The sequence below is a fragment of the Rosa rugosa genome, chromosome 5 (genome assembly GCF_958449725.1).
Source record: "Rosa rugosa chromosome 5, drRosRugo1.1, whole genome shotgun sequence".
NCBI classification, from domain to species: Eukaryota; Viridiplantae; Streptophyta; class Magnoliopsida; order Rosales; family Rosaceae; genus Rosa; species Rosa rugosa.
Window position 1 is genome coordinate 10,936,356 of NC_084824.1, and position 62,381 is coordinate 10,998,736.

Below are 62,381 nucleotides of genomic sequence, written 5' to 3' on the forward strand. Positions count from 1 at the left end.
TTAGACCTAGATGTAACGAGAGAATTGCTAAAGCACATGCTGTTCAAGAAAGGTGTAGTGTAGAATCACTGCAAATTGAACTTAGAGATCAAAAGGATCTTATCAATAAGCTGACTGAATTATTTTTTAAAAGCAACTTAAAAATTGCCAAAGGCAAACCTGTCTGGACTAGGAAAAGCAGTTCTCCTACTCACACTAATGCTACTTGTCTTATCACATGTGTGAAACCAGGTGAAAAAGTGACACATATTGAGGCCACCTGTCTAGTTGCTCTAACTGCTTTGGAGGACAAACGCAACGATTTCTGGTATGTTGATAGTGGCTGTTCTCGACACATGACTGGAGACAAAGCATGGTTCTCTTCCTTTGAGGATGAATACACAACAGGATCTGTCACCTTTGGTGATGGGAGAAAATCAAACATACTAGCTTGAGGCACTGTTAATACACCTGGCATTCCAAATCTCAAGAATGTACTCTATGTTGAAGGGCTGACAACAAATTTAATTAGTGTCAGTCACTTGGCAGATGACTATGAAGATGTGTGGTTCAATAAACAACGATGTCTAGTGTTAAATCACAAAGGGGAAGACATCATGGGAGGTAAGAGATCCTTTGATAACTGTTACCATATTAAAGCTAATGAATCTTCTTCTGCGCAGTCTTGTCTTTCAGTGCGATCCGCAGAGGAGACATTTGAATTATGGCACAGGAGACTTGGACATGTGAACTATCAAGATCTGTTAAAGTTATCTTCCAAGCAATGTGTCTGAGGCTTGCCATCCCTAAAAGGAAAGACAGATAAGATGTGTGGAGACTGCAGAATAGGGAAGCAAGTCAAGACTCCTCACAAAGTGGTGAACTCAGCTACAACCACCAAGGTTATGGAACTGCTACACATGGATCTTATGGGACCAGCTCAAACCGAAAGTATTGGAGGTAAGATCTATTTGTAGGTAGTGGTAGATGATTTCTCAAGATTTACATGGGTAAATTTTCTGAAAGATAAAGCTGAAACATTTGAATCTTTTAAAAGCCTAAGTCAGAAAATGTTAATAGAGAAACAATCATCTAATCTATGTATGGTGAGAGTCAGATATGATAATGGAACTGAGTTTAAAAATGCTGCTTTTACTAACTATTTCAATGAGCTTGGTGTTTCCCATGAGTTTTCAGCCCCAATCACTCCTCAGCAAAATGGAATTGTTGAGAGGAAGAACAGAGTCCTGTTGGATATGGCCTGGGTCATGCTACATGATGCAAGTCTTAGCACCAACTTTTGGGCTGAAGCTATAAGCACTACTTGTTACACCATAAATCGAGTCTTTCTCAGACCGGGCACTGACAAAACAGCATATGAACTTTGGAAAGGTAAAAAGCCAAATGTAGGACACTTTCATGTTTTTGGAAGTATCTGTTACATTTTAAGGGATCGAGAACATCTTGGCAAATTTGATGCAAGGAGTGATGAAGGTGTGTTCCTGGGCTACTCACTGAATAGTAAGGCATATCGAGTCTACAACAAGAGAACTCGTGTGGTGATGGAATCCATCAATGTCTCGATTGATGATCAGCCTGTCAAGCAGGAAAAGTCATATGCAGATACCTCTTCAACCTCAAACTCACTGCCAGAATCTAAGTCAAACAATGACGAGGAAGATGAAATGACTGACAACATTTTTGAACCCGCTCCGACAATGAGACAAGGTTTCAAACAAGTTCGAAAAGATCATTCTAGTCAAGACATCATTGGGAAAGTTTCAGATGGCTTAAGGACTAGAAGTCAAGCTATCGCACAGGTAAGTCAAGATCAGGTAAGCAATGACAATGTATTGCTTTGTTTTATCTCTGAAAATCTGTTGAACATAAATGTAATATCCCAGTTTGGTTTTGTGTCATTGATTGAACCAAAAAATGCTAAGGAAGCTTTGTTGGATGATCAATGGATTAGTGCTATGCAGGAAGAATTAAATCAGTTTACTAGGAATGATGTGTGGTACTTAGTGCCAAGACCTAGTAATTGCAATGTCATAGGAACTAAATGGATTTTCAGAAATAAAAGTGATGAAAAAGGGAATGTCATTAGAAACAAAGCTAGGCTGGTTGCACAGGGATACTCACAGGTTGAAGGTCTTGATTTTGATGAAACATTTGCCCCTGTGGCTAGACTGGAATCTGTAAGATTACTTCTGTCTGTAGCATGTCATCTCAGGTTCAAACTATTTCAAATGGATGTCAAAACTGCCTTTCTGAATGGGATATTGCAAGAAGAAGTTTATGTGGAACAACCTCCAGGCTTCAAAGATCCACATAACTTGGACCACGTCTACAGACTAAAGAAAGCATTGTATGGACTAAAGCAGGCTCCACGAGCCTAGTATGAAAGACTTTCCACTTATCTTGTGGGAAAAGGGTACACTCGAGGCTCCATTGATAAGACCTTATTTGTGAAACATGAAAAATCTGATGTTATTATTGCTCAAGTATATGTTGATGACATTGTCTTTGACTCTACATCTAAGCATCTAGTTCAGGAATTTCAGGCAATCATGGAAAGTGAATTTGAAATGAGTATGTGTGGTGAACTAACATTTTTTCTTGGTTTACAAGTAAAACAGCTTACCACAGGCTTATTTCTGTCCCAAACCAACTATGCTGAAAATCTGATCAAGAAATTTGGTCTTCAATCCAAGAAGGTGGTCAACAATCCAATGAGCACCTCTACAAAGCTTAGCGAAGATCAGGATGGAAAATCAGTGGATTCCACGCTCTACAGAAGCATGATTGGCAGTCTATTATATCTCACTGCCAGTAGGCCCGATATCTCCTACAGTGTAGGAGTGTGTGCTAGATTTCAAGCTAATCCTAAAGAGTCTCACTTAGAAGCTGTCAAAAGAATCATGCGATATGTTGCTGGTACTGTTAACTGTGGCATTTACTATACCTTTGACACTAATGTGAAAATTGCAGGATATTTTGATGCTGATTGGGGAGGGAACTTGAAGGACAGAAAGAGCACCTCTGGGGGATGCTTCTTCATTGGCAACAATCTGGTGGCTTGGCATAGCAAGAAACAAAACTGCATTTCCCTATCTACTGCTGAGGCTGAGTATGTTGCAGCTGGGAGTTGCTGCACGCAAATGCTTTGGATGAAGCAAATGCTTCATGATTATGGCATCTCTCAAGGTAAGTTGTCTATTTTCTGTGACAACACATGTGCCATTAACATCACAAAAAATCTTGTTCAACACTCTAGAACAAAGCACATTGATCTTCGGTATCACTTTATTAGGGATTTGGTTGAGTAGAATATACTTGAGTTAAGCTTTATGCCCACTGATAGTCAACTTGTTGATCTGTTCACAAAACCTCTTGACACTGTTAGGTTTGAGATGTTGAGAAATGCACTTGGGAACTGTGTTAAGTGTTGAGGCATTCTTGTGTTTGGTCATTGTTAAATGAGAAAGTTGTGATCTTAGTGTACTTTGACCATTATCCTCAGTGAATTGCACATTTTATCTGTTAAGTGTCCATTATTATCATGTCTTATTCTGGACAAATAATTGTGTACTCATGTTTAGCCACTGAATCAAGTAACTTTGTTATGCACTTCACTTATAGCTTTACGTAGGGGCATGTTTCGTGTTCCTTGTCAAGAGAAAATGGGTGAAGTAGGAGAAATGCCTAAAATGCTCAGATGGTTCATTCCCTCTTCTCAAAGTAATCAAGTCCTAGTTGTGGTGAACTTTCTAGGATTTGTAAGAAACGAGAATGGATATATGTATCCCTCCTCTCAAAGTAATCAGGCCTTGGTTGTGGTGAACTTTCCAAGATTTGCAAGAAACGAGTTGGTGGGTGACCTAAATTATGCGTAAATTGTGAAAATTCAAACAACAACTCGAGACTCTCTTCTTGGAGCATCCTTGTTATGCTTAGTACCCTAAGATCGTCTGGTCTGGGAGTTGCTGAGACGGGTCTTGTTACATGATTTCTTGTTTAGAAAATAAAGAAGTCTATGACTCAACTAAAATAAGTACCTGGGAACAATGTTTCCTACTTCTCCTAGGAGATCTCCTGAGCTCGGTTTATATGTGCAGTTCTTCTTCTTCACTTCTCCTCTCTTTTTCACTGAACATATTTCTAAGCCCATGTTCTGCTTATACTCACTTTCTTCACTAGTTTACTCTTTCATGTCTCATTATGAGTACCAATCCTATTTGTTGATAGAATACATCATGATTGATGCTATGAACTATGTGTCCATCACTAAGTGATCTATGCTCTCTGTGCTTCAACTATGCTATACTTTCTCTTCTCGATATGGCCAATGCATTAATTGCTTTGATATATACTCAGCAGAGAAATATATTGTGTGATATAATTGTAGATTGTGGGACTCTATGGTTCTCTCAGTATCTCTCCTTGATTGCCATCTGTTTGAATTCTATTTCCTTACTGATTAAGCATGACTTGAGGGGGAGATCTTAATTGCATGCGTGTATCTTGGAATTCTGACTTGTAATAAATTCTCTCCCCCTTGGAGACGCTATCTCCAACCGATGTGTCTCTTGATTTTCTCTAACCCTACTGGTCCGATATATAAAGCCTGTCATATCTCATTCGGATTTGACTCTGGTTTGTCTAAGTGTGTAGGTTCTTTCGAAAACTGTTTCTCTCACCATGGTTCGCACAAAGATCACTACTCGCCTTGGTGGACACGGGCGTCTTCCTCCTCCAGAGGAGGGCCGTCAGGCCGCTGCCAGAGCCGGCGTTCTCCATCCCGGCATGCAACGTGAACGAAGCCGGAGTCCTCCTCTTCATCCATCTCCTTCTGGTGCACCTTATGATGTTTCTATGGACAGTCTTCGCGACCTCATCCTGGTGGCTGATTGGCGGATTGCATGCCTCACTACCGACATGGACGACATGCACTCTCTTCTTGTCCGCACTCATCATGCTCTGACCAACCTCACCAGGGAAATCTGGAACATGCAGGGCCACCCTCCCGGGTTTGACGCTCCCGGTCCATCCACCCAAGTCAAGGAGGCAGCCGCAATGGAGGAGAGCACGGATTCAATGGACAGCGAGGAGTATCAGGACACTATGACTAAGCTGCTGGAGGAGTTTGACGTGCCTTCCAATTCAAAGGGGGAGAAGTAAACAGAAATTCTTTCATCTTTTATCTTTTTCTATTTCTGCATTTTAATTTCTTTTGGACAATATTTTTTTTGGTTTTTGGGGTTGTAAGTGCATAAGCACAAACTATTTGGGATGCTTATTATTATTACTATTTTATTTGATATCTATTTTGGCAACTTGGATCTGGAAAAGAATGGAAACTGATTCCTTAATCCATGTAGCACCTTTTTGTTTATATTTAGTGGTTTTCTGTGAAATCTGATATGCAGGGGTACAAAGATGAAAAGGTCATGTGTTGAATGGTAATGCCCAAAGGGGGAGATTAATTGTAAGTATATTGGGCTATTTCCATTCAACACATACTCTCCCAAAGCTGCTAGGAGATCAGAAGATGCAAAGGATTAGGAGAATATCTCTCTTGCCTTTCCGGTGGTTCTAGGCTATAAAGGAAGATTGCAGAATCGGATCATCAAGAGGAAATCAAGGAAATCATGCTCACTGATTTTGATATAAAGATGTCTTTTAATTCATATTGTTTTTGCATGATTCTAAATTGATTTGCATTGCTTTTAATTGGTCTGAAAATCTCATTTGTTCTACAATGCATATCCGATAGAGATTTGACCACATGTTTTGATTGCATATTTAAAACAGTTTAAAAACTTTCTATATTTTTTTTATTCGGTGATTAAGAAGAGATTTGATTGAGGGGGAGTCCTGGTCCTCTATAAAAGGTTTTGAAACTGCATCTTAGCATGTAGAGTTTTTGTGTATCAGTAGTTTTTCTATTGTATTGCAAACGTTTTCAAAAATATCTTCTGAAAAAACTCTCATTGCTTGTTTCATGTATTTTCATGCATACTCTGTCACTTGCAATATCAATGAGATGCTGAGATCAAGGAAGATTAGAAGATAGACACATATTGATAGAGTGGTGATTTAGTAAGAAGTTAGATAAGTTATAAATCAAGTTAGCATTTGTTGCTAAGTGAAAGTGTTTGTCATGAACAACATTACTTGTATACTGTAAACTCCTTTGTTTCTTACTGGATTTGATTTCTCGTGTTGACTACGTTAAAAGACACGCAGCGAAGTTTCCTCAGTGGAGAGGTTTACACTGCATAAGCAATTCGTGTGTTTTTCTTACTTGAGTTGTTAATATACAAGCCTTGTCTGTCATTCAAAATATAAAGGAATAGTTCCATCTGGTGTTTTCAAGTTACATAATCACCACCTAGCTAACTACAATTATAGATTTGGTGTGAACCAGACAGGTCGAGAGTGAAATTGGACTCGAGGAGAAGTATTCTTGAGAAAAGGCCAGGGGAAAGGCCTGAGGCTCCTATTTGTCAAGGAAAACATCCCAAAGTCGTGACCGCTTGAGGGTGAAGCTAGCTAAACAAAAATTGTCGAAAGCAAAGTAGATACAGTTTCTTTCAAGACGTAGCGCCTGATCTCCATTTGGATTATAATTAAGGGCATCACTTGTGGCGGAGATGAGTTTGCAACCGGACCTACTGACAAACAGTATCCGATCACCAAGGTCGAAAACCTCCACCCATTGAGGATGATGAGGATCACGTTCAAGCTTGAACACTCGAAATCCTTTTGTCGTGTAGGGAATGGCCGCATTACCGCCGGTGATCGTCTCCCAAGGAATTGTTGGATTAAGCTCGTGACCAGAATGAATCCGATGGATAATCATGAACAACTCCTTCGTCGCACAATCTTTTGCTAGGTTACCTAGGTAAACGACTTCGATCACCATCAAAAGTCATATACAGGATCCTTGTCCTTGTGAAGGAACTGGACACAAAACAAATTGGCTCGGGACCAAGGGCAACCAATCTTTCAGCTCTATAAGTAAGAGGGGCACCGCTGCCATCCATGATGTCAAACACCTCGACAAAATTGGATGTCGTTGCAGCATATAATTTCCCATCCATTATCTCTACATCTTCATAAATTGTTCCATCATGTATGGTTGGCTTGATGCAAGTCCACGATCGATCAGTTGGCCTACATATACCCAAATGTCCTCTGCAGCAAAGGCTGGCCACAAAAAAACAGTAGTGCCGCTTCTGGCTTGATCTTGTTGGTGTTGAAGAGGCAGTTAGTTTAATTAAGAGGAAGCCAGTGCCGTTTTTGCAGCCACATTTCACTCTTACCCAGTAAGGAATCTTCCTTCTAATGAAGATGATGATTTTAATATGGGGAAATTACTGGTCACTCCCTCAACTTTTGGGGCGTCGACAGTTCAGTCCCTACTATCCTTTTTTTTTTTTTGTTTGATCAAAAGATGAACTTCATTAATAAACGAAGATTACAATGAGATTGGGAGCAAAAGCTTTCAGAAGAAAACTATGCCCACATTAGACTTCACACTCGAAGTCCATACTGACACACTGGTGGAGCCAACTAGGCCCCGACTCCTAATTTTAACAAGTTACTCCTCAGACATTCAAATCTTACACAATATGATCCAAAATGACTATTTTACCCCTCACTCCCTCTTTTTTTTTTTTTTTTTTTTTCTTTCTCTCCTTTCTCTCCCCCTTCTCTCTCACGATCTGGCCAATCCTCAATCTCTCCCCCTCTCTCTCTTCCCCCCCTCTCTCCAAAATCAGACAAAATCAACTGATCTTGATTCTTTTCTGAATAAACCTATATCATACCCATAACCCATAACCAAGTTTTTTGCTCAAGATCAAGCACAAACTCATACCCAGAAAACCAAGAACAATTTCTATTCTTCAATACACCCAGTACCCATACTATACAATCAAAGTACCTTTGTTCCTTTGCACACCATTACGAACCAGACCGGAAAGACGACTTCCGACTGCTCCAGACCCGACCTGCACCCGAGCTATTGAACTCCGATCCTCTCTGCCGCTCGGATCCTCCTTCGACCCAGACCGAACTGCAGCTCGGAGCTAAAACGATACCATCTTTGCTCGTTTCGGGTCTCTCTCTTCTTTCGGATCTCTGATTCAGACACCAGACGCCGGCAAGTACGTCCCACGCTCCATCTTCGTCTACCTCGAGCCCACCGTCATCGACGAGGTCCGCACTTACCGCCAACTCTTCCACCCAAGCAGCCCATCTCCGACAAGTACGTCCCACGCTCCATCTTCGCTCGCGGCCACCACACCATTAGCAAAGAGATCATCGATCTCTGCTTGGATCATATCCGGAAGAAATTTCATGGGCGGGGAGTTTTAGCGCTTGCCTACCACCGACTCGCATCTGCAGCACCAACCCTTCCGACGACTAGGACTAGTGATCCGAGAGCTTGAGAAGTTGGTATCATCGACACCGACGAGCCAGACGCAGGTGACCAAGAAGGCCAGACCCGCCGCTCCTGTTTCGACGACCCGGGGTGCACACGATCTTCGTCTTCGGCTTCTGATCCATCGATCACCTCTCTCTCACGATTTGTTTATGTCTTGGTTTGAAATGTGCAGAATATGAGAGAGAGAGAGAGAGGGGGGAGAGGAGAGAGGAGAGAGGAGAGAGGAGAGAGGAGAGAGGAGAGAGGAGAGGAAAAAAAAAAAAAAGAGGGAGTGAGGGGTAAAATAGTCATTTTGGATCATATTGTGTAAGATTTGAATGTCTGAGGAGTAACTTGTTAAAATTAGGATAGTAGGGACTGAACTGTCGACGCTCCAAAAGTTGAGGGAGTGACCAGTAATTTCTCCTTTTAATATCTAAACTTGCCAAATATCCTCCCCAATATCCTGTGCAGCGGTATAAAGCATAAACACCCGATGCAAGTACTAATTTACCCAATAACGGATAGTCCATCCTAGATAGCTTGCCTCCACCCTGCATCAATATATATACCATATAAATCTTATAGATATAATTGTGTCTAATAAGGTAATAGTTTCTAATCAAGTCGACCAAATTCGATGAGAAAGCCTACCAAGCATCTTCAAACTTATCAATTATGAATTGTAGTTAAATAGACCAAAGAAAAAAATATAGAGAGAGATAATTGGATGAAAGAAGCTAACCTGTCGCTGCCAAACCCTAAACGCCATTATAGTGACTGAAGAAACTCATATCCAAATTCTTGAGCCCTTAATTTGTTCTCGGCTCTAAGGGCATCTCCAAGTCTCCAACAGACTACTTATTTGAAAATAAATTTGAAATTTAGCTAAGGCTAAAATTCTACTCCAGTAGAATACCTAAACAAAAATTAAATTTGCTAAATCCTTCAGCTATATTTAACTAAAGATGAGAGAGAATTTAACTAAAACTTAAATTTAACTTGAGATTTAGGTATTCTGGTGGAGCATAACTCAATAGCTACTTTTAGAAGTTAAGTGTAAGGAACTAGAGAACGTAGATATTGATGAATGATTTTAATTCGATAAAATTCTAAATATATGAAAGCTGAGTTAACTATTCCCAACTGTTCATGTAACAGTAGAGTGACGGTTCTGCCCTCGATACTCTACGATATACAATATAAGACGTGTTCTTTTTTTTGTGCTTTTGTCGACATTTTAGAATCATCCAGAGACAGAGAGAGAGAGAGCTTCAGACTGAGAGTGCTAGAACGATCGCGAGAGAGAGAGAGAGAGAGAGAGAGAGAGAGAGAGAGATTTGATCCATCATCGTTGCAGTCAGAAAGAAAGAGCTGAAAATAATTGAGGTTTGGTTTTGTTTTGGAAGAGGTTCCGTTTCAGTTGAGAGAGGGAGAGACAGAAACACTTTGATCTGCTGCGTTGGTTGCTTTGAGATACAGAGGTTGGGTTGAAAACGAGTACGAAATCTCACCATCTACGGGGACCAGAGAATCTCACTGTTTTTGCTTCTTTCATTGGTTAATCTGAGCAGGTAATGGTCTTCATTCTTAATTTGGGTTAAAGATATGGTGTTTGGGTTCAAAATATTGGTGTTTGGTGATTGGGTTTAGGGATTTGTTTTGTGTCTTGCAAGTATACCTATTATGTTCTTCCTTAGTTGCTTTGCTTTCTGTTTGTGAATTGCATATCAACTTGATCTGACCGTGTAATTGAAAAAACTGACTGCTCTTTCATTTTATCTCTTCACATTTCTGTTTTTTTTTTTTTTTTGGGTAAATTGTATGAATCTCATTGTGAGATGTCTGGGTCAATTGCATCCAATTGTTGACTGTGAAAGTGATATGGGCTTAGTTCTTCTTCATGAGTGCTTGCGAAGAGTTATGCATGAGCAACAGAGAGAGAGAGAGAGAGAGACGGAGAAAGAAGATGCACAGTTTTTCCCCCCTCTTTATTTCAATAGAAAAGGGTAGAGTGAAGATTAAATATTTACAGTGATTGGGGGATTAGCAAGCTTCTCGATGAATACTTGAACCGAAGAGTAGATCTTGAGAGACTTTTGGTGCGATTTCCTGATTCTAAACTCCATGGTTAGTTTGGAAGACTACCAACAGTTGAGATGTATTGATATGTATCGATTTGTGTATATTTTGAGCTTGAAGTCCTAAAGTCTTGCACCAGTTCTGAGCTGGTACTCTGCAGATACTAATCTATTACAATAGAGATAAATGCATGTTGTAACTGTGTCTTTGAATTGTCTGCTGTTTCTGGACTCTTTTTGTTTGAACTTTGTTGACTACATTGAAATCATACATAGAGGTTGGTGCTGGTGTAGATTCAGAATAACACTATAACTCAGAACATAATTATGATAGTTCACCTTTGTTTGCCAAGTGATATCTCACATAATATCTTAGTAAAACCTGTAGTTGGGTACCTAACAAAATTTATCAAAAGGAGTGATAATATTTTAGAGGATTGTTGTGGATATAGCTTCAAATTAAACTATCAGAACATTTTTTTTTCTTCTCTCTTTCTGCTTTTGGAATTGCGTTCTTGACATTTCATATTTAGACATGGATGCCACTGCTAACGACTTCTCTTCTTCAGCTCTTTTTTTTTTTTTTTGGTTGGCGACTGCAAATGCTTAAATAGCAGCACATTTAATTGGATTTCCCCTTTTAATCTGCAATGACACCACTCATTCATTCTTTTTTGTTTAGTTCACAAAATATTTTTGATTTCTTTGTGAACATAAAGACACTGCAGCCCAATTGTATTACAGAATACTAAAGGTTGTAGCTAACTGACCTCTTTTGTGCAGGTTTAAAACAGAATGTTAGCTAAAGTGTCAAAGCTCCAGAGTTTAAAGTCAAGGGTGATGCATTTTGTTTAATATTTCTTTCTTGCACCTGTTGTTTTGTTTGTCTTAATGCTTTAGAAAGGGAAACTATAGATTAGGACAAGTTTTAGCTATATGGTTTTGGGGTCACCAGTATATGATTTTGGTTTTGTTTGGTAGTCTGGGTTTTAACTTTTCAATAGTTTCAAATCCAACGTTTTTTCGAAGATTCTGAGGGAAAAGGATTGGGTTGAAAAGAAATGGAATAGGTTTTGTTTTTAATCTTACTCATCTTTGTTATTGTTTAGTGAATTGTCACTGGCTTGCATGAGTAAAATATTTTCTTCTGCTGATAACTGATAAGGTTGTGAGTTACAAGTTGTATATACTTTATAGTTAGCAACTAATGAATGAATATGACTGAAGAATGGATCAAAATATTGTGAAATTGTCTGATAGATAGTCTAGCACACCTATTTCGATCAGCTTCTTGCTTCTCAGTTTGAGAGAGAAGAACTGTGGGCTGGAAAGTATGGTTGTTCAAAAATAGAATGTAGGAAGTTGTTCTTATTGGTTTTCAGTATAAAATTTTAAGTCTTGCTGTTTCATTTTACAGATTTTGGGAACAGTGTGTTACCAGATAGTTTAACTGTCTTCTGTTCAGGTGTATTCTGTGTAGTTCTTTAAAGACAAATTCAGTGTATTTCTATTATTGTTTATGCCCAGATTTTATTAGCTTTAAATAAGCTGAATGGTTATATAAATGTTTCTGTTTGATTTGTAATTGTAATTCTGTTATACTTTTGAATGTAGTTATGGCACCGAGAATCCAATGGACAAGAACAAAAAGGTTGTTAGAAGAAAATCATGATGAAGGTCAAGGTACTGAAAAAAGAATGGAAGAGGTCTACGATGGTAATAGTTTTTCTGCCTCAGTAACTGAAGCTGAAAGGACTTTTTCTACTAGAGGAACAAATTCCAAAATTCGATCAAGAAGCTGGAAACAAAGTAAGCACACGTTATTGAATTTGGACTGTTAATTTGAGTTAACAATTTCAATTGAATTTATGTTTTCATTTACAAAATAAAACCAACTGATGTTCTTTTATTTCTCTTTTTATAGCGTCTGAACCAGCAATCACAAAAAATAGTCAGCGTACTCAAAAGTGATGAAGTAGCAAACAATCTGGATGAGCATCGTGACAAACGAGTGAGAAATAATTAGAAAGGTCTTACTGTCATGCAAGGCCAGAGTTTGTTTGCAGATGGAAATGTTAATACATGCAATACAAATGCAGCAGGTAACTTTTGCAGTTGATTTAATATTAAAGTTATTTTAAGCTTTTGAAATGATTGTTCTTATCAACTATCTAATTAATGTTTGCCAAATTTTACATTCAGGTCGATCTTCGTATTCATTTGGTCAGGCATCGTATCAAAGAAACAGAGAACGTTAGTCTCAAATTTAGTCATTGTTTTCAGAGAAGAAAAGTTCTACAGGTTAGGTAACAAAGGTGAACCTTCTATAATATTAACATAGTATGCTTAATACTGTTCAGCCTGGATTGAGCAATGTTGTGATTTGTTGTTGGTAAAATCTGTGAAAGGCTTTGACGTCAATGAAAGAAAGATAATAGTAAGGATTCATCTATACTAGAAATTTAACACTTTAAGCTGTAAACACACAAATTTATTTCCCCTAATTCTTATGAAGTGTGAATAAAACAGTAAACTTCAATCTCCAAAATAAAACTGCACACTTATAGTTTAATCCATGACTTCGTGTAGATTTTCCATTTACATACCTGGTTCACACTTAATTTCACTATTTCCTTCTATTTTTGTTTGCAGGTAATGGGGTGAGTGTGTGACAGAGTAAAAGCATGATCCTATTTTTTGAGCTTGACTGTATGGTCCTGAGCTTTGTTTTTGTGTATATTTATGTAATTTAGGCTGTTGGTTGCTATTAATTTTTTTTTTGTTTTTGTTTTTTTACTCCATATGTATATCTGATTAGTTTGATGTGTGGTATATAGTGTTTTATCACTTTGGTCAAATATCACCTCCTTTTGGGTTATGTTGATGACCATTGTGATTCCTTTTTACATCTAAAACGTTCACAAATATGAAATCCTTGGCAGCATTTGAACATTTATAACTAGATTTTTATTTTTGTTGCTCATCGTTTGCTTAACCTGGAATTTATAATTGTTCGTTCCCAAATTTATATTGTAATCTATTACATTTTATCAATAAACCTTGCATACAATATGGTTAACAATAAGAAATCCCGCAGCAAAGCACGGGCATTATATCTAGTTAGTATTCGATTCTACTTGGTACTCCGAAAGTAATTAAACAGTAATAGTCTATCACGTCTACCTTACACATAAGGAGAGTGAAAAATTATGTCTAGTCGATTCCTAATTTCCTATATACAGCTCAAAGGAAACAAATTAAGGCCCAGCACAGCCTAGGATGTCAAGCGCTTAGCGCTCCATGTCCAATCTTGTAGTTGCACCACTGCGTCAAATCCTCAATCAACACTTAACATCCAAAAATCCCCCCACACGCGGTTAAGACCACCGACGCCGAATCACCTTCTCTAGGTAGTAATCGAGTCATCAGATAGCAGTCGGCATGTTGCACGTACAACTTATAGGACATGTAGCATTATAAATAAAATTTCAGTTGAAAATTTTTCGGAAGGTACTTATTAATACCTGAAAACCTCTTAAATAATAGAGAAAAAGATACAAATATTGAAGACTCGCGCCTAATGTGCGTGGCCTTTCAAAAGTTCAGTCTTCAAAGTCATTAGCTCAATAAAGGGTTGCAAACATTAGACACCAATTATTCTTAACTAGATAAATCATCTACAAATTGAACTATTTTCTAATCAATATTCTTAATTTCAAACACCTACGTTTGTAATAATTCTTGGAAGTGGATTAATAGCCTCTGGACCACCAATAATTCTTCTTAAACCTATGTTAATTAACAGTGCTTTCAGAATAGTTCAGATCATTAAGAATATACTGGCACTGTGGCACATGACATCCCCATGAAAATGGAGGCCTAGTCTAGTTGGTAACTTGGTTCTACGTGGAAAATTGATAGGCACTCCCATAATTATTATTTCATAATTCCCACCTTCACATAATTTTTTTCTGGGTTCAAACCCAGTCTTAGACCGACTTCATTACCAGTCCCTATCAATATCTAAAAGATTCCCAACTCCCTCAAGTTTTTCGTCTGCATTACCAGCAACCACCCAAATGGACGACACTGTACCAATGTAATATAATGTCCTCTAATGGAAGCTTCAAGAAAGTCACCATCTCCTTAGTATATAAATCTCCATTGATGACTTAAGACTTTGGCATCTGTATTAAACTAATATGCAATAAGTTGTTGCCATTTCATAGTCTCCAACCTTTTAGTTTATCTTTATATGCAACTCGGATTGATGGACAGTCACGTAGCCTTAAGGGTCAGTTTTTAACTGTGACAGAAGTTCATTATCGATCTGCCAAACTCTACCATCAATTAGATGGCTTGGTAATTTTGGCTTGACTCTGAAATAAAGATTAATTGTTAACCATGCGGGAGTAATCTCAATCTAAAGGATGGGAGTGGTGGCAAATTCAAGAACTCCTAATCTTCTTCGGGTATACATGAAAAAATTGTAAGTAGATCTGATTGCGTTTTTTGCACAATTGTCATTGTTTTGACGTCTTCGAACCAATTCTTGAAACCTTAATTTTTCTCTTTAAGATAATTCATCCAACTTTGTTTAGTCTCTTTGCATACCCCATTGTACCCTCTTACCGCTTAAGCTTGTGAAGTTCACTGGTTATTTAACATAATACTATAACTAGCGGTCAAGCATAATGTTTGAAAACCAGGATTTGGATTCTCAGTTGAGTTAATCTAGAATGCATATGTGAACAAGCTTAATTAGTAAGTTAATTAACCATAATGATTCATGTTTTGCTGAGGTAGTCATAAAGATCTATAATTCAATCAACAACTATTTCATATCCTAATGCAGTGGGGTACTGTTGCTTTCATCACTTGCTGGCGTCTCTCTCTTTGTCTACAAGGTTTTATAGTTTAGTTTATTATTCAATGTTAATCAAACCCTGCATAACATCAAAGTCCCTATAAGAAAAGGCTAGCGACTCCTCACTTCTACCTTTGTGCTTTCCCATTTCCCCTCCTCTTCTCTTGCTCCGGTGCTATTTGTCATTCACAGCATGGGGAGAAACATAGAAGAAAAGGACATCATGAATGGAAAACTCAAGGTACATATTATTTCCTGTTCCGGTCTCGAAGAGTTCCATCTGTGAATTTCTCAAATTTTGATTCATAAGCTTCCATTTTTGTACATAGGATATACTAAAAGGTGAACTAGAAGAGCTGCCTTCAGGTTCTTCACCAAAATCACCAAATCAAGATGGTAGACCAACCAGCATGGTCATTAAGGTCAGTGCTATTCCAGGACGTACTAATTAGTATTATTACCAATATCCTTGATAACAAATCTTCATATCAATTTAACTTGTTATAATAAACTTGGTTGATTTACAGAAGGCAAATACTATGTTTCCAGCTCATTTGATAGCAGAAGCCATATCCACCCTCCGCGGCCTTGACCTAAGATGGTCAGGTCCAATAACACCTAGTGAGATGCTCTATGTCCAGCAATATGTGTTTGCAAAGTACCCCCAGTACTGCAATGGTCTAGTGGAATTAGAAGGAGATAGTCAAAAGCTAGAAACTGACAACAATACTAATGAAGAGTCTTCAGGAACTCCCAACAAGTCCCCAAGGAGCAAAGAGCTCTCACCTTTCTCTTTCAGCAGCAACCACACCGATCTAGACAGAACCCAAATGGAGCCCTCAAAGCTCCTAGACATCCTCACCAAGAAATCTTCATTTCAAGGGACATTTGTGTCAATCCCAGAAGTCCAAGCCAGGAATAGGGCCTTGAAGCATTGTGGTTTGCCAGAGGAGGACTATTTAGTCCTCTTCATGGCAAATTATAAAGATGCTATGGTAATGATTGGGGAGAGTTATCCTTTTTTCAAGGGAAATTACTACATGACCATAGTCAATGAAGAGTTGGATTCTATAAAGGAGTATGCCTCTAACAAAGAATCAAGGGTCATATCAGCTCCAGAAACTTGGCTGGATCTGAGGATAAAAGGGTCACAACTTAGCCAGTATTTTAGGAGAAAATGCAAGCATAGTCCAAAGGGATTATTCTCCTATCCAGCCACAGTCAATGAGACTAAATACTCCATGCATTGGATTTCTGAGGCTCATAGGAATTCATGGCATGTTCTTCTTGATGCAACTGGACTAAATTTAGGGGAGGACCGGCTAGCGCTTGCTATGTACCGCCCGGATTTTGTTCTGTGCACCCTCAACAATACACATTCCCAGCCATCTAGTATTACCTGCCTGTTGGTTAGGAGAAAGACATTTGATACTATGGCACCTCCATCCTAGATTTATATATATATATATATATATATATATATATATATATATATATATATATATATTCTTTTTCTTTTTTTGAATAATATATATATTTCTTTATTAGTACTAATAATGATCAAATATAAAAACTGCTTGTAATTTTGTTTTTCTCGTTCCTGTAAACTCTATTTGGCTCCTGGTAATGGGATTGTATTTGTTCCTGTTCTAAATGGAGGTTATGGAGCACAGTAGATTTCTTTTCCTACAACTAATTTAATTGATAACCTCTTTCATCATGTACTTTGCTTTGATCGTGAATATATGTCATTTTATACCTACTAGACTGTTGCTTAGTACTTGCTTCTATATATGACCCTCTTTTGTTTGCACCCAATAGCAAGAATCATGATTAAAAATTTAAAATAAACAACTTGGTGGGTGACTGGGTTCTTTGTTCAAATTATCAATAAGGACCCTAAATAACCTTAATTTGATCATTTTCAATATAATCAAAAATGAGTGTCAACTATCATATCTAGTCTAATGATCATATATTTTTTTTCCAACAAAGTATATATAGATATAAGTTTCAAGTTTGACTGTTCTTATTTGTTCATGACCAAGAAAAAACTGTAAAAATGGTGGGTAAAGAAATGCACATTGGGGCATTGGGCTATTCAGTCATTGTCCGTACTGGACTCAGTGGAAAAGTACAGTATAAGCACAAGGGATATTTTCACAAACAGTGTATGAAATATCGATGATTCTACACTTTGGTGTATGAACTTTGAAAACTATCAGATTGGTGTATGAACTTTGCATTTCAACATCATTTTGGTATATCAGGTTAACACCGTTAAGTTTTTGCTGTTAAGTTGGCCAATAAAATAAAAGATATCATGCAAAAGTTAACGGAAAAGTAAAAAAAAAAAAAAATTAACTGTTCTAGGGGATATTTAACGGAAAACTTAACGGTGTACACTAAAGTTGAAGATTTGAGCAAACTTGGTATACCATTGTGATATATATGAAAGTTGGTATACCAAAATGTAGAAATGTCAATAGTTGGTGCATGGTTGTGATGTTTTCCCTAAGCACAAATGGTAGTTCGACAGCAGAGCTGGGTTTTCTTACTCTTGTGTTAGTGCCAAGTCAAGAATGTACAACGAGCTAGCTTCAAAATAATGAAACATCAATAATTCACTTGCAACTGGGAGGACATCGAGTCATTAACAATTCCAAATGAGAAGTAGTTCCACCAACACCATTATCATGGTTGTCATCATCACATCGATGATAATTGAACACCTCCACTGTATCATCTCTATTATTATAGACATTTCAATGTTAGTTTGCTACCTTAAATTTTAATTTAGCTAATTTGTTATCTCGAACTTTTTGAATAATCAATTTACTTTTCTAAATTTGTAAAGGTAGCCATTTGATACCTAAATCTTTAAAAGGGCTAATTACTGTTTAATACCCTGTGGTTTGGGTCCAACATCAATTCAGTCCCTCGACTTTCAATTTCATCAAAAACACCCCCACACTATCATTTCTCGACCAGTAAGTCCATCCGTTATGATTCCGTCAATTTCAGCCGTTTAGCTGCTGACGTGGCGATCCAATTCAGCACAGGTGGGGCCCACATGGAAGTAAAATGCCCAAAGTGACCCTGACTCTATTCTAACCCACGGCCAGCCCCAAATCCATGGCTTCTCACTTCTCTCTCTCCAACAAAGATAAGAACTCCATGCAAAAACAACCCTGTCTCTATTCTAACTCAGATTACCGCCCCAATGGGGCTTCCCACCTCAGATCAACAAAGATAAGAACTCCATGCAAAAATGAAACCAATAATTCTCATCATTCACAAAAGTCGCAATCAAACCCAAATTCAGCAAATTAAACCAAAAAATGGCCAAAATTCCACGATCAGATCCAACCTCAATCACAATCCCAATTGCTCAAAATTGCAAACAAATATCAAAAACAAATTGAAACCCTTTCGATCAATAGACCCATCTATCATTGATCGAAACAACGCGGAATTCCCAACAATTCAAACCCAAATTGCATCACAACATACAAATAGAAAACCAAAATTCATCAGAGTCTAGAATCACTCACCTCCAGCACAAAGATCTTCTTCTGGGCTAGAACTAAAACCAATCAATCAATCAATCTATCTACAATTTTCACCATTTCTCGGCAATTTGATTAAAGCTTTGGTTAGTGAGCCCAAACCCAAAGAGTGCTGATTAGCTGACGACGGCGATGGTGCTTGAGCGCAATTCCTAGCGTCTCCGGAAGATGTGGTGGCTAGCCTTGACTTGTCGCAGGCCAAGTTCAATGAACGAACGAACCCAATCGGATTCGTTATAATCAGATTCCCCAAATCCATAGCTTCCTACTTCTCTCTCTCCGCCGTCTTTCTTCTCACCCTTCTCACCGCAACTACCTCGCCGGACACCGCCGCAACCACCTCGACTTCTCCGACCCTAATTTACCGCAGTCTAGCTCCAGTGCCATCCTGGCAAGCCATCACAGTCAGATTCCGCGTCAGAGTCACCGGCTTCGGGAAGATTCTAATTTCGGCGTCATCAGAGAAGTTCCACCAATCTCCGCGGGGCAAAATTGATCGGAGAAAACCGAATAGTCGCATAGAGCTGCACAAATAGCTCGACCTCGATTTCGTCAGCTTTATGGTTTTCCTTTTCGTACTCCTTCGCCGCGTAGCCATTAACGGAGGCCGATTTGAGCGGAGAAAATCGGGAGTTTGGCATTAGAGAAATGGAAGGAGATAGAGAATCGGTGGTTGGTTCTGGCAGTGGGTTAGAATAGAGTCAGGGTCACTTTGGGAATTTTACTTCCATGTGGGCCCCACCTGTGCTGAGTTGGATCGCCATGTCAGCAGCTAAACGGCTGAAATTGACGGAATCATAACGGATGGACCTATTGGACGAGAAATGATAGTGTGGGGATGTTTTTGATGAAATTGAAAGTCGAGGGACTGAATTGATGTTGGACTCAAACCACAGGGTACTAGACAATAATTAGCCCTTTTTAAAATTAATCAATGTTTGGATGGAGATTGAAAATGGGGTGCCTGGAGAAATTTGGGTGTCCAAAAGAGATTTCGAGGCCCAACTCGCGTGGGTGCTAAAGTCAATTGAGCATTGGGTGTCCAAAACAGATAAGGATGCTTGCTGGACTTGGGCTCTTTTGTGGACCAAACTGAAGAGCTCTAGCTCTCTAGGGTTTCGCATTTGGGATCTAAGGGGTTTGATCCAACAAAATAGTTTTATGTGTGATATATGTGGTACTAGCGAATTTTTTAGAGTAGTACTGATGGAGGATTCAAGTTATTTTAGTAATGACAGAGCATTGAATGTTCAATGAGTGTAGACTCATCTCTATGTACCACTGTGGTACCTAATACATATTTTTGTTTTGTTTAAGATGACAGTGGAAGGGTATGTAATGATCGCTCTGGCTTGAGGCTAACACTAATTTGTTGTCCTTTTGATAACACTCCAAGAATGTATTCTGGACGTGTTACAATATGATTGTAATCAACTCTATTGAGTTCTCTAATTTATGATAATATCTTTAATTGCAACTTGATATTCTTTCCGCTATTTAAAGGTATCTTTCATTTCAATATATGAGGATATAAATAAGGGTTCATCTACAGTCAATCAATATACTAGTAAATAAGTATACTAATTTGATTTAGCAATCAACTGATTTCATGCATTAGTAGACAAGTCTGTGACTATTTTATTTATGTATCGAACGAGTCTAGCACTATATTGAATTAAGTCTACTACTACACCTTCATTTCTTATATAGGAACATAAATAAGGGTTCGTTTATGATAAATCAATATGCAGATACATCAAGTAGACTCGGAGCAAAACCTAGAGAAAACCTAGAGAGACAAGTTGCCGTCCTTGCCTGTCCGGCTGCGCCTCGGCGCTGACGATGGCTTCTGGCCTCATCGGCGATCGTCGAGTGCGGCCGGATGGGTTGCCGGTGTGAGTGAGCGGCGATTGGGGCTGAATGGGCTCCTTATGCCATGGTTTTGGCTAGCGGCTGTGTCGACACAGGCAGAAGGTTCGCGGCAGATGGTGGAGCTTGATCGGATCCGTTCGGATCTCGCCGCATTCGCTGGTTTTGTGGCTGGGATTCGTATCTGTGCTGGTGGTTTCTATGGTTTGATCCATTCGGATCTTGCCATAAAATCATTGGAGTTTGGATTGATCTCAGTGCTTACAGCGGAGGACGGCGAAGAGCAGGTATGGACTCGCTTTGGTGCGTGCAGTGGAGGGCGGTTTGAGGTGCTGATCGACGACGTGACTTCGCCGGCGGTCGGGATCTGCAAGCGGCGGCGTGACGGGTTTGGAAGCACGTTGGTGTTGGCTGGCCTGTCTGTGCAGCACATGTCGTGGGCCGGGCTCAATGGCTGGAGCTCTTGGGCCCTAATCCGGTGGTGGGCCTGGTCTGGGCCTGATGTATCTTGGGCCTGGGGTTTTACTCTGGGTTCAAGATGTTTTTATTTTATATTTTAATTTTTTAGTTACTATTATGTTTTCTTGCTTTGGGAACCCTAGGTTTGTATTACTCTCTAATGCTGTTAGGGAATTACGCACTTTCGTGCCTCTAGCAAATCCTCTAGAGTAGTAACGACGGAGGATTCTCGAGCCAAGGGCAAAGGGAAGCTTTTGGTTCCCGGGTCTCCTTGCCTAGTACTTGAAATTGAGTCTTTTACTATTTACTTCTTAGTTCTCTCTAGTTGTACACCAATTGAGGTCTCTCGGCGACTAGGTTTACTTTTCAAAGAGAGGCTTTGTAGTGAAGATTTGATCTCTTGTATGTAAGCTCATTAAGTGAGCGCATGTGTTTAGCAGTGAAGGTCACCTGTCCTTTGTCTGATAGCTTAGACCATTTATGATTTTGGTGTAAGACAGTATTGGATGTACGAGCCTTCTGGCCAATGATAATTGAATGAAGTTATCTCATTTTCTCAAAAAAAAAGTAGAATTCAGATTTAGAGGTAAACTAGTTTCATGCATCAATAGACTAGTTTGTGACTTTTTATTTTTCTGTCGTACTAATTTACCGCTATATTGAACTAAATCTATAACTATATCGAACTAAGCTTACTCTGTATATCGATACATTAATTCACTGTGAAATTGTATTCACAAATAAATAAAATATTTAAATTTACATCCTAGGGGTTTTTTTTCCTTGTAATTATCATTTGATTCTTCTAATAAGTTTATAATGTTTTCAACGGCTTGCCTCGAGCCCACGAATCTCATGTCTCTATATTTAGGGAAACCCCGTTCATATGCATTGAGCCAAATACAATTAAACCTACCAGCACGCGCACTTAATCAAACCTCTCATTTGACTCGATGTCAAATACAAGCCCAACCTGCCAAACACAATCAATTACAAACGTAACCTATCAATCAAGGACAATCGAACCTCCAAAAGTTGAAAAAAAAAGTTGGAAAAGTCCAAAAATAAGAAAGGTAGACCAGTGATTTCAAAAATCGAAATTCGAATTCTTTTGGTATCATAACTTAAATTATTACATCGCCACTAATCGTCTCTCTCGTTAACCTAAAAGGCTAAAAATATTATTTCTTTATGGTAACCTAAAAGGCTAAAACTAATATTTCTTTTTGGTAAAAACGGGGCCAAAGGGCAGCAGAAAAGAAAGATTACCAGGACCCTATTATGGCTATGCCGACAGGTTTTTGTTATTTTTTTTTTAACAGTAGGTAAACAAGAATATTGGGGCATTTTAGCAAAAACGCGCGCCAGCGGCGTCGGTGGCGTTAGCGGCTGAAGGAATCTCAAAATGCCAGAGCCTCCCGACGGCCTTAACAAGGTACTTCCGGCAGAGAAACTCCTCAGCAAAAGCCTTCTCCACCCTCCGGTCCACGTCGTGCAAGAACACGTGCGTGGCACCTGATCCCCGCCTCCTCCTGGCCATGACAGCCGCCGAGAATATAGCCGCCATCCGACCAGGCGCCTCCGGAAAATAACCCCGCGGCGCGTCGATCATGATCAGGTCCCACTCCTTCTCGTACACCTCGTCCGGCAGGTTGCTCAGCGCCAGCCTGCACCGCTCGTTGCCACGTAGGACCGCCCCGGACCGCGCGCACGCTGGTTCGGATTTGTGCGAGGAGAGCAGCTCGTCCGCCTGCTTCAGCTGCGTGCGGTAGTTCACGGTCTCGGCCCGCAACTCCGGCGCGTCCTTGAGGATGGTCTGAACCCACTTGGGGTCCTCCTCAAGGAACAGCGTCGTGCCACGTGGGTTGAACGAGGCCCACATGAGCGAGTCGTGGCCGAGACCGAATACGAGGAAGTTGCACGGCGCCCGCGATTTGAGGACCTCGAAGGAGACGCCGATCTCGCCTCTCGATTGCTGCGGGGTCGTATGGGACGTGGCGTAGTGGAGCACCGCCTGGAGCTGAACCGCCGTGGGGGTATAATCGTCAACAGATTTAGGCAGAGAGCAGAGGAAGGGGGTTCCGGTTCCGGTAAGGCTGGAGATAAAAAGCGCGGCGCCGAGGAAGAAGACCAAAATGGCGGCCAACAATCTCTTCAGATTGCTCCGATTCTTCATCTCGATCATAAAAGAAAGGAAACTAATAACCAAGATGAAGGAAAATCTGTGAGATTTTTGAAGCTGGAAAATGAGCAGAAGAAGGTTGCGTTATATGTTTTTTTTTCTTAAAGAGAGAATGAGGTTATGTTAGACAAAGATTTAGGGAGAATTTTTGGGGTTTCAATTTTCTACTCCGGTTCAGATGGTGAACATAAATACTGTACTTATTTTGTTATTGGCATGCACGTTTTCGCAGTGAAAGGCGCAAATCTTGTCTTGGTTCACAGAAGCTTGATAGGATATTGTGATAGCTACTCCTCACGTGACACGTGTACTGACTTACCATTCGACATAATGACACCTTTCCACGCGGGGCATGTTGGTCTTGTTCATATTTGACTTTATTAAATGTAAAATAATTGATATAATTTCGTGTTTTATTCTTATTTGTGTTTGACCTTATTAAATATTGACCTTATTAAATACTTTCTTTTGAATGTGAAGAGGAAATTCATTGTTCCCGTACATTTTCACTCTTTTACTTTCTTAATTTTTTCTCCAACGTTTTTTCATTTATTATATTTCCTAAGTGTTTTAGCAAAAAACAATTTTTTCACTTGTTTGATCATGTTCCATAATTCTGAGTCTTTTTGACATCTTTATATCTTTTTACATATATAAAGACAAAATAAAAAACAAAAGAGAAAATAGTATAGCTCATCGACATGGCAGCTACGGTCCTTTTTTTTTTTTTTTGTTAGAACACATATGAGATTAGATGATGAATAGTTCATATATAAATTGTCTCTTTGATATATGTATACAAAGGAAAAGCTCAGATATTTTCTAAGTTTATAATTCTTTTGAATCTTTTTTATTTTTTCTGGGACAAAATTTGAATTATAATCTCAAATTCTCAAGTATTCAGTACGTATTTTTAATGTAAAATTCAGTTACAAGCCCAATATAGTAAGGGAGCTTCTATTCATACCTCCAAAATTGGCATTTTGACCTCTTTCTTTTTTCAAGTGATAGTTGACATGTCAAATTACTAATAAAGACACAAAAGAGAAAAAACAAAAATTAAAAAAAGTCTTTTCCCTTTTAGAGGTATGAAATCAACAAATATTCATCGTCATGCCATTTTTTTCCCTTTTGTTTTTGTTAAGATCTTCATCCTTACCAAGTAGCGGAGAAATCAACAGACCAGTTCCTTACTTTGCAGTTCCTCGAGTCAATTTCGGATATGCAATATTAATTCTCTAACCAAAACACCAACAGACCACTTTCGCTTAAAATCATACTCATCAATTGGAGCGTACTGTTTGAGCTAATATATGAAACGAGGGAATCTTAGGAAGTTGAAAAAATGAACTGCTCTTAGCCTCTAAAGATGCGTATGCCTACAAAATACAACAATAAGCAGGGGGGGGGGGAGAGAGCTATCAATTGAAAGTTTTTTTTTTTTTTTTCAGCTTAGTTATATCAAGAGTAAAATAATATTGTGAAACGTTCAAAAATTGATGGAGGTCTAACTACCGATTTTGGAGCTATATGAATAGAACACTCTAAAAAAAATAATTTATTGATATTATTGGATGATGGGTATTATGGGAAAATTAGGGAGGTGTAGATAGCATATTGGTTATTTGTAAAAGTAAGTTGGAGGTCTAAATATCAATTTTAGAGGTATGAATAGAAGCTCTCTTCATTCAAAACGGAGAGAAACAAAGAATGATTGTACAAAACCGAGACGAGTCATATACGCAATTACGCATCCCCAACAATAGTCATATAAGTTGTGCTGGGTCAACTTCTATCATAATGTAAGACAGAGACTAGTAAGCAATGAAGAAAGAACCATTTTCCAAATTTTTCCAATCAAGTCAACCAATTTCCAGAGACTTGCTTTGGAATGGACTGAAGCGATTCCGTTGCTGTTTCCACGATTATAAATACGTAGCTTCCAAAATCCTTTTGCTTCAACTATGTTGACTTCAGAGTTATCAATTGAAAGATTTTTTTTTTTTTTTTTGCAGCTTAGTTATATCAAGAGTAAAATAATATTGTGAAACGTTCAAAAATTGATGGAGGTCTAACTACCGATTTTGGAGGTATATGAATAGAACACTCTAAAAAAAAGTTTTTATTGATATTATTGGATGATGGGTATTATGGGAAAATTAGGGAGGTGTAGATAGCATATTGGTTATTTGTAAAAGTAAGTTGGAGGTCTATTAAGTGAGGAGGTCTAAATACCAATTTTGGAGGTATGAATAGAATCTCCCATATAGTAATTATATATTGCATATAAAAAGGATTCACAAAAGAAAAAGAAAAAGTTTAGGGTTCGTCTCCGGCACGATTATTAAATGGGTTAAGTTTGAATTTATCTCTTGTAACACGATAAATACATTGACTCGACATAAACCTAATACAACACAATCCATTGACAGATCTAGTGATATTTATCCACTTACACCAGAGGGCAACAATTTTTTTTTTTAGTCAAAAGGGTGGGCAACAAATTTGACTTGGGCATAATTTGCATTGTTTTCATTTGTGATCTTTTTGCTTTTTTAATTTTTGATTATGCAGTTTTGGTTAATATTCTTCAAATATAAGGAAATTAATTTGAAGATCACGAATATATTACTTATTTGGACTGAATGAGCCTGTAATTCAATGAGACATTGAATGAGGTGATGGCATAGGAAGTGAAAAATTGCAATAAGCCTTTCACCTTTCTTTACCCGCCTTATCTTATATGATTATATAAGAAAATAAATTTTCAATTTTAGTGAGAGATTTACTCGCATTGTATTTATGTTTGTAAACGTAAAAGTGAAACATTGACCTCATTTACCTTATCTTCATATCTATTATAGGTAAGTGAATATATCATAAAAATGTCCAGTGCACAATTCTCATTTACCTTGGAGCAAATATACTGCAACTGTTAAGACCATGATAATCAGCCCAAAATCAAATATTCCGTGCACCACAATTGCCCTATTAAAACTTAAAAGCCTTGTCGACCAAGTCCTCTGGCAGCTTTTGCCACTTGATCAGGTCTGACCAATACAGCGGGGCCCACGTAATTAAAGCAGCTGAAACACTTTGTTTTATCTACCACATTTTTGTCTTCCCACTTTTGCCCCTACTACTCCGTCTCTCTTTTTTACTCTTCTCCTCCTCTTTTGTAAAATTCAATTCTTTACTTCTCTTACTTCTCAAAACCGTCAATGGAACGATAAGATCAACCATCTTTATAATCATCTGCAGGCGAAATTTTTGAATCTACAAATTTTCACAGGCACTATTGAATAACCAAGTTTTCATTTATGGTTTCATCTCTATCTCATCTACCTGAGAAGTGGAAAGAAGAAGATAGTGTCTTTACAAGAGAAGGATAGGAAGAAGACAGAAACAGAGAAGAAGAGGAAGAAGAAAGAGAGGCAGAAGCAAGGGCAAAACTGAGAAGAAAAAGTAGTAAAAGTCCTGCTTTTTAGGGATGCATGAAAAAAATGAAAGGTAAATTACGGCAAAATCAATGAATAGTGCATAATTAAGCGGCAAAAAGCCTCTCCTTTTGCCTTTGTCATTTGCGAGTTACAGTGCATTTGCTCTTATAGAGTTCCCTTAAGCGGCTAGCAATAAAGTCCTTCTTTGAGTATCATCTATATTTCACAAAGATTAAGAAAATATATATTTTCTTAATCTTTTGTTTTATTTTTTATTCTTTGTAGACCAATGAATGCATGAGGACAGAATGAGAATAGTGTAATTGGAGACAGCTGATTTCATCCCATCATCTACAATCTTCATTGTAGGTTCTCGGTTCTGCCAGCAGTTTTGCCTGTCAGGTACAGTAACAGTGGATAGCTATTCACTGGGTTTAGAGATGGTTGTCTGAATCACGATGCAAGTGAGGGTCGTTCCGATTAATTCCCCAACATTAGTTTGCAATCCGTGCTGCTGTGCTGAAGTTCGTAGCTACGAGGATTGATCGAATTGGTGTGTAGTGTGTACCATATCTTATAACTGGGAGCTCAAATTTTGTACAAAGTATTCTATAGCATTACTCCGAGACTTGGATGTAGAACGAACACTTTTGTGTATAATTATGGAATTTTTAGCTGTGGGCTTGATGTGTAACCACAAAAAGCTGAAACAATAGAAAGCCCAAGTCAAAAGAATGACATGAGTCCATGACCAAGATGGCCGACAGCAAGTACAAATATACATTACAGTGATTACACAAACATAAAGAAATGGAAATACGATGAGTCAAAAAGTTTGGCAAACCCCTAGAACTTGCAATACACTCCGACACGCCACGACCAGAGTCTTCAATTTTTCTTTTTGTTTTCATACAGGCAAAGTGTACTATTGGGATAAAGTTTTCTTTAGGAGGTGTTTTTCACAAGCAAATATAATTGTTAATTACATATAAGTACATATTTGAATGTTTTTTTAGCCAGGCTACAAATTATTTTTTTCTCCTTATAAGGTCACTAGATTAAAAAGGATGTTAAATTTTGAATATAAAAACCAACATATTTACATAAATGCCACTAGTGTAAAAAGTCAACAATCATTCTCTCTCTTCTCTCTAGTTTCTAAAAAATGGTTAATTACATATAAGTGCATATTTGAATGTTTTTTTAGCCATAAGACCACAAATTATTTTTTTCCCTCATAAGGCCACTAGATTAAAAATGGTGTTAAATTTTGGATATAAAAACCAATATATTTACATAAATGCCACTAGAGTAAAAAGTCAACAATCATTCTCTCTCTCCTCTCCGGCGAGATTTTTGGCCAACTCCGGCGGGTCTCCGGTGACCACAAAAGTTATTGTCACTAACACCAAAAACTACTCTGGTGAGATTTTCGACAACCTCTGGCGAGGTCACAAAAACTACTATAATCAGCAACAAAAGCTACTGTCACTAACAATAAAAGCTACTCTAGTGAGATTTCCGGTAACCTCTGGTGAGGTCACAAAAGCTACTGTAACTAGCAACAAAAACTACTGTTACCAACAAAAGTTACCTTCACCAGCAACAAAAGCTACTCTGGTGAGATTTTTAGCAGCCTCCGGTGAGGTAACAAAAACTACTGTCACAAACACCAAAAGCTACTTCAGTGAGATTTCCGGTGAGGTAAGAAAAGCTACTGTCATCAACACTATAAGCTACTTTCACCAACAACAAAATATACTCTTATCAGCAACAAAAGCTACTCCAGCGAGGTAAGAAAAGCTACTGTCATCAACACTAAAAGATACTCTCACTAACTACAAAAGATACTCTTACCAACGATAAAAGCTACTCTCACCAACACCAGAGAGTTAGGGCTAGTTTGGGATTGCTGTAACTTTAAAAAATAAAAACTGCTGCTGTTGTGTTGTGAGAACTTCAGCTGTGAATTAAAAGAGTTTCGTGTTTGGTAAATAATATTTTTAAAAGTGCTGTCAATACATTAAACAACTGCAGAGTGTGTTTTGATCCACAACAGCTTCTAAAAGCAAACTCTAGGCTGCTTCTAAAATCTGCTGCCAGTGACCTATAATTTTCAATTAAAATTGCTTTTTATTTATTTACCAAACACAATAAAATCTAAAATTTTGAAGAAAAACTTATTTTTTTTAAAAGCGAAGCAATCCTAAACGGAGCCATACTCCCACCAACAACAAAAGCTATTATCACCAACATCAGAAAACTACTCTCACAAATAACAAAAACTACTCTCACAAATAACAAAATCTACTCTCACCAACTGCTAAAACTACTCTCACTAACACCAAAAGCTACTCTTACCAACAATAAAAACTACCATCGCCACCAACAAAAGCTACTCTAATCAACAACAAAAGTTACTCTCAATACCACCAAAAGCTACTCGAACAAAAAACAAAAGGTATTCTCACTAACAACAAAATCTACTCTCACAAATACCAAAATCTACTACCAAGTAGAACAAAAGTTACTCCCTAAAGTTAAGAGTTTAAGAATTAAGAGTAATAAAGCTGCTCCCAGCGACTAAGAAATCTATTACCAACCAATACAAAAGCTATTATGAAATATCAAAACAAATATAAATTGAAAATGTCAAATACTTGAATCAAATTACTCCAATTTCAACTTCAACCAAACACAACTCAAGAACTTAATAAAGTGATCATCACATTCATCCATCTATACCAGAACAAAACAACAATCTTTCTTAACAGAAACTTCAGCAATTCTCATTCTGCCCTACAATTATGATCTAATCCAATTAGAAAACCACAATGGATCTACAACATTACATAGGCAACAAGCGATAATCATTTGAATAGAGATCAAACTGAAACAATTTCAATCACAGGAACTAGTCTGATGATTTGTTAATACGAGATCAAGGATAACAATGCAAGAATTCACTGAATCAAATTACAGAGTAAGAGAACGGAGACCGGAGGTTCCAGGCTTATGGTTGTCGAACGTCATCGTCCGGATCCATGACCTCAGCTCGCTGAAGCTTCTCGGCTGCGGCGGCACTACACTTTGGACTCGCTAGGGTTTGACTGCGTTCGTCCACGAGTACAACATACCTCGTTCCCGACATCAGCCGGAATAACGGATCTCCCGACCTCAATCCGAGCTCAATTCACTACACCCGCGTTCCAAGATCCGAAGGTTAACCCGCTTGTGGATAACCAGATGTTTCGGGTCAGGCTCGAACTACTTGCCATCGACGATCAGGTGTTTGTCGGCAAGCTTGTGAGGTCTGCAACGTGAAGGAAGGAGGAGGGGGAGGGGGAGAGAGAGAGAGTGTGTGTAAAGCAGAATGGATGCGTACTATTCCAGCCCGTTTCGATAAGGTGGAAGGGCAAATTAGTCAGGAAGGGAAAAAATTGAAGCATTAAGTGGCCTTACGAAGACAAAAAAATATAAGGTGGCTCTATGAGTAATTAAAGTCTCAAAATGACGTTTATGAGTAATTTTCTAAAAAATTGAAGCATTAGGTGGCCTTATGAAGACAAAAAAATATAAGGTGGCTCTATGAATAATTAAAGTCTTGTTTAAGGAAAACTGAATTGAGAGAGAATTGAGTCGTACTTTCATTGATAATAGAAGCTTCTTTATATAGAGGATTACAAGATATAGAATCAGAGTTGTACAAGGAAAGATAATCATACAATTAATCAGATATCTATGAATATTTCCGAGAAGGGCTAAATACAAATTACTACCCTGTGGTTTAGGTCTAAAATCAATTCAGTCCCTGAACTTCTAATTTCATCAAAAACACCCCTGCACTTTCAATTTTGATCTAATAGGTGCAATTTGTTAGTTTTCCGACAATTGAGTTATTTAACTAGTTAATGTGGCTCATATATGGCCTATGTTTTATGATGTGGTGTCGAGGTGGTCTGCATAGTCAATTTAGGAGTGAGTCCTACTATTAAAAATAAATAGTTTTTCAACAAATAATCTAACTATAACTTGAACCCATAATAGAATATTAACGAATTGAACCTATTAGATCAAAATTGAAAGTGCAGAGGTGTTTTTGATGAAATTAGAAGTCCAGGGACTGAATTGATTTTGGACCTAAACCACAAGGTACTAACTAGTATTTAGCCCTTCCGAGAATATCTCTAATTCTAAAACTCTATTACAACAAGGTCAAGTAACCTAGAGTTTGGGCCAGACACATATTCTGGATTTACTTGAACACTCCCCCTTGTGTCGCCCAAACGTGGTGCTCCTCTAGTTGCCTTATTAAAAACCTAGCTTGCCGAGTAATAAAAACCCAGTGGGACAAAAATAACCTCTGTCGAAAGGGAAAAAGAGCACAACACACCATTCACGTTTCGAGACCATACATGTAGACATCTCCCCCTGATGTCTGCATCTCCCCCTGATGACAACGGTTATGGGAGTTCGGATAACTTCCTCAAACGATGCTACCAACATGTTTCTCGAAAGTGGAATTTAGGCAATGACTTAGTAAGCAAGTCTGCCACACTGTCCTCAGATCGAACCTAGTTCACTTTGATCTTGAGGAGAGTCTGTTGTTGCTGATTATGCTTGGTGTTGTCGCTTTTGATGTAGCCTTACTTCATTTGTTCAAAACAAGCAGCATTATCCTAAATGTTTGTAGGCTCATCCGTGGTACACTTCAAACCACAATTGTTCAAACATGCATAATTATGGATCCAATTCATATACATTCACGAACCACATCGTGAAGAACAATAATCTCTGCATTGTTCGAACATATAGCGACTAGGGTCTATTTTGTAGACCTCCAAGATATCACGGCATTTACCCATGGTGAACACTTAACCAGTTTGGGAAGACTTTTGTGTGGGTCAGAGAGATACCCAACATCAGCAAAACCTCCCAAAACACATGTTGTTTTAGGATGTCGATAGAGGACGCAGGCTAGTGTTGGCGGCGTTCCTGGTGTGTGATGGGTCCGAATCCATCGTCTCTCTGTAGGAATAGAACAAGCTCATATCAATCGTACATCTCAAGTACCGAAAGGTATCTTTTACACCAATCCAATGGCGTCGCGATGGCGCAAAGCTATATCTAGTTAACAAGTTCTTTGCAAATGAGATGTCCGGTCTTGCGCATTGAGCTAAGTACAATAATGCGCCTATTGTACTTAAGTATGTCACTTTTTCCTTTAGCACGTCCTCGTCATCATCCTTTGGACGAAGAGGATCCTTTTCAGGATCAAGACTATGGACGATCATGGAGGTGCTTGAAGGCTTGACCTTGTCAAAATGCCTAAGCATCTCTCAACACGATGCTCAAGTTCCAAACCGAGACATAATCGTGTTCTCCCAAAATCCTTCATCTCAAACTCGGATTTCAAGTGTTCAGCGGTTTCCCTTAACTCTTTAAGGGCTTCCAATGAAGATCATGTCCAACATGAACCGCGATAGAATCTGAAACTTATTATGGAAACGCGCGGGCATATCCCTTCCCAATCAAGTAGTCACTTTAGTGAGCGTTTCAACCTTATTGTAAATGCGCTCCGTGGTCTAGAGCCACTTGACTTGGGTAAATGAAGTTCACCATGAACCTTCATGTACATTCCGTATCTAGATTCCTATAGAGATACGTAGTGACCACATTTGTAAGCTGCATGTTCAGTTATTCGGAAACTACCAAACTGACATAATAGTGGAATGCAATGACATCCATTACGAGAGAATATGTCTCATCGTAGTCTCTTCCAGGGCGTTTTGTGAGAAGCATTGCGCCATAAAGCGAGATTACTATCTCTTTTTCTCAACACGCTCTCTAACGAAGACCCACTAGTCAATAAGTTTTATGTTATGAGGTGTTGGCATCACTGGCTCGAAAACCTTCCTCTTCGTTAGAAAATCCAACTTAACCTGGATCGCATATTTCCATTTAGGCCAAATTTCTTTACGTTGGCATTCATTCATCAACGGAGCGTGGTTCGATATCATCGGACTCAACAAACTCATGAGCAACGAAATGCGCAACTACATCATAAATTATGATGGAGTTTCGATCCCACGTCTTATGTACACTAGTGCAATTTTCAAAGAGCTTTATATTATCAGGAGTAGGTTCTGACGTTGAGGCGTCCCCCAACGATAACCATAATCCGGAAGATTCTCATGAGACGGATTTTGAGTGTCAATGATCAAAGGATTGGGTTGTGCCAAAGTATCATTCGAACTCACGAGCCGCCCACGCATCCTAGCTGGGGCCATGGCCTATAACGTCAGAGTGTCACTCTCTTTGGCGTTGGCGCCATGCCTACCTCTGTGTAGGGTGGCGCTACGTCCTCTCGTAGGGACGTCCCTTCTTGCAGACATATTTGCAGCAGATGTGTGATCTCGTCACTTTAACAGGGCTCGAGATGAGACATAGTGGGGACAAACCACGACAATTCCTGTCGTTCCTGCTGAACATTCGTGTTCTTATCTCCGCTTAACGACCGGAAGACTGTCTCATTAAAGTGACAACCCGCAAATCTAGCGGTAAGGAGATCGCCTTGTAAGGACATTAAGTGGTGGACGATTGTTGGAGTCTTAAATCCAACTGAGTTACCCATTTGTTTGTAAGAACCTATCATAGTGCGCTGTGGCGGCGCAATTGGCACCTAAATGGCTCACTCAAATGTGCGTAAGTACAAAATACTTGTACCCAGTCACTAGCTGTAACGCAGAGATACATTAAGTGGCGGTAGGTCGTAGATGAATTAGCATAGCTGCATGCGATATTGCATCACCCCAAGCGAATATAAGGAGATTGGTGCGCATTACCAATTCCCTGACTACCATCGTAGTCGTTTCCGCGAGTCCATTTGGGTGTGTACATGGGAATATGATGTCCAACATCAGTCCCATTGCAATAACCATCGAAAGTCTTTGATGTAAACTCTCTAGCATTGTCAAGTCCAATTGATTGAATAGGATGATCCGAGGAGTGAGCTCATTGTCATATGATATGTGCTAGGAGTGTAGTATAAGCAGCATTTACAAGTGGACAATGGCACAACACGTGACCAGTGTGTTTGCTTGTCAATCAACATCATGAGATATTTAAACGTCCGCAAGTTGGTTGAACTAGTTCACAAAATCCCCACAGATTCTATGTAAGAACAAAATGAGTATGTTCATTTCCTCTGTATAGGACGGTCTCAGTAATTTCCCTAAGGAATTGGCTTTGTAAATTGAGCGATAAGCCTTAGAAGCAACCAATGAGGATTGTGGTTGGGCCTGAGCATCTGAAACGTTATTTGAAGTAAAGTTGGTGATTGCAGCATCACCTAGGGCGCCATCACCATGATGGACGCCATCCATGGCGTCATGGAAAGGGACTATGCCAACACTAGGCTGTGGTGGACGGCGGCGACGGTCACACTTAGTCCAGGAATCAACTTTTGATTCATGCTTTGTTTCGCTCGAAAGAATGGATGTTCGTGTGAAGACTTTAGTAGACAGATCATCATGACTAGGATGACCTAACCTATTGTGACAAAGCCATTATGTGTCTAAATCAAAGAGATCTTCTCTCATAACTTTATTTTATTTAATAGCTTAAATAGTGACATAGAGTCCACTAGAGAAACACATAAACTTCTCTAAGATGCGCCTTTGTTCGTAATCATTAGAGGTATTGCAAAGGAACTCATTTCCGTTCTCTACATGCGTTTCCGCATGGAATCCGTTAGTTATTCATAGGTGCGATTTTCCCTAGGAGCGTAGAGAGTTTCTGTGACAATAATCAAGGTGCTATTTGGCAAAGGGGAACTTGGGCTATTCCATGTCCTTGAATTAATATTGATGACCCAGCCATCGTAGTCACAAAGTAATATGCTCAGAATCAAAATGGAGTCATAATGAAAAGAACTCGAAATTTTATTCATAAGACAATAGAGTACATCATTGTCTCTTAACCATTAGGGGAATCTAATCCAAATGCTAGCTAATGCAAAACAAAGGTAGTCGTTTGACTTCTTTCGGTAACTCCAAAATAAATATGACTAGGTGAGTAGAGAGATGTCGGTGGAGCAAAACTCGCTTAAGTATCACTGATCTCAAAACATTCCTAGATATCATACTCATTTTGGATGAGCCTATGTGAAGAAAAACTAAACCAATGACATTTACTACAAAGTATATGGCAACTGCCTATTACATCTATTGGAAAAATAAAGACTTAAACAGAATTGACGATCTATTGATCCCAGCCAGATTTGTAGTCTTCAACCCTTTACTCTATATCATCTTCTTGATCTTCTCGTTCCACATAGTGAGCTTCTCTTGCTTCACAATATGCTTTGTAGCCGGTGACAATTTCTTCACGAGCTCTACAAATGTGTGCCCAATGACCGGATACTCCACATCGAGAATATACATCTCTTTGGTCAGACTCCATTGATTGAGGCGCTTTGAAAGCGTCATTTAGATGGCCCTTAGTGTTGATGGCGCCACCAACATGGCCAAAGGCGTTGCCTCCCACTTTCTTTCCAATTTGACCTCTTCGGTTCCGTGTTCTCCTATTTTGGTGGTTATCTTCCTAAGTAGAGCGATTATATGCACCTGAACGTCCAGAAGTATCCCTAAGATTAGGGTTTCGCTCTTGGTGTCCTCTCTTAGGGGCGCGACTATAATTGGATTCCGAAATATGCTCTGTTTCCACGGATCTCGAATTATAGTTCTTCACAAGGATGTTGTCATGCTTTTCAGCGACATTCATAGCTCCAATGAGCTCATGAAACCTTGTGATCCATTCTGCAGTAACATCGATTCGATAGTTCTTAGCAACCATCAATGCAAAGACGGGGAAGGTAGAGAGAGTCTTCTCAATCAACATCGCATCTGTGATCTCTTAACCACAGAATTTCATTATGGATTTAATGCGAAGTGCTTCTGAGTTGTAGTCAAGAACTGACTTGAAATCACAGAAGCGGAGGCTATGCAATCTCACTTCTAGGTCAGGAAGCAGGGAGTCACGGACGTTGTCAAATCTTTCTTCGAGTGAGACCCACAACCTTCTGGAGTCTTCTTCATTCATAGACTCGTACTGGAGCGAATCATCCCTATGACGAGTCATTAGGATGATGACTTTCGCCTTATTTGCCTCTAAGGCTGCTCTATTTGCTTCCAAAGGTTGAGTTTGCTCAACAATTAGCACGTCCTGGCTAGGCTCGAGAATCGTATCCAGGATTCCATCGGCCTTGAGATGCTGGCGGACATCACGAACCCACCTGTGATATCCAGAGCCAGTTGTTCCCAATGGAGCAAAGTCCAATTTGTTCAGGTTACTCATCCTGAAAGAGAACAAGAAAAAAGGTTAGTTTCGGAGCGGAAAAGCTACCACGAAAACATATAAAATTTCTGAGCGTATTCGCTTCCAATAAATTAGGAATTTCTGAGCATAATCGCTTCCAATAAATTCAATTCCAAGAGGTATTGGATTAGATCAAAACAATGACGTAAGTGGTCGATAATAAATTCTCTACAAACTCTAAGTTTGGAGATCTCAACAAGCTCCAAGCTTGGAGTGAGCACGAACCCCCACAGTTCGGCTTAATTAGGTCTCCCCTATGATGAAGAAAGGGGGGTAGAAGAAGGGAGTTTGCAAGTCCCCAAGAAAAAGAAGAATAATTGAATAAAAACTAAAAAAAAAGGGGAACTTTTAGTAAAAAATACATTGAAATAGGTCGTCGGGAAATTTGGCCGGAAAAGTCGACTGAAAATGGCTGGAAAAAGTAGCCAGCGGTGACCTGTCGTCGGAGCTGATGTGTCGCCTAGGTGGGGCTGGCGGGCAGTGGGCTGCGGCTTGGGCTGCCTCAATTTTTTTTTCTTTTCTTCTTCTGCCAGTTTTTCTACCGAATGTTTTGGTTGCCGGTTCAGTAACTTTTAGACCAGTTTTTGGGTTTCTTCTTCCGGTTCCTGAACCCGTTGATTGAGAAGCTACTGCTGAAAAAATTTGGTAGCAATCGGAGGTCCGAAAGGTGGTGAATCGGTGGAGTATTTAGAGTATTTGCTGCGGGTGGTTTAGAGCTTCCGGTGGCCGATTCGATCGGTTTCCGGCCGGTTCTGGTTGTTCTACCGCCGGTTTTGGACTCCTGGTGTGGAGGGCTTCAAGGGGTGAGGTGGAGGTAGAAAATGCTTCAAGGTTTTGTATTTGAATTTAGGGTTTTAGCTTCTTGAATCAGAGTTTGACTATTTGTTTCAGGGTTAGGGCTTCGTGCTGATAACGTGTTTAAGGAAAACTGAAATGGGAGAGAATTGAGTCGTACTTTCATTGATAATAGGGATCTATTTATATAGAGGATTACAAGACATATAATCTAGAGTTGTACAAGGAAAGATAATCGTACAATTAATCGGATATCTATGAATATCTCTGAGAATATCTTTAATTCTAAAACTCTATTACAATTAGGTCAAGTAATCTAGAGTTTGGGCCAAACACATATTCTAGATTTACTTAAACAAATCTCAAAATGACAGTAATTTTCTAATAATTGAATGCTGGACCTCTTTGCATTCGCCCAACTCACATGCCTAGCCTGATTTCCGTAGATCAAACTGATTTGTTGTCTTCAATTTTTCTTTTGCCAATGAAAAAAAGAACTTTAATTTTTCTTAAAAGAGAGAAAAAAAAACCTCTATATCATACGGCTCACGTACAAATATAAATGCATCCACCATCCTCCTGGCAGAGCTAGAGTTTTTTGAAAATTAATACAAATATCGAAAATTATATAGTAATGTTCGACTCATGAGCGATATCAGATCATTTTAATATTAATAACAGGTTAGTAAAGATCTATATACTGTGTCCGAACTCCGAAACGAGTAACATAGTATACGTCAGGTCACATTTTCTAAACGACTCCCGATAAGATGAAATTACAACGATTAAATTCTTCTCTAAATATTCAAACAATCAAACTAGACAGATGCACCACGTGGCTAGAGTCATGACACCTCTACAGCTGACAGCCAACATCTAACTTCATTAATTCCGTCTTGTCAAAAAAAAAAACTTCATTAATTCCGGCCCAACTACCCGGATGGGCCTCCATTTAAAACTTCGATTCAGAAAATGCAGCGTCGTCTTTTGGACAACGAAATCCCAAGTCATATCCACCGTTAAATCCCATACCGACGCTGAGTCCAACGGCCCAGATTCACACGTCTGCACACTCTTTTAGCACTCAACACTCAACAGCCCCATTAATTGTCTACACTCCACCTCCCCTCTTATTTATACATCCTTTTAACCTTTCCCACAATCAACCAAGCTTTGAAAATTCCATTTCCCAAGTAAAGATCATCACTATGGAGAAAATGTTGATGGGTCTGGCCGTGTTGGCGATGTTAGTGTGGGGTTCGGCCGGTGCGGCGCAGACTGTGGCGGAGAAGTGCAGCGACAAGTTCCAGAAGGTGGCGGTGTGTCTGACCTACGCGACGGGGAAAGCGGCGACGCCGACCAAGGAGTGCTGTGAGTCGGTGAAGGGGATCAAGGAGAGCGAGCCGGAGTGCTTGTGCTATGTGATTGAACAAGCCAACAGTGGGAGCGAGGAGATCAAGAAGATGGGGATTCAGGTGGCTAAGTTGCTTGAGCTCCCTTCTGCATGCAACTTGAAGAACGCCAGCGCCAGCAACTGTCCCTGTGAGTATTAACAACTCTGAAATGTATATATATATATATGACTTTCCGGTTAGCTTAAAAAGGGTTGGAGATGAAACGCGGAGTAGACTTATAAAAACGACGTCTTGAAGGTAATAGTAGGCATGATAGTAAAGTAGGGAAAAAGAAAGTAAAAACAAGGATTGCATGCAGCTTAGGAGTCATATATTCTTGATATTTTCTTTACTTGAATAATTACTTCTTCTTATTTTGTACCAAATGAGACTTTAATTAGTTGAAAATAAAGAAACTAGTTATGAAAAATGTACTAAAATTGATCATTAGTTGTTTTGAGTTCGATCATTGTCAAATAGGGGTTTGTTTTTTTCCCTTAATTATTTTTACATGCACCCGCAATAGTGACTATATACTAAGAACTCATTAGTTTTGGAGGGGTAACAAATTGGGTGGAATAATTGGGGAGTTAGCTTTCTAAATAAACCATTTCCCACTTGGTGAATAAAATCAAGCAATATTTGCATGTAGGGTCGTGAATCAAATGCCTATTACTCATGTCCCATTCTATGTGGGTCTCATGTCCCATTCTATGTGGGGTCATGATGGTCAATTTACTAGCTATGTGGTAGCTATGGAGTAAATGGCATGGGCCGGCCGAAAGCCCCAAGTCCCTAACCGGCCAACCGCAAACCCCCAACCCCCAACCCCCAACCGCCATTAAGTTTTGATGATTTGATATAAGGCTGTCACTCGGTCGGTTCGAATCGGTTATAGGTATTACCAACTTCAAAACCAAAGCTTTCGGTTTCAAAATTGAGTTATCAATTACCAACCAAAATTTTCGGTTTTTAATTATATCTACCGAATTCGGTATTTCGGGTTTCGGTATTACCAACTTTAGAACAACTAATTCTTTATAATATAAATTAGAATGAACAAAACTAGGTTTTTGAATTTTATAGTCATAAACTTTGTATTCATCTACTAATTATAGCTTTCTTTTGTATATATGACATCAAGTTTTAGCAATTTTCAATAAAACTAAGTTATTTAACCATCTTTGACTAGGTTACTTAAAATACATGTATTATTAATGTAGTATATGTAGTAATGTTCATACTATTATAAAAGTTTTTATGTTTATTTCTTAATATACATGTATGTGTATTGAAAACTATAGTATATAAATCTAATATTTAGATAATCGGTAAATTCGGTATTTACCAAAACCAAACCAACTTTTTCGATAATTTTCGATTTCGGTTTTATCGGTCTAGGTTACCAAAAAGTCGGTTTACCAAACCTAAAACATCGGTTGGTATTCGGTCGGTTTGGTAATTACCAAACCAAGTGGCAGCCCTAATTTGATACATGCATGATGCATCTTGCTTAACAAGTTAATTAACATTATTAACTACATGTACAACTAGCTAGCTAGCTAATTGAGTTCTGCATTGATTGTGCTATGATTTTTGAATGGTGAAAACAGCGTTACTAGGGCTGGCTCCCAACTCACCAGAAGCTGCTATCTTCACAAATGCTACTACATCGACAACAACAACTCCTGCAGCTGCAACTTCCGGACAATCTGCGCCTGAAACGGCCTCTGCATCCGGTGGAGTGACTAAGCTTGGACCTGGTTATGCCGGTCTGGTGGTGGCCGTGGCTGTGTCCATCGTCTTCCTTGCATTCCCGCCGGCTGCTGGATCTGTGCGCCTCTGAGTAATTACCTACTCCATGTTTAGCTCGTGATCATGAGTAATGTGAAGGCGGCCTTGAGGTCTAGTAGAGTAGTATTCTGCATTTAAGAGTTGTTGGTTGTTTTTGGGTGATCTTCAGGACTACGTTTAATTGCCTATGCTTAATTTGTATTGTTCCGATCCCTTGACTTGGTATCTCTGTTTCCAACTTCCTACGTGGACCGGTAATTGTGTTCTTGCGGTGTTTTCCACTTTCTAGGCCTATAATATTCGAACTAGAATCAGTTCGTGAAGAAGACGCTTCATTGTTCTTCAAAGTGTTTTGTTGATCATTTTCCCCTGCTTATTGAATCTAGCTTCTTGACTTAGAACGTACGCTCTGATTAATGATGCATAGGTGTCAATGTATCATACATAAAAAAAAAACTAACGAGAAACAAATTATAACTCAAAATTAACTCATTGAAATGAAATGTACGAGGTTAAGGTATTCGATCAAGCATAAGCATGTAACTAACACCCTGGCATATATGGATGCACTTAGTTAACAGGGTATTTTCAACTCTTCGAGTTCCACAATATGGTCAATATAGCTCAAACCAAAATAATCTATAGTCCCGGGCTAGTTTACCGTTACCGTAAATGAGTGGTACCTACTCTCTCCCATTCTTACAAGTTTAGTTCGTAACTTCACAAACCATTGACCCAATCTGTAATTACTAATTAGAAAGAAAAGTTAACGATCCAATCGTTATGTTCTATGCAAAATTGTTCTCCTTAACCTATCATATAACTCCAAATCATAATTACTGTATGAGGAAAATTGGTATCACGCTTTATTGGCCTTTGGGTGTTAACATTTAAAATTATAAAAGATCAAATTACGTTAATCAACCATTAATCTACAGATGGGGATGTAGCTCAAATGGTAGAGCGCTCGCTTTGCATGCGAGAGGCACAGGGTTCGATCCCCTGCATCTCCAATGTATTTTATTTTTTTGCGAAAAAAAAATCCCCACAGGATCTGGACCGTCCATCTCAGGCGGGACCCACACAAAACGGTGCGTATTAGCACCGAACTCGAACAAACTTAACCGTCTCTACATAAACCCTCGCAATCTGTCGTCGTCGCCCCAACCCTGCTGTTTCTCCGATAGGGCTAAATTCCAATTCCCAATCCCAATCAAATTTCTCCGCCGCATTATCTTACCTCGCCGCCGTCGATATGTCTCAGGTAATTTGATGCAATTTCGCGACCTTCGCCTCCAAATTCTCCCATCTCTTGGTTTTCTCCAATTCACGGCGACAAAGCCAGAATTAGGGTTTCGCCCACTGTCATAAACCTTTTTTCTCTTTGATTTTCAGGTTGACAACAGAAATTCATCAGCAGCCAAGCGTGCTAGAACCGACGGTATTTTATTTATTTATTTATTTAAATTAATTCCATTCGATGCGGTTAGTATTATCCTCGGCAATAATGCGTTGGTAGTAGCCTAACGATTCAAACTTTAGTTTATGAGCTGAAAAATTATACTATTGATCGTATTCGTATTCGTATTCGTACATGTACTTGTGGAATTGTGTATTGCTTGTATTGGTTTTGAATATTTTGGGTGTTATGATGTTCGGAGCTGATTAGTACAAGTGGTGGTGTTTGTAGGGAGTAGAAGGGAGGATGATTGGACCTGCCCTGCGTGTGGGAATGTGAATTTCTCGTTTAGAACAACTTGCAATATGCGTAATTGCACTCAGCCGAGGCCGGCTGATCATAACTCTGTAAGAGACTGACCTATGCTACATTATCAATTTTGCTTTGCTCAGTATGCCATTTGAGTTAAGTTGCGATGTTTTAATTATATGCGGTGCGGGATATAAAGATTGAATTTTGCATTTTTCAGAAATCGGCTGCTAAGCCTTTCCAAGCCCCACAACCTTACTCTTCTGCTCCTCCTTATGTGGGTTCTGCTGCACCCTCCTCAATGTATCTTAGTGTGCCTCCATATGGTTCTTCTCTGTTCAATGGATCATCCATTCCTCCCTATGATGTTCCGTTCTCTGGGGGATCAGCATATCATTACAACTACGGCAATCGCCTGTCTACAGGCAGCCCCTACAGACCTCTGCATTTGCCTGCACCTACGCCTTATTCTAGTGGATCCCTGATAGGAAATGGTATTTTCAGTTTATCCCTCAGATTTTATGTGTTTATTCTTCCTTGGTGCAGTTCTGGATGTTTTAATACATTGATTTTTATTCATTACCTGTTCAGCTAAGTTATAATTCGTTTTTCTTTGTAAACTTGCTTGTGTTACCATATCTATTATTGCACTCTGGATATGCGAATATCATTTTGCAGCCTCTGTTTGAATCCTGGATATTTTAATTCTTTGATATTATTCATTACCAGTTTAGCTAAGTTATAATTTGGTTTTTGTTGTAAACTTGCTTGTGTTATTATTTGTATTTTATCAACTCTCAATATGCCAATATCATTTGCAACCTATATGAATTCTTTCTCCCACCCCCTACCGACCACACACATACACACAAAAAAAAAAACTGTATGATTGAAAGCAGCGGTGTGTTCCACTCTTGGTTCTAAGATCCTCATTGTTGTTGTTGCTTTTTACTTTAGTGTCGTAATTGTGCCTCATGTGTTTCCCTTCCCTACTTTTGCAGGTGGATTATACGGTATTCCTCCTATGATGGATCGGTATGGCCTTGGACTTCCCCTGGGCCCTGGTCCTATGGTATGTACATACTCTATTGTGGACTGGTTTTTACATGCTTGATTTATTATTTTATTTGATCTTTTATCTATAGATCTATCTTCCAAGTCCAAATGAATCTCAACCGTTTTGTTGAACTTGGCTCATAATTCTATGTTCGTGGATGTGATACAAATGATATGTGATGTACTTGTGCAGGGGCCAAGGCCAGGATTCTATCCCGACGATAAATCTCAAAAGAAGAGTGCAGGTGTGTCATCTTGGCTTCTTATGAATGTTTGGTCATCATGGAAACATTTATATAGACATGATCATTGATTTCTTCTTTTTATTTATTTTTATTGCACATTTAGATGCCACACGCGATAATGACTGGACGTGCCCAAAATGCGGAAATATCAACTTTTCATTTAGAACTGTTTGTAACATGAGGAAGTGCAATACACCAAAACCTGGATCTCAGGTCTCTCTCTCTCTCTCTCTCTCTAGTGATTGGGATTCTATATGTTAAAATCCATTTTTGCCTGAATATTCTGCTTGATATTCTTGTGGATCAAACTCTCTAGATTCTATATTTTGCTGACATGTAATAATACTCTGTTGTAAATGCAGGCTGCAAAGAATGACAAAAGTGCAAGTAAGTTGATCCTGTGCCTTATTGTCACCTAATTCTCTAATTGATATATTTCTTTTACCTTCTTTGTTCTTGAATACTATGTTGTCCTCTTGCTGTAACTTCAAACATCTCTTTTGCAGAGCAAAAGATGCCGGAAGGTAGCTGGAAGTGTGAGAAATGTAATAACATAAACTATCCATTCCGAACCAAGTGTAACAGACAGAATTGTGGAGAGGACAAACCAACCGAGTCAAAGAAGTCCTCTTCACCTGCTCCAGATGAAAATGATCAGGTTTGTTGTATTAGAAATATGCTCTGGATCTCTATGGGTTTCTTAAAATTGTCGTTGTTATTGGTGATTTTTGTACATAATACAAGTTTGATTTACATTCTATTTTCCAATCTATTCTCGTTAATTGACCCATTTCTAATGTTTCCTTCTGTGTTACATTTTTCCAATACTGTAGATTGATTTTTATTCTAGCTTTTTAATTTTATTATGTATTTGTCTAGTGCATGGGTTAATTTGTAATTGTCTACTGTTCCAGTGAGTACTAGGACATATTTGAGGGTTGAGAAGGTCCAGAGTTGTCATCCAGCATTGCTCAATATTGGGTGTCTGAAAGTCAGTCTTGTCGTCCTCATGTTGCAGCGGTTATCGAGTTACTCTACCTTATCATGATTTGTGTCAAGTTGTTGTATTAACTGCTATGGTATTTGTGGTCTTTGTGGATCGTACAATGCATCTTGTGTCAGCCAGTACTATCTGGCAAAGATTTTACAGGTTGGTTCTGGTTTCTATTAGTTAGACCTTTACTTTGAATCAACTCATCTATTCTAGTGAGTATGTTACTAGCTGGGCAAAAGGTTTCTGTAGTCTGATTTTTTCTGGTTTTCATTTGATCTCAAATTGTCTAAATGTCTTTGAAGTATTTATGATCTAACAGATGCTTCTGTTATCAGTTCCCCGAGTTTGATTAATTAGGTCTCATTGTGATATAATTGGGGACAGAAGATTTGTTTCTTGTCAGTCGCGTGTAAGCATGTAGTATATTCTACCAAACCAGGTTATCCATGGTCTTGTTCTTGTGACAATTTTTCTGTCAGGATTTTGGTCATGGGATGGTGGTTGGAAATATTATAGTCATCATAGGTCTTGTGCGCCTATGGCCATAAGTAAATGAAGTCAATAGGAGGCATTGTGCTTGTCTTGCTAGTGAAGGTGGCCTTAAATTGCATGCCTAGCTTGTCAGGCGGCCGAGGGTCATATTATACGCCATTTCTCTTTGTTGGCTATAGTTACGAATGTATCATTGGTCTATGGAAGCAGAATATTGGCTTGGATGAAATTACTCTGTCAAATGCCAGTGAATCTATAGAAAAATCACCATCTACCATAATGTTTAATTGGGTCATTTCTGCGACCATTGGCCTTTGTGTGTCCGCGCCTGTGTCAGTGTATGGGTGTGTTATTTTTTCTTTTTGGTCTATGCCTTGTATATTGGTATTCTAATAAACAGGAAATCGAGATGGCCTAAAGAGATGATTAGATTAAAGTCTAAAAGCTAGACCCTGTATTGATTGTAGTCCGCATCAATTTTTCTTGTTAATTGCGGTCCAATGACTCAATTGTCACCTATGATTTATTTACTTTTCGATCTTGCTGACTCAATCCTCATTAATTTTTTTTACATGACTAATATGTCCTTATTGAATATCTTTACACATAAAAGGCAAGAATTAATAGGATTAAAATTAGCAATCTGATTAGTAATTAATATCATATTTGATGTATATCTTTCTTAAATTATTCTTATTGATCCGGTATAAAATTATGAAATTGATATGACATTGAATACCATATTCAATGTAAATCATTCTTAAAATTATTCTAAATTTAAAAGATGTCTTCTATAAGTTAAGAATCTTTCTAAAGCAAATTTTTGATAATGTTTTTCTTCAACACCAAAGCTTCTATGGTTATGGCTCTTGCATATAATGTCAAGTTTTTTATGAACGTGGTTCTCTTTTAACATAAAGCTTTCTATGGTCAAAGTATTTTTTTGTCGGCCCTATACGATTGTGATCCTTTTGGTGTAAATCATTCCATGGATAGTAGCTATTCTTCTTCTTCTTCTTCTTCGCCATTTTTTTTTACATTTCCTTCTTAACTTACCTTTAACCTAGAAAGTAACACGTGTGTGTGTGTTGTTAGTTGACAAACCACTATTGTAACATTATTCTAAGGTAAACATTACGCAATTTTTGTGGTAGATGTATTAAGAGCTCAAAAATTCAGAATACTTCAAACATTATGCAATTTCAGTATACCTCCTATATAGGTAGTTTTTTTTTCACCATTTGCATCTCGATTATTTATACCAAAAATAAAAGAAAACTAATCCGTAAATTTATTTCTTACTTGGGTACATATTTCAATTATAGTAATCGAAGAACATTAATCCATTAACATATATATCTTATTTAGGTGCGTATCTCTTACTTATGGTATACTTACAATAGAAGAAAGTTAATCCGTATATCTCTTACTTTGTATATATCTCGATTATTTATACCTACAATAGAATAAATCTAATTTGTAAATTTATATCTCTTACTTAGATACATATCTAATCGAATCAAAGAACATTAATCCGTAAATGTATATCTCTTACTTAGATGCGTATCTCTTACTTATGGTATACTATATACCTACAATAGAGGAAATCCCTAAATTTATATCTCTTACTTAAGTTATACGTATCTTTTAGCTAGAATGTTTTGATGAACTTATGAATTTTTTTTTGTATCTTCCACTTAGGTTGACTTCACATCTCTATTTGCTAATTTTATAATACTAATTATATTTTGACTTATTGCAGGTTCATCATGGGTTCAAAATTCAAATTGAAAAAATAAATAAATGCTTAAAAGCAATTAATTTGTTTTTATATTTAACTCAAGGGGCAAAATAGACATGAAAATATAATGACAATAGTCAATGAACCTAAATTGATAATAAGATTACCTATGGACTGCATCCATTATGAAGAAATGAAATTGGACTTATATTCAAATAGTTCAGTCGAGCATTCTTAGAAAGAGGTTAACTAGGGATTTCCCGAATCGCCGTTAAGTCTGAGTTCAGAACATTCTACACGAGTTAAGACAAATACAACAGTTCACAAGTCAAATTTATTATCATGTCATGAATTCGCACCGCAATCTGAATTCACCGAGTTCTTCTATGCGATTAGAGCAAGACGGGGTTAACCAAAGCAGTTTCGAGGTTCCTGGAAATAATTACACTATGGTGAGATACTTATCAGTGGCTTGATTATGAAATGGGCAGCAAACTCATAAAAATCAATAAATTCTGCCATAGAACTAACCTTAAGAAAGGTAAGATTCTAAGGCCGCAAGAACAGTCCTCTGGGTTGAGAGTTTAATTGAATTGGTTGGTGTTATAGCCGAACTCATAGGGCCCCTTGAACAAATGAAGATCCTGATATTGGTTGCTGCCATTACTCTGTGAATGCGAGACATTCACTTGGGTGGTGTCGAGGGATGGCTGTTCATTTTGCCAGTATTCTGACGACAATGGCAAGCCTTGGTTCATTGCCTGCATCACAGGCCGGGGCATGTTGGTATGATAACTGTGATTGGTATTATCAAGTGAAACAGGTTTTGCCTCGCATGAAGCCCACGAACTGGTTGACAGAAGAGAGAGAGCACGATTAAGATTCTGCGGTGCATCCAGGTTGAAAGAGATCATAGATTCTTCGGCACCTGCATATAGATCACCAAACAAAAGTTACATGACCATTTAACATACAATAATCTGTATATAAACTATGACGATGTAATCTAGTAAGTTGGCATTAGCAGCGACTAATTAGGTGAATGATATAAACTCGAGTGTAAATCATGAAGCAAGATGCATAACAGACCTCGATTTAGAACTTGTGATGCTGTGCCCTTAGATGGTGGCAACCTACTAGAATCTTGATAAAGCATTGTTAAGGAACTTGAAGTTCGATTTTCAGCCAAATTTAGCTGTCTGGAAGTGCCTCCTCCTTTTGCAGGATTTGGAAAATAATCTTTTGTTGGTGTCAACCTGAAGCTACATGCGCCATCCCATGATAAATTTGTAGCATTCCTCGAGTAGACACATGGGGCTTGGTCCAAAACAAGGCTCATGTCTTGCCTCCCATCTGCATAGGTAAAACCAGCGCACTTTAATGGATAGCAACACCACAAATCCAAATATGATTGTCCTCATATTAACTTTAATCTGAAAGCATGTCAAATGACTAATGTTCGGGATGGCATATCCCTCAAGGATGGATAACCCATGCAGCATAGCAGCTTGAGCACCAGAAAATAGTAAATGACTTTAAAGGGAGGCTTACGAAACATGAATCTTAACTAATTACAGTCACGAGATGGGGAAATAAAATCCTTGATATTGTTTCCCTGTGCTCATTTTGAATCGAACAAAGCTGAGGCATATGTACAGATTATAAATCTGATTAGGCACATGCTCAAGCCTAGCTTGGACTAAACCACAATTTAACCAATCATGTGAAGTCCATCCCATATCATGATGTTATTTAGTCAGAAAACAGCATGAAGAACAAATAAAGGGATATGCTTAAAACCTGTACTGTACAGTGATGAGGACAGCCTCGCTCGATCTCGCAGTGCTCCTGGCAGTGGTTTGCGACGCCTTGCGTTGTGATCTGAAAGACGCCTGCGACAGCTTCTCTTCTTTTCATCAAATTCAGAAAGGCCATGGAACCTTTGACCACAGAAAGGGTTTTTGCATATCAAGATCTATAAGTTAGAAGCGAAGAATGATATTGATTGAACCATTAACTGATTAAAGAAGTAAACATTGCAATTACAAACACATTGATAAGGATGATGCTCTAGAGCATCATAGGTAAGAAAATAATTGACCAAGTAATCAAAAACAAGTAATTGCTAGGTTTTGTTATCTTCCAAGTGGTATCAAACAAGCTTTACCTGCTACATTGCTGGCAAAACCGACGTTCCACACCATTAACAACGACCTTTGGTGATTTGGAATGATTTGCACAAATCCTATGTTTGCGATGGTAATCTTTCGCTGATGAGAGATCAATATTGCAGCCTTCAACTTGGCAGCGAGTAGCAGCTGTACTTTGACCAATGGACTTAAATCTCTTTGCTTTTGTTCCCATTGGTGTGGATATAACAGACACAGCAGAGGTCTTAGCATTATTTCCTGCACAAACATCTTCAAAGTACATCCGCTTACCAAGCTTTAGGCTGAGCAATGGCTCACCAGAGCCAGCTGAAATCTCATGAGTTGGCGAAGATCCAAGGGCTTCAGCTTCTCTAGCTGATTGTTTTTTATCAACAAAATCCTTTGGGAAACCTTCAAAAGCCTCAAGGCTGAAGTTGGATTTCTTACTTTCCCCAACTGAAGAATTCACAGAACCTGATTTTGAACTCTTTGATGTACCGTCTCCTAAGTCAGAGCCAGAAACACCACTTCCCCCATCACCCCCAGGTGAATAGAAAGATTCAGAGTTCATTCCTCGTTCTCCTTCAACACTCCAGTCTGTTGGTTGAAGCTTCTTCGGATTTTCAGTTACTTTTGCTCCAAACATGAAAACATTCTCCCAGTCCCATAGTGAAGGATGCTTCTCATTCCACTCCATCACCAACAGGGAATTCATAAACTAACTTCAAAATCTTCTTCAGATAATGCAAAAGCAACTGGTCACCAGATGCTGCAACATATCACAACCACATAAGAATATACACACACAAAAGAACATACAAAAAAAAAAAAAAGGAAACAGAACAAACACACAAAAACATCAATTAACTAGCCCAGCAAACACTGTCAAAGAACAAGAACATGCCTACACAGTGTGCGGCAGCACTGTTTCAGAGGACCGGGCTCTGAAGCAAAGCAAATCCTGAATACGAGTACAAGGAACAGTATTGAATCATTGTGCTCTCTTCGAGTTTGTAGAAGCAAGGCTTCTCAGATCTGCGCAACCTAGCCGAAAACCTACATAGATGGAGACCAGTGTATTAAATGTATAGCCAACCAGAGCATCCCCACTTGCTAGAAAATCAGTTTTCCACCGCTAATCTTCTGCAGCTATAAATTGTAGTTCATAACTTTACAGCCATGATGGGACAATAAATAGTTGCTACATCTTAAACACGGCTTCAATAATCCCCAATCTACTATGCCCGACCAAACAAAGAATCTGATCAGATAAATCCAAACCCGCGCCTACTGTATCCTACATATACCAGTCATTCACTTCTAAATCTAGTACATCAATAAGTCCCCACCATTAGCAAGCAACAATTAATTTGAACCCCAGTACCTGAATTCCGGTAAAGATGGCAAGTGTTTCCCATTTCCCTGCAAAGCTGTGCAGTTTTTATATACCAACGTGATTGCTATTTGTTACTCACCAACCCATCTGAGACTTACCACCTTTACCCAGCTATTGGTTCTGTCACTTTCACTCTCGTTAATAATTCCTAATAATGTTTCTTTTTATTACCTTGTCCTCTCCAAACAGTCCCAATAATTTGACATTTCCTCATCTCTTAAAAGTCGGTCACTTAGATCCACCCACTACAGCCTATGATTCAACTCCCAAAACTTGTGAACCTCAATTGCTCCGAAACTCATCTATCCTCTAATAAACCCGCAAGCTTCTTCCTTAGCCACCAAGAATCCACCTAATCATATAAAGCAACTCCCAGAAGAAATTATTATACTCAACACCATAATCAAATGAGTACTTATTACCCAGAAAAAACAGGCTTTTGGTTTTTTAAAAAGAAGAACAAAAAAAAAAAAAAAAAAACTTTACCAAATACTAACAATCTGATTAGATTGCCTTTATTTTAGACATCTAGCCAAGTTCAAAGAAGGCATTAATTTTCATGTACCAAATGAAAGAAAAGGCAATATTTGGGGGAGAAAGAAAGAAGCATTCTTTCCTTTCCCAAATAGAGTCTGACCTCATCTCATGGAAGAATTGGGAAAATAGTTTCCCCCAAAACCAAAAGTTAAAAACTTTCTTGCCCAATTTGGATTGGCTACAATCACTCTCTATTTTCTCTCCCAAAAAAGAAATCAGAATAACCAGAGCTACCCACCAATGTTTATCGTTTTTCCAAAGCATCTATCCAATAAGGGAAAGAATCCAGACCTAGAGATGAAGGTGAAGAAAAAATAGGAGAAAGCTAAAACCTTTACCCTGAAATCATGGCAATAGAGGTACCCAGATAGGAAAAAAAAAAAAGAAAAAAAAAAAGAGAGAAAATGATTGGTGAGCTCAGTGAACTTACTGGGTGATTTTGCAGAGAAGCTATTTTCAATATGAAAGGAAAGCATTATTGGCTGGGATTCTTCCCATTCTTTCTTTTGATCAAAGTTTCAATCGAGAGACACACACTTGACCAAAGAGACGTAGAGAACCAATACCAGCTCGCACACACACTTATATTGTGTAGTTTGTCTCTAACCTGTTTGCTTTGCATTTGTTTTGGTTTGGGCCCTCCCGGCCTTGGCTGGGCAGCTTTGTATTCTAGTCTTTTCTTCTACCCACTTTCTGTGAACGTAACCATCGAAAGCGACAAATGGTGGTGACTAGTCGGTCCAACCGCACTCGACCCGGCTCGGAGGTGTGACAGTTTCAACTTTGTGCGGTAATGGAATTTAGCTTGTATCTTTTTCCCAGTGGTCGTAGCATAATGATACGTTCTAATTCAGAACTGTTGAATCATTTCTCTATGAAAGTTAACGAGATTTACTTAAATTTCAATATCACGTGAAAACTCTTAAAATAAAAATAGTTTTTCTTGTCTTGAATTGTTAGTATATTCACTATATTGTAAGTAAAAATAAGCAAATGAGAAAATAGCAAATAGTTTATAACATTTATGAGTGGGTGTGGGAATGCACTCGAACATTCATAAATCAACAAAAACAAACTTGGCACTAACTTCACAAATCGAATTCTCTAGTTTAGCATAATTTTAATAGTGAAAATTCATTGTTCAAAAGATATATTTAGCATTAAATTAACCGTCACATTCTACACTCAAGTTCTTGTACTCATGTGTAGATTTTAAACCAAATGAGTTTCTTTAATATATGAGATACTAGATTCTAAAATACGATCTTCATTCACAAAGTTTAATACAACGTATCTTGGTCAACCTAATGATCACCTTTCAAAAAATTTACTTCACCATGCTTACATTTATGGTAGCTATAGAAGGAATTTGTTAGTTTAAAGACAAAGGACAGCAAACAATAGTGTGCTCCTAATGGGAATTTTGGTTTGTTTAAGGAAAGTAAACTCAGGATTGTGTTTTGTATCCACAACTTGTACTAGTTGACATTATCCTACTAAGAAAAAATACTAGACAGGGTCCCAATGTTAGGGCTAAATTATAATCTATGTGATACATAGAATCAACATGGGATGTGATTAAGATAATAACGTGTTTGCGTGACAAAGTCTCTGAGATTAGGGTTAGTATTTGTTATACATATAACTGAAACATCAGATTCCATCATATATATATATATATATATAGTACATTAACATATCGGTTATATCAATAACATACTACTCCTAATAGAAGTATATATATATTATAAAACTTAAATCTGGGCAGACCAACCTGTGTGATGTCTGTTATTTAAATGGCGAAGAATTAGATTAATTAATGATAAGAATTAATCAAGTAGGATTATAAGATCTCATGCTGAGAAGAGTCCACGTGAACACGTTCAGTATTGTTGGTTTGAGCCTTCACTGGTTTTAGAGAATCTAATCTGGACGCCGCATGGCCAGCTTGAGCAAAAATATAAGGACATATACATGAGGCTAAGCAAGGCTATTTCAGTTTCATCAAGAATGTGTGAGCATGAATCCATGCAGGTACGCGTCGCAGGTTCACATGTACACCATCAAATATTTTACCCAAGTTTTGGTTTAATTAGTTCATCTAGACTGGACTTGATGAATTCATTCATCACTACTTTGGTGGTGAGGTCCCTAATAACTAAGCTTGTTTCATGGCTTTCGTTCAACCTGTCATTTTTCACGAGTTATTAGGGGTGGTTTGCTGGTAACCGGTGAGTCTAGTTCGTAGGTTTTAGGACATAAATGGTTGATAATATCAAAGTCTTGTTTATAACGTACATATTTCAAATTTGTGCCTTTTCTGTTTTCTATTTGTCCTAATATACAACGCAAGAGAGAGTATGTATTAACTTGATACACATCTGATAAAATTGGAACGATACAGAGAAAATTAATATGGTCTCTACGCAAGGATGACACGCATAAATTGAGAAATGGGGGGGGGGGGGGGGGGATTCTGAGAATTTTTAATTTTGTAATCGGTATTTTAGTTCTTACAAATTGATTGAGATTGTGAGTAAGTATTACATTGATATACTTTATTTGAGATCTCATTGTTCGTATCATTTCTCAACCACTTAAGTTTTGAGATCACAAAAATCATCTTATCGCAGTCATAAATATTTCAAAAGTATTAAGTGTTAATTTGATACGGTCGATCTACATTAGATATGATTGATGTTAGTTTGGTATCAAAGTCCTGTTTTTTTCGATTTTTTGTTTGTCTGGGTATGGAACGTAAGGGAAAGTAATTATTAGCTTGATACACAATAGAGAGTTTCTAAGGATTTTTATTTTTCTAGATGATATGTTAGTTCTTACAAATTGATTGAGATTGTGAGTATGTATGTATTAATTTGATATACATCACTTGAAATCCCATTATTTATATTATTTCTCGACTGCTTAAGCTTTTCAGCCACAAAGATCACATTATCCTCTTCAAATTTTTGTCGTTCATTTGGGGCCATAAACATTTCAAATGCACTAAGTTTTGGTTTGGTATAGTTGATCTAGACAAGACCTGATGAAATGAGGACTAGTCTGCTAGTAAGGACGTAAGGTCCCAAAATATTAGATTATTAGTTTGTTTAATGAGTTTCTGTACAAATTGAAAAGTCCAAGAATCATTTTTCCTCATTTTTCACATGAGTTATTAGTGTTGTGACTTAGTGAGTTAAAACGTTTTTTATGGTTTATGTTATTATTATTATTATTATTTAAAAAACATGTTTATTTTACTTTGATATTAATTTGCTTATACGATAAGATTCTCAAGACACGATGGTTGCCTAACATGATAATGAAAAAGACTTATTACAATATTTTTTGGGTTTAAATCTTTAAGATTGTTGTTTGCTTGGATATATACAGCTCTTCACCTTATCAAGATTGGGGTAGCACGCGAGGAAAAGTATATGTTAAATTTGATATACATTTAAGAGTTTTGAACCTTAATTTAACCCTTACAAACTGTTTAAGATTGTGCGTAACTGCGTATAAATTTATGCACATAATCAGTTCATTCTCCGAAAATATAGTTTTAATATTCCTCTTTGAGCCACAAACATTTCAAATGTATGGTGTACCGGTCAATTCAAACTAAATTGAAAGACTTACTAGCGGTCAATAATCATTTGCACCGCATGATGAGTAACAGTGACTTGATGGGTCAAATGTTTCATACTCAAATAGTCAAATGTAAGATGGGAGCAACCCTACTAGTAACAAGTATAACCTCACCACCTACCCTTCTCCCAACCACCCAACCCTTTCCATTCTCCTGCATATAAATAATTTTCTGGTGTGATAATGCTTTCATTCATAATGATAAACCCACATTGATACGGAGCTTTGTTATCACTCTCACATTTAAAGTCTTGGATATTTAACTAGGAGTGTTATTTCATGGATGAGTTAATTAATTGCTGCTGAGCTTGGATGCCTTGATCTTTTCTATCATTGTGTCCTTCACAAGCCTCCTCATGATTTTTCCAGAGGGTGATTTCGGAATGGTGTCCACAAAGTGCACCACTCTCACTTTCTTGTATTGTGCAACATTTGAGGCCACATAGTTGATTATGTCTTCTTCACTCTCTTTTGCACCGGCTGCCTTCACAACACATGCTGCTGGTATTTCCCCAGCTTCTTCATCTGGCAGTCTGAAACAAAGAAACAGCAGTTGTTTTTCTTTCGGAACACGAAAAATGGAACAACGTACAATTGTCGACTGATGTTAGTCGATAGTACTTACGGGACTACTGCTACGTCTTCGACTGAGGGATGAGTCAGAAGGATGGCCTCAAGTTCAGCAGGAGCTACCTTTAAATGAGAATGAAATGGCTTTAAAAATTGTAGTGGAATCATTAATCATGTGATCTAAGCTAGTCTAGTTCTTCACTTACTTGGAAACCTTTGAATTTGATCAATTCCTTGATGCGATCGACAATGAAGACGTTGTCATCATCATCAATGTAGCCAATGTCACCAGTGTGAAGCCAACCATTCGTGTCGATGGTCCTCATAGTCTCCTCTTCATTGTTGTAGTAACCTGAAAAATCAAGTTTGTGACAAAAGCTTATAAGCGCAGTTTGTGAGTTATTTCAAAAGGTCGAAATTACTGAATCAATTAGTAATCTTTTTCCTTTCATCTACCTTGCATGGTGCATTGACTCAACACACAAATTTCACCAGGGGTGTTTCTTGGGAGTGATCTACCAGTTTCAGGATCGATGAATTTAACTTCCATGTTTGGGAGAATAAACCCAACTGAGTTTTTCTTTGCCTTAAAACCCTGTCCGGCATGAGTCAGAGTAATGCAGCTATGCTCAGTCAGTCCATATGCCTACAAGTCAAAAGGAACTATTAGGATGGTTAAGGGATCGATCATTTCCAATGTAGCACCAAAAAGCATCTACCTCTTGGACTTGGACTCCAGGGAACTTGCTTTCGAATGCTTTGAGGAGATCCGGCGCAAGTGGAGCAGCTGCAGTCATAACAGCCTGGAGTTTGAGCTTGCTTAGATCGAATTCATCCACTATTGGATGCTTCACTAAGTTCAAAATGATCGGTGGCACAATGGGGGCAAACGTGACCTCTTGTGAGATCAGTGCGTTCAGAAAGGTCCTAAGTTCGTATCTTCCCATTACCACAACTTTCCCTTTGTTTCTAAGCGTAGCACAACATATTCCGGTGATCCCATAGATGTGGAAGAAGGGAATTAGGCCTAGTACAGTGACTTTTCCTATCATTTCTGGCGTTACTCCAAAGAGTGTGGAGCTGAGGTTAGCTACAAGATTGCGGTGAGTCAGCATTACACCTTTGGATAGTCCTGTTGTGCCCGACGAGAAGGGAAGAGCACATAGATCAGTCTGTTGGACTTTCTCCTGATAGATATTAGCTCCGGCACGGTCTGCTGCTTCAAGCAAGTTGTTCCAATTCATAGCACCTTCAATACTCTCCTCACCGATTGCAATTACTGGTACCCCGAAAGCTTTTACCTGCATTGTAACAGGATAGTGACATATGCATGTACTGACACATTCATTTGATGTACAAATTTGACGACCCTAAATTGACAATATTACCTTTTCATAGCTAGCGCCATTTGTCACAATTATCTTGGCATCAGCAGCAACCACCTGTTTTTTGATTTCGGATGCATGCCCCGCAGGGTTTGCACCCGAAAACACACCACCAGCAGCCATTATTCCCAAAGCAACAATGGCATACTCAGCTACATTGGGAAGAACAACAATGACCACATGCCCCTTTCTAAGGCCTAGAGACCTTAAGGCCTTGGCAAACCTACCGGTGTCTCTAACCACCTCACGGTAAGTGATTTTCTTTCCAGTCACAGCCTCCACAAAGGCAACATTGTCAGCATACAACTCGGCATCTTTGAGCACAAATTCTGGCAATGTGAGGTTTTCAGGCACCTGGACAGCGGGCAATTGGCTTCGGAATATATGTTCCTGCAGATCTTGGGCTGAACTCGGCACTAATGTTCCCATAGTGGATAAGTGGATGGAACAATGGAGAATAATGTGATGAGGCTGAGGCTTGCAATGAGATTAGGGGCTTTAAAAGGAAAATGAAGTTGGGATCAAATGACTTGAAAATAAATATGTTGTTAAGAAACAAGTGAGGGGTGATATTTGACTTGGGGTATGGTACGGTTTTGGTGAGAACTTGTTAAATCATGTCTCTGTTACAAGCTTAGCTAACGTCATACCATTGATTACAAAAATTTGGCTTGTTTTTCAAGTTGTTAAACTTCAGTACATTGCTATTGGCATATAAAATAAAGCAAGCAAGCTTTGAGTTTCATCCTTATTTTTAATGAAAGAAATTAAAATGGTGTTTGAGTTTCAGCTTTCTCTTTAGAACTGTTTGTGATGAGAATGAACGTGATATCTATTTTCTTTTTATGTTTCTGGTTCTTATCTTCATGGAGTTTGGTCAACCATTAGTTGGAGATTCACAATGAAAGGGACACAAAAATATAAAAATCTTAGAAGATTGCAAGTGGACATCTTGTTGAAGGTATCTGGTAATAATAATTAGGGACTCTGACAATATGAACAATTTCTTTTTTTTGAAAGGGATATGAACATGAAGATTGGGATGGGGGATTTATATGGTATAATAATTTGATAGATAATGACATTTAGTTATTCTATTTTGTATTTGATAATTACAAAGGGAGAAGCAACATCTTAAAAATAGTTGTAACCCAAAAAAAAAAAACATCTTAAAAATAGTCACACAAACTATAAAATGAGAATCTACCTTTACAAAATTTTTTAGGAAGGGACTCAACCCAAAAAGGAGAAAAATCTCATAGCATATGTGACTGTAGAAAGGTTGACTACGCACCTTGGAGTATTATTTAACTGTAAATTTAGACTTGGCCCTGGATCTTTAAGTTGACTTGGCCCTGGCCTGTAAATTTAAACAAGACTCCATTGCAATACTTATTATAATCGATTTACTTTGCTTTTCTTGTAATATTTGGTGTTTGTTTATCAGTTGGAACTTTTTTGATGTCTGAGCTGAGATGGGTTGTGAAGCAAATCTTATAGTGTTTACATCTGAGGACTTGAAACTTTGCACCAACAATTTCCACAAGAACAATCTGATTGGATTGACCCAGTTTGGCAAATTATACAGAGGTCAGATTAAGCAACAAGGGTTTAACATTGGATCACAAGCTGGAGATGTTACTGTCAAAATATGGGATGAGAGATCAAGCTGCATAACATTCACAAATGATGAGTTTCTCATGGTCAAGGTAAGTTGAGCAAGTCAAAGTTTCAAAAACTCTCTGGATTCAAATCAGTAATGGGTTTGATTTGCATTGCAGGAAGAAGTTCAATTCTTAACACAGCCAAGTATAAAGGGTTATCCAAACTTGGTGAAGTTGATTGGATATTGCTGTGAAAAAGAAGTTAAGGGTGTTGTCTATGACCTTAATCCATGGGATACCCTTCACAATTTGACCCCAAAAGGTACATCAAGTTTTCACTGAACCTTCAATTTTCTATATAAATTGCTTCATACAAGATACAACTCATTGTATAGAATCTATACAGATAACCTCAACTGGGTTCAAAGGATCAATGTGCTTCTTCAATTTGCCCAACTACTTGAATTTCTACACAACAAGGAAAAGCCATATCTGGTGTTGAATACTAATGCATCTCATATAATGCTGGATTGGGTTTGTACCTAAAGCCTATAGTCTTCATTATCTTTCTCAAGTTTGATTTGATTAGCAACTCTATTTTGAATTTCAGGAGTGCAAGCCAACACTAGTTGATTTTGGATTAATTAGTGGAGGAATCATTGGTGAAATGACACCACTAAAAACGAAGATGCCAATGTCCACCATTGGGTTTGTTGATCCATTTTTTGCTGCAAAAGGTGCTTCTTTTTCAAAGTCTGTTTTGCATATTTTTGGGTTTCAATGTTTAAACTGATGCAAATTTTAAAAACCCAATTCATTAATCAGGTGGCAGTTATTGGGATACCAGCTGTGATGTATTTTCATTTGGTGTGATTCTGCTGGGACTAATAGCCAAGAGAAATTCTGAGCTAGAAAATGTGGGGAAGCCTCAGTTGGGCCTGGACAGTCTGGTGCACAACTGGGCCAAGAATGTATACAGGCCCAATTGCTCACTTGTACACAGAAGCTTGCAGGAAGATTGGGGTTGTTTTGCTGAAGATGGTAGTGCAATTACAGAGCTGGGAATGAGGTGTGTTGAGTTCTTTCCGGTAAACCGTCCGACGATGAAGAAGGTCGTAGAGTGTCTTCAAGGTTTGCTGGCTTTTCAACGCCTTGAAGATGCTAGACCTAGCAAAAGGGAAAAGACATTTCATGGAAACTAAACTATATATACATGTAGCTAGCATTGTGTTTACCGTATAGGAGTGGACAAACTTTGATTTAGCTGTAACCTTCTTCCTTCTTCGTTTCTTTAGTCAATTTGATATAATTAGGGCCCAAAGGCAAACTAAACAGACTCTACTTTGAAATCAGATAAGTTGGTTGTTTAATCTACATTATATATAGTTTCATTTTTCCTATAATTCTACTTTTTTTAGTTCAATAATAGTGTAACAAACTATCAAATATTATACAAATAGTGTAACAAACTATCAAATATTATACAAATCGTGACACGTTTATTTATCATAAATGTGTATATGAGCGATTTAAGGATATAGACATCACAACTCTAAAATAACGTTCAATCAGCAAATTTATTATGAATTTGACTTGGCTTTTTTGTTAGAATCAAGAAGCATTGTGGTTGTCTGAAAATTAATGTGGATGGGGCTTTTCGAGTTGAAGATGGGAGTGGAGGTATTGGAGTAGTAGTTAGGAATGAAACTGGTATGGATATTGCTGCATTGGCTAAGCCTTTTTTACATGCACACTCGGTCCTTAATATGGAAACGGAGGCGTGTAGAGCTGGTTAACTTCTTGGTATTCACCAAGGCTGGACTAACATTGTTATTGAAAGCGACTCTGCCATTCTGATTGTTGCTCTCAACAGTGAAGAGAAAAATTTCTCTGAGGTAAGTCGAGTTTTAGATGATTGTAAAGAGTATATGTGTGCTTTTCAATCAGTTAGAGTTCGATATATTTATCGTGAAGCAAACGGTGTAGCGGATAGGTTTGCTCGCCTTGCTAGTGGATGTGATATTGATGATTTGTGGTTAGATGAGATGCCTGCAATTATTCAGGATATTCTGTACGAGGATCAATGTAACTGTTTCTATGTAGCTCGGGGTTCAGGTTTTATGTCCCCCTCGATACAAAACTCTAATATTAATATAATAAATGGAACCGGGCGTGGGGCAGAGCCTAAAAAAAAAAAAGCATTAGAGAAACAACTTCTTGATAAGATAGATGAAACACATGGCTCTGACTCGGACTCTCTCTTCTTCGAGAGAGAACTATCGCCGTCACCTTCCTTCGGTAAGCGGCTGCGACAAAATTCATCGTTGGCTTCTCTCTTCGATTAGCGACGGCGACACCTCTATTCGTATGGCTCTCTCTTCAGTTAGGGAAGACGTTTTTGCTGTAATTGATGGAGATCAATTTCTGCTTGATCGGATCTGGATTGGTGGATGTACTCCAATTGGCTGGGATGGTGGATCTGCTCTTGATTTGACGAACTGTGGTGATGACTGCTACGCATGGCACTGTGGGGGTGGTCAATAAATTTGACCCTGCAATCAAGGCAATTAAAGAGAAGTAATGGCAACAGTAAATGCAACGGTTAATGTAGTTGTAAATGCGACGATAAATGCGACATTCAGTATGGCAATCATGGCCGCCAATAAGTGACGATTATTGCAGGAGTGAATACGGCCTTAATGGTAGCGTGCCGCTCAAGTCACTGCGACTTGTTGTGCAAGTTTACTTGCAGCCCACGCCAAAGTACACCTATAAATAGGCTGCTCAACGTCGAGGTAAGGCATCAAATTCCACTTCTCTCTACTTCACCACTAAGAAACGTACTGACTTAGGCATCAGAGAGTTTTCTGCAGGTACCCCCCGTTCTCCTCGAGCCGACGGTCAAACTCCAGGTCAACGCTCGAGGGAAGCTTCTTGATCGTTCCCGGTCAGCTCCCGCTCCAGTCCGCATTCATTGGTGAGTCAAACTCCTCTACAGAATTTTTCTGCACCAACAGGCACTGTGTTCTGAATCACAAAACTGCCGGTGGCGGTGTTTCTGTGGAGTGCGGGGATTTCTGGGTCAACGGTGGCACTTTGGCCTCTGTCCCTGCTTCTTTGATTGCCTCGAGTGATACCGGTGGATGGGGTTTCACGGCTCCGGATGGGAGGATCGGAATTCTGATCCTACAGTGCTGGTTGGCTGGAGATTTGGTTGTGGGTTGGTGCGACAACAAGATCGGGGTCGATAGTTACGGCGTTGGCAGTGGTGTCCATGGCTGGTGCAGCGGCAAGGAAGATTCCTTCCCTGCTCAGGTCGAGTTTGGAGTGGCTGGGCCTCTTGGGCCTTGAACTAGTCTGTGGGCCTCAGCCTTGGGCTCACTAGTCTAGGGTTTCAAGTGGGCTGGATTACCCTTTCGCTATGGGGTTGGATGGATGCAGAGGGAGGGGTGGAAGGTGATGCGGTCACCTTCTACGACTAGTTCAATTTAGTTTTTGTTTTGGGTCGCAAGAACCAATGTTTTAGTTGTTACTTTTTATGTCTGCTTCGAAGTTTCTGGTTTTTGTTAGAATAATGGTGCGTGAACTTCCTAAAAAGTAGATGTATTATGGACTTTCGGGGATGCTATTCTATTAGAATAGAGTTTTTTAAGGTTCTAAGGAATGATTATTTCTATCGACCCCGGTGTTTCATTTTTGTACTGCTTGTTGAATTTAATGAAAGGATTGACCTATTTTCGATAAAATAAAATAAAATAAAATAATAATAATAATAATAATAATAATAATAAAACAACAACAACAACAACAGCTTTTCTCAATCTTTTTGACCCATAGGAGCAAGTAAAGAAACTGAGAAATATAACCATGTGATTTAGTTCGCTTTTAGTTATGAGATGAAAATCTTAGAATTGTCCGTTAATGCTAACATTTTTCTTCATGAATTAGATTATGATACGTACGTTATTCCGAGTAAGTAATTCTTTTAAAGACTGTCGCATTCAAATATATACCTTCAAGGTAGTTGTGACAAGTACAAAAAGAAGGTTGAAGATTCAAAAAAGTAATCACACGCACGGTGGAGGAATGGAATGAGTGCACACTTAAAAGAAGGGAATCGATGATGGTGATGGTGATGGTGATGAGCCGTTGCTCCATTTTATTACATTTATAGATGACTAGAACAAACTTGTCTTCCCTATGTCAAGGTGGAGATGATTACCCACCGCATCACATACCCTTTGGTTTTGCCAAACTTAATCATCAAGTCTAAACCTTCCCTCTTACCTTAGCTTTAAGCCTCTCTATGTCATCATGACTTCTCCCCTTACCAAACCCTCCACCTCTCTTTTCCTAATTACATTCCCTACCATTTCCAAACTCTTTATTCTCATTTTGTTTTGGACCTTTTCATGAGATATTGTTAGATTCTAAATTAGTTCATATGTCAAGAAATCTCTCAAACTTGAAATAAGGAAAGACAATGAGAAAGTGATTACTCACGAATAATTTTTTGATTGTGTTACTCTAAGTAACATAATGTCTCATTAATTGTATTATTTCATAAAGATAATGTGACACTCTATTATTGGGATGTCCTGTAGGCTGTGCGGC

The 62,381-nt window shown here is 38.5% G+C and overlaps 7 protein-coding genes, 1 long non-coding RNA gene, 1 other non-coding gene and 1 pseudogene across 13 annotated transcripts; 7 read left to right on the forward strand and 3 right to left on the reverse strand.

Annotated features, from left to right (window-relative positions):
* The first annotated feature begins 9,725 nt into the window (after nt 1–9,725).
* LOC133713143 (uncharacterized) lies at nt 9,726–12,530 on the forward strand. Its single transcript, XR_009847812.1, has 4 exons — nt 9,726–9,987; nt 11,278–11,331; nt 12,109–12,303; nt 12,419–12,530. It is a non-coding gene; the product is annotated as an uncharacterized LOC133713143 (long non-coding RNA).
* A 2,905-nt stretch (nt 12,531–15,435) lies between these two features.
* LOC133710811 (uncharacterized) lies at nt 15,436–17,123 on the forward strand. Its single transcript, XM_062136937.1, has 3 exons — nt 15,436–15,602; nt 15,691–15,783; nt 15,889–17,123. Exons 1-3 carry the CDS (start codon nt 15,555–15,557, stop codon nt 16,810–16,812), a joined length of 1,065 nt encoding a protein of 354 aa, XP_061992921.1. The 5' UTR covers nt 15,436–15,554; the 3' UTR covers nt 16,813–17,123.
* Nucleotides 17,124–22,343: 5,220 nt separating this feature from the next.
* On the reverse strand, nt 22,344–23,710 carry LOC133709499 (arabinogalactan O-methyltransferase 2). Its single transcript, XM_062135272.1, has one exon. The coding sequence runs from the start codon at nt 23,441–23,443 to the stop codon at nt 22,607–22,609; it is 837 nt and encodes a 278-aa protein (XP_061991256.1). The 5' UTR covers nt 23,444–23,710; the 3' UTR covers nt 22,344–22,606.
* A 14,299-nt stretch (nt 23,711–38,009) lies between these two features.
* On the forward strand, nt 38,010–40,588 carry LOC133711191 (non-specific lipid transfer protein GPI-anchored 1; the record flags this gene model as incomplete). The annotated part of the gene is made up of 2 exons (XM_062137348.1): nt 38,010–38,595; nt 40,061–40,588. Coding segments are annotated over 2 exons (819 nt in total), but the record flags the coding sequence as incomplete, so codon positions are not given.
* Nucleotides 40,589–41,181: 593 nt separating this feature from the next.
* On the forward strand, nt 41,182–41,254 carry TRNAA-UGC (transfer RNA alanine (anticodon UGC)). The gene has a single exon. It is a non-coding gene; the product is annotated as a tRNA-Ala (tRNA).
* A 105-nt stretch (nt 41,255–41,359) lies between these two features.
* Nucleotides 41,360–46,618, forward strand: LOC133707934 (ranBP2-type zinc finger protein At1g67325). Of its 2 annotated transcripts, XR_009845433.1 has the most exons (11): nt 41,360–41,505; nt 41,637–41,682; nt 41,932–42,047; nt 42,170–42,443; nt 42,951–43,021; nt 43,199–43,250; nt 43,354–43,463; nt 43,613–43,637; nt 43,757–43,908; nt 44,165–44,400; nt 46,499–46,618. XR_009845433.1 is itself a non-coding variant. In XM_062133400.1 (10 exons), the coding sequence occupies exons 1-10, from the start codon at nt 41,497–41,499 to the stop codon at nt 44,165–44,167; spliced, it is 858 nt and encodes a 285-aa protein (XP_061989384.1). In that variant the 5' UTR covers nt 41,360–41,496; the 3' UTR covers nt 44,168–44,548. The 2 variants fall into 2 exon arrangements, 1 of the variants encoding a protein (XP_061989384.1); XM_062133400.1 differs by lacking the exon at nt 46,499–46,618 and having other exon boundaries at nt 44,165–44,548.
* A 42-nt stretch (nt 46,619–46,660) lies between these two features.
* On the reverse strand, nt 46,661–51,180 carry LOC133707933 (squamosa promoter-binding-like protein 2). 4 transcript variants are annotated; one of them, XM_062133398.1, is made up of 8 exons: nt 50,991–51,180; nt 50,012–50,375; nt 49,532–49,683; nt 48,645–49,396; nt 48,278–48,417; nt 47,567–47,830; nt 47,009–47,405; nt 46,661–46,909 (listed from the first exon to the last, which is right to left on the reverse strand). In XM_062133398.1, the coding sequence occupies exons 4-7, from the start codon at nt 49,340–49,342 to the stop codon at nt 47,062–47,064; spliced, it is 1,446 nt and encodes a 481-aa protein (XP_061989382.1). In that variant the 5' UTR covers nt 49,343–49,396; nt 49,532–49,683; nt 50,012–50,375; nt 50,991–51,180; the 3' UTR covers nt 46,661–46,909; nt 47,009–47,061. The 4 variants fall into 4 exon arrangements, with proteins under 4 accessions (XP_061989382.1, XP_061989381.1, XP_061989380.1 ...); XM_062133397.1 differs by lacking the exon at nt 50,012–50,375; XM_062133396.1 differs by having other exon boundaries at nt 49,532–50,375.
* A 1,740-nt stretch (nt 51,181–52,920) lies between these two features.
* LOC133713242 (U6 spliceosomal RNA) lies at nt 52,921–53,048 on the forward strand (annotated as a pseudogene).
* Nucleotides 53,049–54,296: 1,248 nt separating this feature from the next.
* Nucleotides 54,297–56,592, reverse strand: LOC133708136 (4-coumarate--CoA ligase-like 1). Its single transcript, XM_062133594.1, has 6 exons — nt 56,167–56,592; nt 55,498–56,079; nt 55,235–55,424; nt 54,985–55,130; nt 54,834–54,901; nt 54,297–54,741 (listed from the first exon to the last, which is right to left on the reverse strand). Exons 1-6 carry the CDS (start codon nt 56,590–56,592, stop codon nt 54,501–54,503), a joined length of 1,653 nt encoding a protein of 550 aa, XP_061989578.1. The 3' UTR covers nt 54,297–54,500.
* An 891-nt stretch (nt 56,593–57,483) lies between these two features.
* Nucleotides 57,484–59,148, forward strand: LOC133712865 (probable serine/threonine-protein kinase PBL15). Its single transcript, XM_062138981.1, has 5 exons — nt 57,484–57,872; nt 57,945–58,089; nt 58,174–58,301; nt 58,378–58,504; nt 58,593–59,148. The coding sequence occupies exons 1-5, from the start codon at nt 57,639–57,641 to the stop codon at nt 58,967–58,969; spliced, it is 1,011 nt and encodes a 336-aa protein (XP_061994965.1). The 5' UTR covers nt 57,484–57,638; the 3' UTR covers nt 58,970–59,148.
* The last annotated feature ends 3,233 nt before the right edge of the window (nt 59,149–62,381 follow it).

Coding starts and splice junctions, on each gene's coding strand:
- LOC133709499 (XM_062135272.1), bottom strand. CDS start 23,443: ATGATCGAGATGAAGAATCGGAGCAATCTGAAGAGATTGTTGGCCGCC.
- LOC133710811 (XM_062136937.1), top strand. CDS start 15,555: ATGGGGAGAAACATAGAAGAAAAGGACATCATGAATGGAAAACTCAAG. Junction 15,603..15,690: donor TCATGAATGGAAAACTCAAG/GTACATATTATT, acceptor TTTTGTACATAG/GATATACTAAAAGGTGAACT. Junction 15,784..15,888: donor CAACCAGCATGGTCATTAAG/GTCAGTGCTATT, acceptor GTTGATTTACAG/AAGGCAAATACTATGTTTCC.
- LOC133707933 (XM_062133399.1), bottom strand. CDS start 49,342: ATGAATTCCCTGTTGGTGATGGAGTGGAATGAGAAGCATCCTTCACTA. Junction 48,418..48,644: donor TTTTGCCAGCAATGTAGCAG/GTAAAGCTTGTT, acceptor CTGTGGTCAAAG/GTTCCATGGCCTTTCTGAAT. Junction 47,406..47,566: donor ATCACAAGTTCTAAATCGAG/GTCTGTTATGCA, acceptor ATCTATATGCAG/GTGCCGAAGAATCTATGATC.
- LOC133708136 (XM_062133594.1), bottom strand. CDS start 56,592: ATGGGAACATTAGTGCCGAGTTCAGCCCAAGATCTGCAGGAACATATA. Junction 56,080..56,166: donor ATGGCGCTAGCTATGAAAAG/GTAATATTGTCA, acceptor GTTACAATGCAG/GTAAAAGCTTTCGGGGTACC. Junction 54,742..54,833: donor GAAGACGTAGCAGTAGTCCC/GTAAGTACTATC, acceptor TCTTTGTTTCAG/ACTGCCAGATGAAGAAGCTG.
- LOC133712865 (XM_062138981.1), top strand. CDS start 57,639: ATGGGTTGTGAAGCAAATCTTATAGTGTTTACATCTGAGGACTTGAAA. Junction 57,873..57,944: donor ATGAGTTTCTCATGGTCAAG/GTAAGTTGAGCA, acceptor TTTGCATTGCAG/GAAGAAGTTCAATTCTTAAC. Junction 58,505..58,592: donor TCCATTTTTTGCTGCAAAAG/GTGCTTCTTTTT, acceptor TTCATTAATCAG/GTGGCAGTTATTGGGATACC.
- LOC133707934 (XM_062133400.1), top strand. Junction 42,048..42,169: donor GGCCGGCTGATCATAACTCT/GTAAGAGACTGA, acceptor TGCATTTTTCAG/AAATCGGCTGCTAAGCCTTT. Junction 43,464..43,612: donor CACCAAAACCTGGATCTCAG/GTCTCTCTCTCT, acceptor TTGTAAATGCAG/GCTGCAAAGAATGACAAAAG.